Genomic DNA, 70,902 nt, shown 5'->3' on the forward strand with positions numbered 1-70,902 from the left:
CGGCTCTGCTGCCATGATGGTTTGTAGAGCTAGCTTTAGTTCATGTTTGCTTTTGGAATCTGAGGCCCCAGCGAAGATCACTGCTACTGTCCCCTAGGATTTTTGGAATCCCTTGTCTTCGTGGTTGTCTTCTTCTATTTTTTGATTGTCTTCTTTAGTGTTTACCTTATTATCTTTTCTTGTGTATCGCTCGTTGAATGTGTAGCAATTTCTGGTGGTGTGATTTCCTTTAGGATGCAAAATGCAACGCATGTTTTCAATGTCGTCATACCCACTGGGTTTGGAAAACTTCCTTGATTTATCAGCCATCGCCACGGTGTTGTCTAGTCCACGTTTTCTATCCTGATGTCTGATGTTTCGATGATTTCGCTTGTCTGGGTTGTCTTGGTTGTTTTTATCTGGGAACCTTTCTCGTGTCTTCTCTTCTGCAGTAATCATCTTTTCTACTGTGTGTCTGATTTCTTCATTGTTTCTTGGGTTTTCTTTGCAGAAGTCTTGAAAATGGAACCTAGCCATAATTCCATGAGAGAAAGCTTCGATTACTTCTCATTCAGTGATGTCATGTACTTGAGCACGTAGTTCGCCAAATCATCGATAGTAATTTCTGAGAGTTCCGCCTCCTTTTTGCTTGAGTCCTTTTAATTCTGCATGGGTGATGGGGTGCGTAATGATACCCGCGAAATTTCCATAGAAAACTCTTTGCAAGTATTCCCAATTTCTGATTGACCCTGGATTTAATTTGTCGAACCATTGGAGGGGCATGGTTTCTAGCGCCATGGGAAAAAATAAGGTCTTGATATCGTCGTCTCCTCTAGCTTGTTCAATCGACTGCAAGTAAATTCTAAGCCACTGCCTTGGTTCGGTCTTGCCATCATATTTAGAGTGGTTGGACGGCTTGAACTTGTGAGGTAGTCGTATTGAAGCAAGTCTGTTTGCAAAACAGGGGAATCTATCGTGTGTTCCTGCTTCTTTGTATTCCAATTCGGCACCTCCTTCCTGCCAACTGTCATTTTGGTGAGAGTAGTTCTACAGGGATGTCTGAATAGGTGCTCCGCTTATGATCTTCCTTGGTTGTTCGATTCAGTAGTTTTGACTATGGTCCCTTCTACTTTCTCTATTGTGACTTCTGCTTGGTCCAAGTCTCTCGAAAGCGGACTTCCTTTGATTTTGATCTTCCTTCCTATGAGATGTTGACCTAGCAGGTAGTTTTGAGTGGGCCCTTCCATCGTGCGTCCTTAGGGTTGCTGACTAGAGGAGGTCTCGGAGCTGTTCCTATTTTTTACTAGGAAGTGATGTTGCTCCGAGTTCTTCTAGTGCTTCTCGGATCTTATTGTAGGGTGTATTCGTCATGCGTCTTTCTTTGACTTCTTGTTCTGATTTCTTTCTGTCGTACTCAGCCAGATCTGACTCATATTTGATCCAAGCTTCCTTGCGCTGCCTAGCATGGCGTTGGCATCCTTGTTTCAATTTGTTTCTTCTTTCTCTGGCTTGCCTCTGACTCTCGATCTCACCATCGTGCCCCTAGAGAAAGGGTGATATGTTGGACTCAGATTCTTCCGATGACCTAATGTTGGGTGCTTCAGGGGCGACCAGAGGTGATCGAGGACGGCGAACCATGAATACTTCTCGTGTGTGAATTGTTCTGTTATTGGTGTTGGTTTCAACACTATCGAAGTTGTTGATGATTTTGGTAGAGGCTTCAAGGTCGCAGATCGAGTCTCCCTCTTGGTAGGGTATAATTGCTGTCGTCATCGTGCTGATTAGTTGGGTACCGCTATCCTCAGGAACTGAATCTGGCTAGTGGATGATGCAGTCTTGAGATGTTATAGTTAGTACGAGACCTTCCTGAGCTCCTTTTAGTGGCATTCTAAGCACCGGATCAAGGGATCCTTCGGGTCATGCCTGATAAGATTTTGCCATGTTGTGGAGTCCAAACGGAAAAGGACTCGACTTCTTGAAAGAACTCTGAGTGTATTCCGAGTTGTTTTCTTGATAGGCTAAGGCCGCATTCTAGAGCCCCGCCAAAAAAGAACTTGGTTTCTCAAAAGAACTCGGTAAAGACTCCATCTCGGATGTGGAGCCTGAGTTTGAGTCGGATGCGCGAAGCCACAAAATCTGAGTTGGATCGGACATCATGAGCTGCGTGAATCTTCCGACGAGTTGGTCTGTCATAGTCACCGAAATAGAAAGGTCTTCCTGGTGATCCGTATCTTTGAGTTGACGGATTTGGAGCTTGCTGTCGTCGCCTGCCTCACAGATCCATGAACCGAAGATGAAGGTTGATTCCGTAGAGAAGATCATGTTGTCGAGATCCATCGAACTCTCGGATGCAAATTCGCCAAAAGCCCCTCCCTGGCGCGCCAGCTGTCGATGTTTCACCACTGATAGCCTGCCACGGGCCTCCTCGGGGCAGTTTGTTTAGGCTTCAGCGTATGCAGAACTCGACGGTAAATGCCAGAGACAGACGATTTATCCTGGTTCGGACCCTCGATCGTGATTGAGTAATAGCCCTACGTCCAGTCGGCGTTTCCCTTTGCGTTGGATTGATTGTCAAGTGTTGTGTTTTGTTGTGTTCTTTGTCCTCTCTCCAGGAACTCCGCCCTAATTTATATAGTCAAGAGGCCAGAGTCCTAGTCAGTTTACAATGAGGTTCCTAGTAGGATTACAGAATAATAATACTACTAAGTTTATAGGGAAAGAAATCCGAGTTAGACTAGATCTTCTTCCTTCCTTATGGGGTATCCGGTGGGTCCCGTATCGACAATTTGTTACTGTACTACGTGTGAAAATATTAAAATCGAGGTAGGTTTGCAAAGTTCTTTGGTAGGTTGAACTTGGACTTTTTTAGTCATTAACACGTTCACGTCGCCACACTTGCCGTTGTGGCAGCCTATATAAACACACCATACCCATGCCCAAAGCATCAACATAGAGACGCAAACTCAACAAGAAGCTCTCTATAGCTGAGTTCGGAGAGCACAAACATAACAGCTAGCGAGAAGAATATTAAACCAGATGGCTCCCACCACCTACTTCCTCCTCGTTTCTTTTCTAGCATTGGTCACTTCCCAGGCCATTGCTTCTGACCCTAGCTCGCTCCAGGACTTCTATGTAGCTGACATACATTCTCTAGATATGCATGCACTCACTTTAAGTCATGCTATATTCTTGTACTAAACTGAGGATCAAATAATAATCATTTGTCACAACAAACATTATACTTTTTATGTATTTCCTAATATTTTCTTTCCTTCGTCTTTGTATATGCAGTGAAGGTGAGTGGATTTGTTAGCAAGGACCCCATGGCCGTGAACGCAGATGACTTTTTCAAGGCAGCAAACCTTGACAAGCCTAGGGACACCATGAAAAGCAAGGTCGGGTCCAATGTCATGCTACCTGGACTCAACACCCTCGGCATCTCGTTGGCTCGCATCGACTACGCACCATTAGGTCAAAATTCGCCACACACCCACCCACGTGCCACAGAGATTCTCATAGTGCTTGAGGGTGCACTCTATGTTGGATTTGTCACCTCTAACATAGACAATGGTAACAAGCTATTCGCCAAGGTTCTCAATAAGGGTGACATGTTTGTATTCCCCCAAGGGCTCATACACTACCAATACAACCCGATCCCTGACAAGACAGTTGTCGCAATCGCTGCACTATGCAGCCAGAACCCTGGGGCTATTACTATTGCCAACGCAGTCTTTGGATCAAAACCACCAATCTTAGGTGATGTCTTGGCCAAGGTTTTCCTAGTGCAAAAGGGAACAATTGATTGGCTCCAAGCTGAATTCAGTGAGAACAACCACTACTAAGTAAATTGAGGCTCACTTCATTGTACGAAGATACGTTTATATGCATTTTGCACACGACTACGGTAAGCATTTGTACGGGTGGCTGGAGATGGTTTGTAGAGGTGGTTTTGCCAGCCGCCCCTACCACACCATCTCTACAAATCAAGGGTTTGTAGGGGCGGTTATCAAGCCGCCCCTACAAATCGATTTTAGAGGCTGCTTGTGTCACCAGCCGCCTCTATAAAAATGATTTGTAGGGGCGGTTGTAACACTAGCCACCCCAATAATTCCCATTTTAGGGGTGGTTCACTCTACAGTACATTTTTACACCAAAAAAATAAAATTCCAAAATTCAAATCTGACCAGAACATGTATACATAAATATATCTATATAATATATAATTCACAAGGACATTATATCAACAGCTAATTGACAAGAAGATATATACATTATAAACCCATAATAATCTAGATTACTTCATTACAAAAACATAATAATTTAAATTTGTTCATTATAAACCATAATAATTTAGATCAGATAATTTAAATTCTAAGAACTTCCCAACATCGTGCCACATAATCAGAGAAGTGCAGATCATTAATTTCATATGCCAAAATATCACTGATGTAGCGCAATGTATTTACTAGTGCACTCTCCCTTGCTTCATAATATCGCTCACAAGGTCTATTGATCAGGATTAGCATTTGTCGAGAACCTTCTCTCCTAGTCACAAGAACATTTTTATGGATTCCCTCTGCAGTGAGAACAGGGCCACCATATTCTGATCTATAACGACGCAATTGATGCATGGCCTGGTTTATAATGGCTTCAAAGCTACCACTTGCATATGTTACGCCATTCTCCTCAATCTGCCGCTGTTGGAAAAAATGTGGTTATGAGAACCATGCATATATATAGACATAACAATTAATCTGGATATAAGTTATGAGACTGACCACATCATTTATGTTGTACTCAGCAAGCTATGCACAATAATGCACAATATCGTGGTGGTGGCTCACATCCAAAGATTCAATCCTAATGGAGGAGTATGTAGGAATATTGCACCCAATTCTTTGAAGCACCCTTAAATATTCTTGCACAACATATTTTTACACACTAATATCGTGATATTGTGCGCTGCCCATCCTCTCGATGTACAAAACTAGACCTTATTAGTTACCCGCCCTAACTAGAATAGAAAACCCAATTCGACATTGCTTGAGTCTACCATCTATAGGTAATGTACCAACATAGGGAATGTACCAACATTGAGGTAATCAACCTCGAAATTTGAGTCTCTCTCCGAGCCATGGTATAGGTTGAACTGTCTACATTTAAAAATTATATATATTAGAACAAAATATCTAGAGGTGTCTTTAAAACATGTTACTTACAATACTTGGATATGGGTGGTTTGCCCTCCCCAATGTTGGTTGGAAGCCCAGATCAAATGCATAATTATCTGGTAGATCCGGCGAAGGGAGTTCGGCCATTTCTTCTCCTAAATTTATGTCAAGGAAAACAGTTATAGTAGAGAAGTATAGGAGAGGACAGGAGTAGGAAAAGTAGGAGTAGAGGACAGGAGAGGAGAGGGGTAGAAGTAGTATGACTAGGAGAGGAGGGTCTACAAAGCATCAACTGCCTGCCAATGGAGAGGTAGTAGTAGTAGGACAGCAGCAGTAGTATTAATAGTACGACAGTAGCAGCATTAGTATTAATAGATGAAGTTGCATTGCAACCAAAATATAGCTATCAACATACAATTAGTGTTATCCAAACTAATAGGCCTCGGACACCATAATTAAATCATCATATAATTATGTTATCCAACTACATCGACCATCTAATTGTGTCATCACAGGCCTAAGTATTGCAGTTGCATTGGCAGCTCATGGAAAGCCTCAACCGAAGTCCAAACACCATCACCAACAGACTGATAATCACCACATTCTTTCAAGAACCACTCTTACCACCCTGAGGGGGATGCTTTCACCACTATCAGCTAGGGCCAGTTTAGGGGAGGTAGTTGTTGCTCCAACATAAGCATTAAAATCTCTAAGTGCATGGTCATAGTTGTTGTACTTCTTGTGTATAGTATTTTTGAACCCAAGCACATGTTTACTACCCTCATGCCAAGACATATAAATTATAGGTTTCTTTCCGTAGAAAATAACATAGCAATGGCCCATTTCCTAGTGGAAGTGAAGACTCGCAGTCATCCTCAACATAAGAAGACAATTGGTGGTCAAGCTTAACGAAGCGCTTGCGCCAAGCCACTTGAGAGCCCTTGTTATGACCAAGTTTCGGTCTGTCTTCCGCTGCGGGATACTCAATGTGTATCTTTGTTATACTACTTATCAAGTATTATGTCAATGGTGACGCGAGCGTACCCTGTGGAATTGGGCGACCATTAATGGTCCCGTCTCCCGCAGGCCAGGCCTGGCCGAGCGCCACCTTGTCCTTTTATCATTCCTGACAGATGTATAACTTGACATTGATGGGTTCAGTGATGCGGTCTAAAAAAATCACTATCAGATGCAGCAGGATGTTAATGAAGCACCGGTATCATATCAAAATGTTAGGGATCCAGTGAATAGAAAGTTAACATTTTGCTATGTGTTGTGGCTATAGCAGGCTGCAGGCTTACGGCATGACCTCACTGGTGAAGCACGGAGGACACAAGATGGATAGAAGCTTCACCACAGATTACCTCCAAAGTAAAGCGTGTGCGTTAGCTACCCTTTTAGGCTTTTACCAGTTCGTGCCCGCCTTGGTACGGAAGCATTCCAGTCGATTAATTCATGTACGTCAGCTCCCGAAAAAATGATGACCATGTAAACATTGGAAACACGAGGAGTTGACTCTCTCTATTCGTATGTGAGCACAAGCGCATGGATCGACCATTTCAACCATCACAGTCCACCATCAGCAACTGCTTCTGGGAATGTCTTAATCACCATTAGAAAATAAAATAAATCATCTCTCCATGTTATCAACATCTTAATCATCTCTCCATATTACCCAGCAACGATTAACAAACCGCACCGTTCAAAAGGACTTATTTACCTGCGTTGAAATTTAAATAAATGAGATGTGCTCCAGTACTCCTCTTTTTTAAAAAAAATACACGTATCTCAATGCAGCCTAACTAATTAATTAAATGTTTCTTTATTTTTCACCTGTGTCACGCATGGGCTTGGGCCCGGAGCGTCCTATCCAGCCCGTGCCCAGCTTGAACCAAAGCCGAACTTAATCCTCTCGACATGCTTTTGTTTCGGATTCTGCTCCTATTCACTGCTTGCATATATATCGACATGCACCTTGATGCGTTGCTTCGTCGGTAGCGCCAGCAGCGGCATCCATCATCCATGGCCGCCGTCGCGGTGGCTGGCCTCACACACGACACACGAGTAGCAGTAGCAGCCAGCAGCGGACGTCCATCAGGAAGCGGCGCTGTCGCGTGGACTTCCTCACGCGAAATAGAACAGCGCTGCCGGAGCTCCTCTCCGGGAATCGAAGGGATCCGAAGGACGATGAAAACAAAATCCTCCGATCAACGGCATCCGAAGGATGAAAAGATCCATCCTCCAATGAACTGGATCCGAAGAAAGCGGGATCGAGTAGACATGAAGTTCGGCTTGTGTCTGGGCTTGGTGGGCCGAGAATATGCGAGACCCAGGTGAAAAATGATTAAGAAAATGTTTAACTAATTAGCTGAGCTGCTTTGAGATGTGTGCGATTTTTTGAAAGAGGAGTATTGGAGCAAAAACCCCTTGCATGCCTCCGGGGATCAACAGTGTGGCACGCTCCGACGTCTGCCATACCCAAAGAAGACAACACAACTTCCCACATGCATCTGACATCCAACAGTATTGTGGGCGCCTACAATCACCTTGTACCTACTGGCGTGGGAAGCAAGATTTAGCAGCAAAGGTACTCCTTCCCTCTCACTTGTAAAGCCATCCCCTTTATCTATAAAAGGGGATGCGCTCTCTTCCAACAGGGAGATTCATTAGATCGATCAAGTTCACTACTACACAACAGCAGAACCACCAGGTTCAAACCACGAGCACATGCTCGAACACTTAGCTCATAGCGGAGTTCCCGTCGCTCTCGGCCCTTCCGACCGGACCTCTTGTATCCCCATCTTTCTCTTTCTCGTTTGTAACACCACTGCAAACTTCGAGCACCTGGGCTCAGGAATAAAATCACCGACCGACTCAAACTGGACATAGTGCACGTTGCTTGAACCAGTATAAACCCTGTGTCATTGAGTGTAAGGCCACCTCCGATCACAACGTACGGCAAAACTACAAATATTTACATGTTGGTCACTTTCTGCACCGACAGCTAGTGTGCACACTAATTTTACATACGAATTGAGCCAAAACCGATGTAAAATAAAAATCACCTCCTACGGCCCGGAAAACAAGCTATTCGCCAAGGTTGTCAATAAGGGTGACGTGTCTGTATTCCCCCAAGGGCTCATACACTTCCAACTCAACCCGATCCATGACAAGCCAGCTGTCGCAATCGCTGCACTAAGCAGCCAGAACCCTGGGGCTATTACTATTGCCAACATAGTCTTTGGATCAAAACCATCGATCTCATATGATGTCTTGGCCAAAGCTTTCTAGGTGCAAAAGGGAACAATTGATTGGCTCCAAGGTCAATTATGGGAGAACAACCACTACTAAGTAAATTGAGACTCACTTCATTGTACCAAGATACGTTTATATGCATTTTGCATACTCCTGTGTGTAACGACGACATGCTACGGTCGAGATATAATACAATAAATGGGAAATATTTGTAACCAATCACTGTTTTGTGTCTCTGCTACAAGCTATACCACCATGTCCTTTTTCGAATATTTAAACTGAATTACGTGAGGATCCAACAAAATTTATTGAATATTGTTTTCATATGATATGTTGTTACACAAAAAAAATATTTTTGGACCGTAATTTGGAGACAAATATTGCATGGACCCGTCAAAATTACTAAGCTAAACTGAACTATCAACCGGCAGCTAAGATTAAATTAATCAACCCAGTAGGCCTAGGAGCCACACGACCAGTGTGTTCCACTAGATGCATATAGTAACGAAAGTCAAGTATCATAGGTGGTCACTAGATGCATTCAATAATGCGCTCTTCCTAGCCGTTGGAAAGGGCTCGTCCAAGGCCATCTCCTAGGTCGCATTGGTATTGGTTGTTTTCTTTTATGTAATATCGAAACAAGAGGTATTTTGCTAGGATGGTCCAGCTACGGCTGTGTTAGGTCAACCTCCTTCGGCGCTCGATAGAAGCGCGTTGTATATTTGCTTAAACTCTTCTACTTAATACAATGATACGCAAATCTTTTGCGTATTCGAGAAAAAAAAAATCTAGACTATATAGAGCACCTTTATCGCAGCAGATGGTCCATCTCTTCATCTCTTCTACAACTATAAAAATTATGAAACAGATATCGTCTACCATGCTACCTTCGCTTCAACCCCAAGTAAGCTATGCCCGGCCCTGTCTCATCCGTTTCCCCAGGACCCGTCCGCTCAGCTTTGTAAAAAAAAGAAGGCAAAAGTCTCTTGGGTGAAACAGAAACCTCGAAATCCTCATGAACCCGGCCCCGTCCGATGCCCCGCCCTACCACCGACACCGACGCCGCCATGTCTCCTCCACACCCTGCACCGGTGCCTCCTAGTCCTCCCAGCTGACGCTGATGGCCTGCCCCTGCCCCTTCATATGCCGCTAACCTCCACCCTCCGCCATCCCGCATCACACATCCCGCTGCTACTGCTTCACGTCGCCTCCGGCGCAGGCCAGGTGCTAAGGTCTTCGTAGGTCCCCTCACCAGGTCTTCACCGGTCCCTTCACCGGCGACGAGCACCCCACGTCGCCGTCGTGGTCCATGACTCCAGCGCTGTTGTCCCGCCGCGCCACTGCCCGCCTGCTAACACTGTCGCCATCGCACGCCCATGCAGCCGCGCTCGCCGTCCAGCAGATGCAGCTCGCCACGTGTGTGCCGCCGCAGCTAGCTCGCCCCATGCGTGCTCGGCCTGCTCACGGCAGCTCACCTCCCTTGTTGATGGGATCAGGGAGGGAGGGACTGTTCTGGTTGCTAGCCTAAAGGTGTTCCCAGTACCAGATGTGACAAACAAGACGGTGAAACAAGTATGATGGACGACAAGTGTACGAGAAATAAGGGACGAGATAGCACCCGCTAACACAGCTCACTTTGGGGTACATAGTTGAACCGGCAGTGAGATGAAGTTGTGCAGTAGTGTAAACTAGTGTTTATTTTATATAAGTTCTCTTATAAAGCATGACTAAACATCCCCAATAATGCATCTTGTTACAGTTGGCATATTGGCATAAGCCACCCCTACAAAATATAAAATCACTATCGGCCATCACTGCTCATTGCTTTGGAACCGGCGGTGATAAGGTTTGAAGCTTCAACCAGCAGTGATAGGTAGGATTTCCCTGCCGGATATTGTCAACCGGTAACTCAGACAGGTAGTGATTCTTTACCTTTGGACCCAAATTTTTGTTTCAACACGGTTAGGTGTGGCGGGGGTGAAGGCACAGTCCCGTTTTTCCATTCTTTTTTATATTTTGAAATAGGCGCGCATCACTGCCGTACCATCGAAATGCCAAGGTCAACACTGCTGACCCAACCAAATGGTTGATCGATCAAAAAAAAAAAAAGTCGCTACCTGACGCAGCAGGACGTTAATGAATTGCGGATATAATCTGAAAAAGTCAGGGAGCAGGCAACCAAATGGCTTACCTCACTGTACTGATAGACAGAAGCTTCACCTGATTAACTCAAAAGTAAAGCGTGCGCGGTGGCTACCCTTTACCAGTTCGTCCCCACCTTGGTACAGAAGCGCGCATTCCACTCGATTAATTTATGTATGTTAGCTCCCGATAAAATAGTGACCAAGTAAACATTGGAAACATGAGGAGTTGACTCTTTCTATCCTTATGTAAGCACAAACGCATGGATCGACCATTTGATCCAATATTGTTCTTTACGCAACTATCACAGTCCACCATCAGCTAACGTGATTACTGGGAATGTCATAATCACCATTACAAAACAAGTATCTTACCTGGTAACAATTAACAAATCACGCCGTCCAAAACGACTCATTGACCTGTGTTAATTTAGATAAATATTCGTAATTACCACTAGTAGAGAAATAGGTTGTAGTCCCGGTTGGGAACTGGATTTAGTCCCGGTTTTCCAACCGGGACTATGAATCCGGGACTAAAGGTTCTGGCCTTTAGTCCCGGGTCACATAACCAGGACTAAAGGTCCATCCTCAGGAGAACAATAAACAAAATTGTAGGGAGACCTCTCTTGCGATGTGTGACATTCGAACCCAGGACCTCTTTCCTCATGCATAAACTACTTATCAATTCAGCTGTACACCACATGTGACAGGGTCCTGGACACTCTCCTTTTGAATTGACCTGTGGGGTACCTTTAGTCCCGGGTGGGAGACCTTTAATCCGGGTTGGTGACACCAACCGGGACTAAAAGGTCACCATTTAGTCCCGGTTGGTATTACCAGCCGGGACTAAAGGTGGCCTGCTGCGAAAACGTGCCAGGACAGGGGTCTTTAGTCCCCGTTGGTAGCTCCAACCGGGACTAATTCTTCCTTTACTCCCGGACGCAAAAAATACCAATACTAAAGCCCAAAATCGAAGAGGATGAAAGGTCATTTCTCTACTAGTGTACTAGGAATAACCCCATTTTATGGTTTACTTCCTAATATTTTAGAACTAATTTTAAAGGATAATAAGCATGACCCTTCCACCCAAAAACAACAAAGAAAGAAAGAATACACATTCCAAAGAGATCACATTGGATTTGTTACTGTACTGCATGTGAAAATATTAAAATCGAGGTAGGTTTGCAAAGTTCTTTGGTAGGTTGAACTTGGACTTTTTCAGTCATTAACACGTTCACGTCGCCACACTTGCCGTTGTGGCAGCCTATATAAACACACTGAAAGCATCTAAGCCCTTAGTTGGGTTTCGGTGATTAATGACAATACGTGATTAATGACAATAGGTTGAACTTGGATAGAAGCTTCACCACAGATTAACTCAAAAGTAAAGCGTGTGCGTTAGCTACCTTTTAGGCTTTTACCAGTTCGTGCCCGCCTTGGTACGGAAGCATTCCAGTCGATTAATAGTATGTCAGCTCCCGAAAAAAAGATGACCATGTAAACATTGGAAACATGAGGAGTTGACTCTCTCTATTCGTATGTGAGCACAAGCGCATGGATCGACCATTTCAACCATCACAGTCCACCATCAGCAACTGCTTCTGGGAATGTCTTAATCACCATTAGAAAATAAAATAAATCATCTCTCCATGTTATCAACATCATAATCATCTCTCCATATTACCCAGCAACATTTAACAAACCGCACCGTTCAAAAGGACTTATTTACCTGCATTGAAACTTAAATAAATGAGATGTGCTCCAGTACTACTCTTTTTAAAAAAATACACGTATCTCAATGCAGCCTAACTAATTAATTAAATGTTTCTTTATTTTTCACTTGTGTCACGCATGGGCTTGGGCCCAGAGCGTCCTATCCAGCCCGTGCCCAGCTTGAACCAAAGCCGAACTTAATCCTCTCGACATGCTTTTGTTTCGGATTGTGCTCCTAGTCACTGCTTGCATATATATCGACATGCACCTTGATGCGTTGCTTCGTCGGTAGCGCCAGCAGCGGCATCCATCATCCATGGCCGCCGTCGCGGTGGCTGGCCTCACACACAACACACGAGTAGCAGTAGCAGCCTGCAGCGGACGTCCATCAGGAAGCGGTGCTGTCGGACGGACTTCCTCACGCGAAATGGAACAGCGCTGCCGGAGCTCCTCTCTGGGAATCGAAGGGATCCGAAGGATGATGAAAACAAAATCCTCCGATCAACGGGATCCGAAGGATGAAAAGATCCATCCTCCGATGAACTGGATCCCGAAGAAAGTGGGATCGAGTAGACATGAAGTTCGGCTTGCGTCTGGGCTTGGCGGGGCGAGAATATGCGAGACCCAGGTGAAAAATGATTAAGAAAATGTTTAATTAAATAGCTGAGCTGCTTTGAGATGTGTGCGATTTTTTGAAAGAGGAGTATTGGAGCAAAAGCCTAAATAAATAACATAATTACTAGGAATACCCATTTTATGGTTTACTTCCTAATATTTTGGAACTAATTTTTAAAAGGATAATGACCTTGATCCTTCCACCCAAAAACACCAAAGAAAGAAAGAATACATATTCCAAAGAGATCACATTGGATTTGTTAATGTAAAGCATGGGAAAATATTAAAACCATGGTAAGTTTGGAAAGGTTGGTATAGTATTAAGATAATTGTGTTGTTTCGTCTACAGGTTCTAGCAGCCGGAGACCATTTCTTCTTTTGGTACGTTGAACTTGGACTTTTCCGGTCATTAACACATTCACATCACCACCGTTGCCGCTGTGGCAGCCTATATAAACACACACCATCCCCATGCCCAAAACATCAAACAGACAGAACCTCCATAGCTCAATTCAGAGAGCACAAACATTAAACCAGATGGCTCCCTCCACCTACTTTCTCCTGGCTTCGCTTCTAGCATTGGCCACTTCTCAGGCCATTGCTTCAGACCCTAGCCCGCTCCAGGACTTCTGTGTTGCCGACATACACTCTCCAGGTATGCATGCACTCAGTTTAAATAATGCGCTATGTTCTTGTACTAAATTACAGATCAAATCATAATTGTTTTTGTCAGAACAAACACTATTTTTATGTATGTCCTAGTGATTTCTGACCGCTGTGTACCTATTTTTCTTTGTCTTTGGATATGCAGTGAAGGTGAATGGATTTGTTTGCAAGGACCCCATGGCCATGAACGCAGATGACTTTTTCAAGGCAGCAAACCTTGACAAGCCTAGGGACACAATGAAAAGCAAGGTCGGATCCAATGTCACTTTGATCAATGTCATACAGTTGCCTGGACTCAACACCCTAGGCATCTCATTGGCTCGCATTGACTACGCACCATTAGGTCAAAATCCACCACACACCCACCCACGTGCCACAGAGATTCTCACCGTGCTTGAGGGTACACTCTATGTTGGATTTGTCACCTCCAACACAGACAATGGTAACAAGCTATTCGCCAAGGTTCTCAACAAGGGTGACGTGTTTGTATTCCCCCAAGGGCTCATCCACTTCCAATTCAATCCGGTCCATGACAAGCCAGCTGTCGCGATCGCTGCACTAAGCAGCCAGAACCCTGGGGCTATTACTATTGCCAACGCAGTCTTTGGATCAAAGCCACCGATCTCAGATGATGTCTTGGCCAAGGCTTTCCAGGTGCAAAAGGGAACAATTGATTGGCTCCAAGCTCAATTCTGGGAGAACAACCACTACTAAGTAAATTAATTGAGACTCACTTCATTGTATGAAGATAGATTTATATGCATTTTGCGTACTCTTTTGTGTATTCAGTTATGACGACATGCTACAGCCGAGATATATAATAGAATAAGTGGGAAGTATTTGTAACCAATCACTGTTTTTGTGTCTCTGCTACAAGCTATGCCACCATGTTCTTTTTCGAATATTTAAATTGAAGTACGTAACACTACCCCAGATCAGGACAATACTGCCGTTCAAGACACCCCATCACTGCCGGATTTTGAACCGGCACAACCATACCGGCAGCGGCATTGTACCAGGATGTATGTGGTGGTAGTTGGAGGAAGTCTTGTGATGCGGGGTATGTTCCTTCATCCAGCAGTTCTGGGTAGATCCCCTTGCCTACCCTGCGACTGTCCGGTGCAGATCAACGCCTGATCTAGTGTCACATCGGGCTTGGGTAGACAGATGCCTGTTGGGCTTCCCTGTTCCATGTTGTCCCGCCATGCTGCTGACTTCCGCCTCGGATGTTCTTTGTCCGTCCTTTGAAGAAAACAGTGTAGCCAAGTACGGTTTGTTCTACCGAGTAGCAATTTGGAACACGTAGTCGTTCCAGAGCCTAGTTGTGTCCGGGTTCCTCTTGCTCATCGTAGTACCGAGTTCGTTGGGTCTTGTAAGATGTGAAATCTTGTAATTTTTTAAGCTATTTATAATGGAAAGAATCTTGTCTTCTAGGTTGTCATTCTTTTTTCCTGCTGATGTCCTGGTTGTTTGAGAGATTCCCGAGTTCTTTCTATAAGAACCGAGTTCTTGTGTTCCTTTTGAGGTAACCCTTCGTTGCTTCATGGTTGATGAGCTATTCTCATAGCAATATGTTAACTCTGCTTTGGTGTTGGATAGATAAGTCTGACATCTTCCCGTTGAACTGTACCTTTGTGTAGAAGTGCGTCGTCCGTCATTTCAGCTTTGTCAGTTGTGTTGGGAAACGAACCATTACGTTCTGATGCCGTGTTTAAATGGGCCTAGTGGGCCATATTTTTATTGCTGTAAAAATCTATTTAAAGGCCATCTTTCTTCTTTTTCTTTGTTGCTATGCTTTTGCCTTGAAAGCCTAATCCTCACTCCGTCGTCACCATTGTCGTCGTCATCTGAGCGCCGCTGCCTGACCGTCATCGTTTCTTAGTGCCTTATTGCTTTCGCTAGTATATGGGTAGGAAGAAATCAGCGAGCAAGTCCTAGGCAACCTTTGTAGACGAGGAGGCCTCACTTTCTGTGATTGAAAATCAGGAATTCATGACCATGAGGGCTGCTCAGAAGGTCTGGCCGGCTCCGACTATGACTGAGGATCAGTTGCGTGAGCTAGTCAGTGATTGCCTAATCTAGGACAAGGAGATTGCTGAGTGGAGAGCTCTAGGCCAGCATCGGGTTCCAACCCTAGGCTCTGGTGAGATTGTTCTTTTTGTCTCCTTTATCCGTGCTGGTCTTTGTCTTCCTACCTCTGCTTTTCTTCATCGCTTTCTCAATTATTTTGGGATTAGCCTGAACCATCTTACTCCCAATGTTCTCCTTCATCTTTCTGTTTTTGTTCATCTTTGTGAAACTTTTCTTGGAATTCCTCCTTCTCTTTCACTCTCTCGTTACTTCTTCCATCTGAAGCCCCAACCCCACAGCGATGACACCCATGTTCTTGGTGGCTGTGGGATTCAGTTTCGTCAGGGTTGTAAGGGTAGATTCTTTGATTATGATTTTGTTCATTCTTTGAGGGATTGGCGTGCCGACTGGTTTTATGCCGCCAATATGATCCCTCCTCTTGCTGTCCATTCTTCTTCTGGTCCCGTGGTTAACGACCGATGGGAGAAGAATCCCATGACGATGGATGAGCTCCAGGCGATCAAGCCATTTTTGGAGAGGATATGTGCTCTGAAATAGCAAGGCTTGACCGGCTTTGGTAATGTTTCTTGTTTTCTTCGCCGCCGTGTTCAACCTCTGAAGGAGCGAGAAAACTATGGTTTTGAATACTCTAGAGCGGAGGACCCTTCTCATATGGTCCTTGCCCTTGAGTTGACTGGTGAGGAGGTGCTCGAGCGCCTTCAGAAGATGGATGTTGAAGGGAGTAAGCGTCGTCCCGCATACTGTCCCTAAGTATTGTGCTAACAACCCGCCTCCTACTGTGAGTTGTTTTTTCTTATGCTGGTACTTTTCATATTTCCTTTGCTGTCTCCACTTTTCGCTTAATATTTCTTGTCTGGTTGTTTTACTCTTTTATAGGAATTGGTGCGTAACTTTGTTGACCCGATCCCCCTTGATGATCGCCCTGTCATTGTGGAGCTTGGGGAGAATCTTGCTGGGGCATCTTTAACCAGTAAGTTTCAAACCACCACAATATTTCCTAGTGTTTCTTCCACAATTCTTGACACCTATGTAGAGTATGTTCCTCGTCCAGTTCCTCGAGCTCCCCGCAGTGTCAGAAAAAGGGGGTGAGCGGATTGTTCTTCTTCTGGTTTGCCTTCTACCAAGAAGTCTCGCCAATCGAGTACTCGTCCAGGTACTCAAGTTATAGGTAGCATGCTCCTAGGTGAGCATATTAATATGTTTTGTCTTTTTGTTGTTTGCTTTTGCCTCTAACCGAGTACTTTTCTTCTTTTTTAGATGGCGCTGTGGTTGCCATGCTTGAGAGTGAGGAAGAGGATGATGATGATGCGGCCCTTGTTACGCATCGGTGAGTTGTTTTCCTGTTTTTCTGTTGTTGAACACTTCTTTTTGTTCTGACTTTGACCTTGTTCTCTTGTAGTAAGCGGTCGTCGACCTCGAGTTCTTCTGGAGCTCCGGTTCCGACCACGCCACTCCTGTTGCAAGGTGGCGGCGATATTTTTGCTTCTATAGTTCCCCCTTTAAGGTCTTCTATTGGTCTTGGGGGTTTTATGAAGAAGAAGATAGCTAAGTGAGTGAATCCTGGTTATGTTTCTCTGCTTCTGTTTTCCCCTTCTCTGATTCATATTCTTATCATCGATTTTCTTTATCATCTTGCAGGCCTTCGCCTTCCCTCAACCCTCAGTCGACTTCTTGTCAGTCTTCTGGTGCGCTTCTATGTTCTGAGTCTCTGGACTCGGAATGTGCGGTCGGCGAGGTGGCTGTGAGGGGGACAGGGTTCTTTGGTGGTTTCGTAGCTGCTGATTTGCTGGCTTCGGAGGTGACCATGGCCGTGGCGGTGGAGCCATCTGAGGATAGAGCCAGGGCTTCCCAGGGTATGGCCCTGGTCTTGTCTTCTTTACCTCAGCTGGCTTCTCCCTCTGCTCCTCTTCCTAGTGGCGTTCAGCATTTGGATGATGATGTGGTGCAACAATTCGATGCCACTCATCGGTTGTCAGAGCTGACCGCTGCCTAGGGAACCTTCGTGACTTCTTTTAGGGAAAAACTCTAGGTAAGTTTTTTCTGAAGTTCTTTCTTTAGATGTTCGTTTTTCTTCTGTTCTTATGTTTTGTTTTTCTCTTTCTCTTTTGCTCAGTCTTTTTCTCGGGATCATACCGGCTTCTTTTTCTCATCTAAAACCAAGAAAAAGTTATCTTCTGAGGTTAGTGCCCTGAAAACAGAGCTTGACCGCTGTCGGGCTGAGATGGAGACCGAGCGTCAAACGCACCAAAAGGAGGAAAAAAGCTCTCCGTGCCCAGGTGGTTGAGGCAGGAAAGCAGAGGGGTGCAGCTGTGGAGGACATGAAGAATGAGTGCAATGGTATTGTGGGTTCTTTTTGTTTCCTCTTGTATTTGAATTTTCCTTTCTGTTGACTTGTTTTTGGTGCCTGGTTTAGCTCTTCGAGTTGAAAAGCAGAAGCTCTCGGAGGGTATTGAGGAAATGAAGACACTTTCTCGCAATAGTCACAACAGGACTGAAGAGGTAATTACTCGTGCTGAAGAACTCGTGCTTGCCAAGTTGATTAGGTGTGGAGGTGACAGTGATCTTGTGTAGGTCCAAAAAACAGTTGAAGTCTTGACTGGTAAGTTGGCGACGGCTACTGAGAACTGGAATGCTTTGTGGAAATCATTTTGGTCAGTAACCGATCTTCTTCGGACTCCATCGGATGATGGTCAATCTTGGGCTCAGTTTATTCCTCAAGTTCCAACTCATTTCAAGGAGTTTGTGAAGAGGTGCGCCCAACTATGTACCAGAAATGTTCTTGCCCAGGTCTGGGTTCTTGCTCCGAAGATGCCCCTGTCCAAGATTGCAGAGGAAGCCGAGAGTCAAGAATATCTTGATGCTGTTGAAAAGATGGAGCCTGAGGTCGAAGATTTGGCTAGGAGGATTGTAGATAATCTTGATATTGATATTTCTTCTCCTGAAGACGATGCTTGATGTATTTTGACTTTAGTACTCCAGCCTCTGTAAAAAGGATATTATACTTCTTTTTGAATGAAGATCCTTTATTTTTTGTTGATGTCTTCCTTGCCTGGATGTCTTTGATTTTGTCAAGTGCTTGTCATGCTTTTGTCTACGCTGTGTAAACAACTCAGTATTTGTAGATTGTTGTTTTGACAAACTTTCTTGATTTGTCGAGTGCTTATCTGGCTTTCATCTGCGCTGTGTAAAATAACTCGGTTTTTGTAGATCGTTGTCTTGACAAACTTTCTTGATTTGTCGAGTGCTTGTCTGGCTTTCGTCTGGTTGTAGAAACATCTTAGGATTGGTTCGGGTGTTAGCTTATTAGCTACCCTCATCGGCGGGCTCAAGCATCTTTTCAGCTCTTTTGCTCTCAGCCGATACGCTTAGGCGTGATTTTAGCCATTTTGCTTTTTGGATCGGGTGTTAGCTTATTAGCTACCCTCATCGATGGGCTCAAGCATCTTTTCAGCTCTTTTGCTCTCAGCCGGTATGCTTAGGCGTTATTTCAGCCATTTTGCTTTTTGGATTGGGTGTTAGCTTATTAGCTACCCTCATCGATGGGCTCAAGCATCTTTTTAGCTCTTTTGCTCTCAACCGGTATGCTCAGGCGTGATTTCAGCCATTTTGCTTTTTGGATCAGGTGTTAGCTTATTAGCTACCCTCATCGGCGGGCTCAAGCATCTTTTCAGCTCTTTTGCTCTCAGTCGATATGCTCAGGCGTGATTTCAGCCATTTTGCTTTTTTGGATCGGGTGTTAGCTTATTAGCTACCCTCATTGGCGGGCTCAAGCATCTTTTTAGCTCTTTTGCTCTTAGCCGGTATGCTCAGGCGTGATTTCAGCCATTTTGCTTTTTTGAATTGGGTGTTAGCTTATTAGCTACCCTCATCGGCGGGCTCAAGCATCTTTTCAGCTCTTTTGCTCTCAGCTGGTATGCTCAGGTGTGATTTCAGCCATTTTGCTTTTTGGCTGGGGTGTTAGCTTGTTAGCTACCCTCATCGGCGGGCTCAAGCATCTTTTCAGCTCTTTCGCTCTCAGCCGATATGCTCAGTGAAAACAACTCGGGAAGATTCGTAATAAGACATCTGTTGTCGTGGAATACCATCTTTATCGATCATGAACGTTTACATGCTTAGTGAAAACAACTGGGGGAAAGCCATAATAAGACATATGTTGTCGAGGAACGCTATCTTTATTGATCATGAACGTTGATCTCTTATGGCTTGTATTTATGTTCTTCCTTGTGTTGTCTTCATGCGTAGAATCTTCTTAGTTGGCCGATTTGCCATGTATTGTTGACTTCTTTTTCATCTTCAGTTATCAACTTGTACGTGCCTAGTTCGGTGACTTTTGTGATGATAAAAGGACCTTCCCATGGACTGAGTAGTTTATGGCGTCTGTTAGTTTTTTGTATTCTTCTTAGTACTAGATCTCTGATTTGGAGTGATCGAGGTTGTGTATTCTTGTTGTAGTGGCGTCTTAAACCTTGGAGGTATTTGGAGTGATCGAGTTCTAATCTCCGGATGTGTTCTACTTCTCCTTCGTTGTATTGTTCTATCCTTGATGACGTCCAGATTAAGTCGGCAGGTAGTACTGCTTTTGATCCCTAAACTAGGAAGAAAGGTGAGTATCCGGTGGCTCTGCTTATTTGAGTCCGTAGCCCCCATACTACTTTGGGTAATTCTTCAATCCATTTGGATCCATAGTCCACTAGTTCTTCTTATAATCTTGGTTTTAATCCGGCTAGTATGAGTCCATTAGCCCTTTCTACCTATCCGTTGGCTTCTGGATGTGCGACTAATGCGTAATCTATGTCAAAACCGTAATCATGTGCCCAACTTTGGAATTCCGTAGCTGTTAAGGGAGAACCCAAATCTGTGATGATTCGATTTGGCATGCCAAAGCGGTGCATAATGTCTTGAATGAACTCGACTGCTTTGGCTACGCTGTATTTTGCGAGTGGTTTGTATTCAATCCACTTGGTGAACTTGTCAATTGCTACAAAGATGTACTTGAAACCGCCCTTTGCTTTCTTGAGAGGTCCCACTTGATCCAGCCCCTAGCAAGAGAAAGGCCAAGCGGGAGGGATGTAGATCAGACTATGAGCTGGTATGTGAGCTTGTCTTGCAAACATTTGACAACCTTTGCATTTTCTGATGAGTTCTTCTATGTCTTTCAAAGCGGTTGGCCAGTAGAATCTAGATCGGAATGATTTGCCAACTAGTGTTCTTGAAGTGGCATGATTTCCACAGCAACCTGAGTGTATTTCTTCTAAGATCTCTTTGCCTTTTTTGAACGAGACACATTTTAGGAGTACTCCTAGTGATGCGGCTCTTCTGTATAGCTTGTCCCCTACTAAGACGTAGTTCTTGCTTCTATGAATAACTCGGGTAGCCTCCGCTTTATCTGCTGGCAACTTATTCTCTTTGATGTAATCGATAAAAACCTAGGCCCATGAGGTGGTGATTACCAAAATCTAGGTGCCTTTAGCTAGGAGTTCAGGGGTTATCTCACCAGGTTGTTTGATAGAGGGAGCTAATTACTCTTCTATGAATACATCGGGTGGTACATTCGCCCTGTTAGACCCAAGCTTGGCGAGGACGTCTGCCATGATATTAGAGTCGCGCAGGACGTGTAGAATTTCTAGTCCTTGAAAATGTTTTTCGAGTTTTCATATTTTAGCACAGTAGGCGCCCATGTTTTCTTTATGCAGTCCCAATCTTTGTTGACTTGGTTGACTACTACCGTCGAATCGCCATATATGAGTAATCGCTTGATTCCAAGGATAATTGCTACTCGGAGTCCGTGGATGAGGGCTTCGTATTCTGCTTCATTGTTTGTAGCTTGCCATAATATCTGAAGGACATACTTGAGTTGCTTTCCGTCTAGAGAAACGAAGAGAATGCCTGCACCGGCTCCACCAAGCTTGAGTGATCCATCAAAGTACATCTTCCAATGGTCGAGGATGGTATTTGACATAGGTTGTTGAATCTCTGTCAACTCGGCAACAAAATCGGCCAGGGCTTGAGATTTGATTGCCTTTCGTGGGGTGAAATCGATATTGAGAGCACCAAGTTCAACTACCCACTTAGATATGCGCCCGGTTGCGTCTCTATTGTGTAAGATGTCTCCGAGTGGGAAATCTGTCACCACGGTAATCTTGTGGCTTTCAAAATAGTGACGAAGCTTGCGTGAAGTGATCAGGAGGGCGTAGAGTAGTTTTTGCACATGCGGGTACCGGATTTTTGATTCTGATAGTACTTCGCTGATGTAGTATACAAGGCGTTGTATTTTATATATGTGCCCTTCTTCTTCTCTTTCCATGACTATTGTTGTGCTGATCATAGTAGAAGTTGCCATAATGTACAGCATCATGTCTTCGTTTTTCTTTGGAGGTGTGAGAATGGGTGAGGAGGTCAGCTATGCCTTAAGTCTTTTGAAAGCTTCGTTGGCTTCTTCTGTCCATTCGAACTTGTCTATCTTCTTTAGTAGTTTAAAGAAAGGTAACCCTTTTTCACCGAGTTTTGATATGAAACGATTGAGGGCCGCCATGCAGCCTGTTAGTTTCTGTACATCCTTGATGCTTCGCGGAGGGCCCATTTCTATTATGGCTCGAATTTGCTTAGCGTTGGCTTCGATTCCATGATGACTAACCTAGAATCTTGGTAGTTGTCCTAAAGGAACTCCGAATACACACTTGTTTGGGTTCAATTTCCACCTCCACCTTTGTTGGTTTTCGAAGGTTTGCTTTAAGTCTTCAATTAGTGTGTCCGGGTTCTTTGTTTTTACTACTACATCATCCATGTATGCCTCTATGTTTTCGCCAATTTGATCACCAAGGCTTGTTTGGATAGCTCTTTGGTATGTGGCACCAGCGTTCTTGAGTCCGAACGACTTGGTCTTGTAGCAATAGGCACCGAACGGAGTGATGAAAGATGTCATGCTCTGGTCTTGTTCCTTTAATACGATCTGATGATATCATGAATAGCAATCAAGAAAGGATAACAGGGCAAATCCTACTGTTGAATCAACTATTTGATCAATGCATGGTAGCCCAAACGGATCTTCCGGGTAGTGTTTATTGAGATCTGTGTAGTCGACACACATGCGCCACTCATCCGTATTCTTTTTTTGTACTAGAACAGGATTTGCTAGCCAATCTGGATGAAGGATTTCTCTGATGAATCCAGTTGCCATTAACTTTGTGATTTCTTTTTTAATTGTTGCCTTCTTATCGGATGAGAATCGTCGTAGCCGTTGCTTCACAGGCTTGGAGCCTTCATTGATATCAATTCTGTGCCCAGTCAACTCTCTTGGGACACCTGGCATGTCGGCTGGCTTCCAAGCGAAGATATCTTTGTTGTCCTGAAGAAAGTTGGTGAGCGCGAGTTCCTATTTTGCCAAGAGGTGGGCGCTGATGGTTGCCGTCTTAGAGGGATCACCGGTGCCCAAGTTGATTTGCTTGACGTCGGCTTCTTTTGGTGGTGCAAGGATGCTGGGCTTTTTAGCTGGTATCTCCAGTTCTTCTGGGCTTGTTTCTGTGGCAATAATAGCTATTTCTTTTCTAATACTGGCGGATTGTGCTTTGGCTGCAATTTGAATTGCCTGGACGTCTCTGTCAAAAGCGCGCTTCAAATCACTTCGTAGGGAAAGTACACCATTGGGCCCTGGCATCTTAAGTAATAGATATGGGTAATGCAGTATCGCCATGAATTTTGCTAGAGCTGGGTGTCTGAGGATTGCGTGATATGATGAATCGAAGTCTGCAACTTCAAACTTGATGAACTATGTTTGGTAGTTTGAGGGGGTTCCATAAGTAACTAGTAGAGTGATTTGTCCAAGTGGCATGGCTGCCTTGCCAGGTACTATCCCATAAAATGGGGTGCTCGTTGGTGTAATCATCCCGGCGAGTTGTAGTCCCATCTTCCTTAGCGTTTCTGAAAAAATGATGTTGAGTCTGGCTCCCCCATCGATTAATACTTTTGTGACAGTCATTCCGACGATAGTTGCATCTAGAATAAGTGGGTAATGGCCTACGTTCCCTACGCTAGTCCATTGGTCCTCTCTTGAAAACTAGATTGGATATTGTGACCAGTTGAGATATTTTGTAGTAGCCGGCTCTGCTGCCATGATGGTTCGTAGAGCTAGCTTTTGTTCATGTTTGCTTTTGGAATCTGAGGCCCCAGCGAAGATCACTGCTACTGTCCCCCTGGATTTTTGGAATCCCTTGTCTTCGTGGTTGTCTTCATCTATTTTTTGATTGTCTTCTTTAGTGTTTACCTTATTATCTTTTCTTGTGTATCGCTCGTTGAATGTGTAGCAATTTCCGGTGGTGTGATTTCCTTTAGGATGCAAAATGCAACGCATGTTTTCAATGTCGTCATACCCTCTGGGTTTGGAAAACTTCCTTGATTTATCAGCCATCGCCACGGTGTTGTCTGGTCCACGTTTTCTTTCCTGATGTCTGATGTTTCGATGATTTCGCTTGTCCGGATTGTCTTGGTTGTTTTTATCCGGGAACCTTTCTCGTGTCTTCTCTTCTGCAGTAATCATCTTTTCTACTGTGTGTCTGAATTCTTCATTGTTTCTTGGGTTTTCTTTGCAGAAGTCTTGAAAATGCCACCTAGCCATAATTCCATGAGAGAAAGCTTTGATTACTTCTCATTCGGTGATGTCATGTACTTGAGCACGTAGTTCGCCAAATCATCGATAGTAATTTCTGAGAGTTCCACCTCCTTTTTGCTTGAGTCCTTTTAATTCTGCATGGGTGATGGGGTGCGTAATGATACCCGTGAAATTTCCATAGAAAACTCTTTGCAAGTATTCCCAATTTCTGATTGACCCTAGATTTAATTTGTCGAGCCATTGGAGGGGCATGGTTTCTAGTGCCATGGGAAAAAATAAGGTCTTGATATCGTCATCTCCTCCAGCTAGTTCAATCAACTACGAATAAATTCTGAGCCACTGCCTTGGTTCGGTCTTGCCATCATATTTAGAGTGGTTGGACGGCTTGAACTTGTGAGGTAGTCGTATTGAAGCAAGTCTGTTTGCAAAATAGGGGAATCTATCATGCGTTCCTGCTTCTTTGTATTCCGATTCGGCACCTCCTTCCTGCCAACTGTCGTTTTGGTGATAGTAGTTCTACGGGGATGTCTGAATAGGTGCTTCGCTTCTGATCTTCCTTGGTTGTTCGATTCGGTAGTTTTGACTATGGTCCCTTCTACTTTCTCTGTTGTGACTTCCGCTTGGTCCAAGTCTCTCGAAAGCGAACTTCCTTTGATTTTGATCTTCCTTCCTATGAGATGTTGACCTAGCAGGTAGTTTTGAGAGGGCCCTTCCATCATGCATCCTTAGGGCTACTGACTGGAGGAGGTCTCAGAGCTGTTCCTATTTTTTACTAGGAAGTGATGTCGCTCCAAGTTCTTCTAGTGCTTCTCGGATCTTATTGTCGTGCGTCTTTCTTCGACTTCTTGTTCTGATTTCTTTCTATCGTACTCAGCCAGATCTGACTCATATTTGATCCAAGCTTCCTTGCGCTGCCTAGCATGGCTTTGGCATCCTTGTTTCAATTTGTTTCTTCTTTCTCTGGCTTGCCTCTGACTCTCGATCTCACCATCATGCCCCTAGAGAAAGGGTGATATGTTGGACTCAGATTCTTCCAATGACCTGATGTCGGGTGCTTCTACGGTGACCAGAGGTGATCGAGGATGGCAAACCATGAATACTTCTCGTGTGTGAATTGTTCTGTTATTGGTGTTGGTTTCCACACTATCGGAGTTGTTGATGATTTTGGTAGAGGCTTCAAGGTCGCAGATCGAGTCTCCCTCTTGGTAGGGTAGAATTGCTGTCGTCGTCGTGCCGATTAGTTGGGTACCGCTATCCTTAGGAACTAAATCTGGCCAGTGGACGATGCAGTCTTGAGATGTTATAGTTGTACGAGACCTTCCTGAGCTCCTTTTAGTGGCATCCTAAGCACCGGATCGAGGGATCCTTCGGGTCGTGCCTGATATCATTTTGCCATGTTGTGGAGTCCAAATGGAAAAGGACCCAACTTCTTGAAAGAACTCTGAGTGTATTCCGAGTTGTTTTCTTGATAGGCTAAGGCCGCATTCTGGAGCCCCACCAAAAAAGAACTTGGTTTCTCGAAAGAACTTGGTAAAGACTCCATCTCGGATGTGGAGCCTGAGTTTGAGTCGGATGCGTGAAGCCGCGAAATCTGAGTTGGATCAGACATCACGAGCTGTGCGAATCTTCCGACGAGTTGGTCTGTCATAGTCGCCGAAATAGAAAGGTCTTCCTGGTGATCCGAATCTTTGAGTTGACGGTTTTGGAGCTTGCCGTCATCGCCTGCCTCGTAGATCCATGAACCGAAGATGAAGGTTGATTCCATCGAGAAGATCATGTTGTCGAGATCCGTTGAACTCTCGGATGCAAATTCGCCGAAAGCCCCTACCTGGCGCGCCAGCTGTCGATGTTTCACCACCGATAGCCTACCACAGGCCTCCTCAGGGTAGTTTGTTTAGGCTTCAGCGTATGCAGAACTCGACGGTAAACGCCAGAGGCAGTCGATTTATCCTGGTTAGGACCCTCGATCGTGATCGAGTAATAGCCCTACGTCCAGTCGGCGTTTGCCTTTACGTTGGATTGATTGTCAAGTGTTGTGTTTCGTTGTGTTCTTTGTCCTCTCTCCAGGAACTCCGCCCTCCTCTATATAGTCAGGAGGCCAGAGTCCTAGTCGGTTTACAATGAGGTTCCTAGTACGATTACAGAATAATAATACTACTAAGTTTATAGGGAAAAAATCCTAGTTAGACTAGATCTTCTTCCTTCCTTATGGGGTATCCGGTGGGTCCCGTATCGACAATTTGTTACTGTACTGCGTGTGAAAATATTAAAATCGAGGTAGGTTTGCAAAGTTCTTTGGTAGGTTGAACTTGGACTTTTTCAGTCATTAACACGTTCACGTCGCCACACTTGCCGTTGTGGCAGCCTATATAAACACACCATACCCATGCCCAAAGCATCAACATAGAGACGCAAACTCAACAAGAAGCTCTCTATAGCTGAGTTCGGAGAGCACAAACATAACAGCTAGCGAGAGGAATATTAAACCAGATGGCTCCCACCACCTACTTTCTCCTCGTTTCTTTTCTAGCATTGGTCACTTCCCAGGCCATTGCTTCTGACCCTAGCTCGCTCCAGGACTTCTATGTAGCTGACATACATTCTATAGATATGCATGCACTCACTTTAAGTCATGATATATTCTTGTACTAAACTGAGGATCAAATAATAATCATTTGTCACAACAAACATTATACTTTTTATGTATTTCCTAATATTTTCTTTCCTTCGTCTTTGTATATGCAGTGAAGGTGAGTGGATTTGTTAGCAAGGACCCCATGGCCGTGAACGCAGCTAACTTTTTCAAGGCAGCAAACCTTGACAAGCCTAGGGACACCATGAAAAGCAAGGTCGGATCCAATGTCATGCTACCTGGACTCAACACCCTCGGCATCTCGTTGGCTCACATCGACTACACACCATTAGGTCAAAATTCGCCACACACCCACCCCCGTGCCATAGAGATTCTCACAGTGCTTGAGGGTGCACTCTATGTTGGATTTGTCACCTCTAACATAGACAATGGTAACAAGCTATTCGCCAAGGTTCTCAATAAGGGTGACATGTTTGTATTCCCCCAAGGGCTCATACACTACCAATGCAACCTGATCCCTGACAAGACAGTTGTCGCAATCGCTGCACTACGCAGCCAGAACCCTAGGGCTATTACTATTGCCAACGCAGTCTTTGGATCAAAACCACCAATCTTAGGTGATGTCTTGGCCAAGGTTTTCCTAGTGCAAAAGGGAACAATTGATTGGCTCCAAGCTCAATTCAGGGAGAACAACCACTACTAAGTAAATTGAGGCTCACTTCATTGTACGAAGATACGTTTATATGCATTTTGCACACTACTATGGTAAGCATTTGTACGGGTGGCTGGAGATGGTTTGTAGAGGTGGTTTTGCCAGCCGCCCCTACCACACCATCTATACAAATCAAGGGTTTGTAGGGGCGGTTACCAAGCCGTCCCTACAAATCGATTTTTAGAGGCTGCTTGTGTCACCAGCCGCCTCTATAAAAATGATTTGTAGGGGCGGTTGTAACACTAGCCACCCCAATAATTCCCATTTGTAGGGGCGGTTCACTCTACAGTACATTTTTACACACAAAAAATAAAATTCCAAAATTCAAATCTGACCAGAACATGTATACATAAATATATCTATATAATATATAATTCACAAGGACATTATATCAACAGCTAATTGACAAGAAGATATATACATTATAAACCCATAATAATATAGATTACTTCATTACAAATACATAATAATTTAAATTTGTTCATTATAAACCATAATAATTTAGATCAGATAATTTAAATTCTTAGAACTTCCCAACATCGAGCCACGTACTCAGAGAAGTGCAGATCATTAATTTCATATGCCAAAATATCACTGATGTAGCGCAATGTATTTACTAGTGCACTCTCCCTTGCTTCATAATATCGCTCACAAGGTCTATTAACCTGGATCATCATTTGTCGAGAACCTTCTCTCCTAGTCACAAGAACATTTTCATGGATCCCTCTGCAGTGAGAACAGGGCCACCATATTCCGATCTATAACGACGCAATTGATGCATGGCATGGTTTATAATGGCTTCAAAGCTACCACTTGCGTATGTTACGCCATTCTCCTCAATCTACCGCTGTTGGAAAAAATGTGGTTATGAGAACCATGCATATATATATAGACATAACAATTAATCTGGATATAAGTTATGAGACTGACCACATCATTTATGTTGTACTCAGCAAGCTATGCACAATAATGCCCAATATCGTGGTGGTGGCTCACATCCAAAGATTCAATCCTAATGGAGGAGTATGTAGGAATATTGCACCCAATTCTTTGAAGCACCCTTAAATATTCTTGCACAACATATTTTTACACACTAATATCGTGATATTGTGCGCTGCCCATCCTCTCGATGTACAAAACTAGACCTTATTAGTTACCCGCCCTAACTAGAATAGAAAACCCAATTCGACATTGCTTGAGTCCACCATCTATAGGGAATGTACCAACATAGGGAATGTACCAACATTGAGGTAATCAACCTTGAAATTTGAGTCTCTCTTCGAGCCATGGTATAGGTTGAACTGTCTACATTTAAAAATTATATGTATTAGAACAAAATATCTAGAGGTGTCTTTAAAACATGTTACTTACAATGCTTGGATATGGGTGGTTTGCCCTCCCCAATGTTGGTTGGAAGCCCAGATCAAATGCATAATTATCTGGTAGATCCGGCGAAGGGAGTTCGGCCATTTCTTCTCCTAAATTTATGTCAAGGAAAACAGTTATAGTAGAGAAGTATAGGAGAGGACAGGAGTAGGAAAAGTAGGAGTAGAGGACAGGAGAGGAGAGGGGTAGAAGTAGTATGACTAGGAGAGGAGAGTCTACAAAGCATCAACTGCGTGCCAATGGAGAGGTAGTAGTAGTAGTAGTAGGACAGCAGCAGTAGTATTAATAGTACGACAGTAGCAGCATTAGTATTAATAGATGAAGTTGCATTGCAACCAAAATATAGCTATCAACATACAATTAGTGTTATCCAAACTAATAGGCCTCGGACACCATAATTAAATCATCATATAATTATGTTATTCAACTACATCGACCATCTAATTGTGTCATCACAGGCCTAAGTATTGCATTTGCATTGGCAGCTCATGGAAAGCCTCAACCGAAGTCCAAACACCATCACCAACAGACTGATAATCACCACATTCTTTCAAGAACCACTCTACCACCCTGAGGGGGATGCTTTCACCACTATCAGCTAGGGCCAGTTTAGGGGAGGTAGTTGTTGCTCCAACATAAGCATTAAAATCTCTAAGTGCATGGTCATAGTTGTTGTACTTCTTGTGTATAGTATTTTTGAACCCAAGCACACGTTTACTACCCTCATGCCAAGACATATAAATTACAGGTTTCTTTCCGTAGAAAATAACATAGCAATGGCCCATTTCCTAGTGGAAGTGTAGACTCGCAGTCATCCTCAACATAAGAAGACAATTGGTGGTCAAGCTTAACGAAGCGCTTGCGCCAAGCCACTTGAGAGCCCTTGTTATGACCAAGTTTCGGTCTGTCTTCCGCTGCAGGATACTTAATGTGTATCTTTGTTATACTTCTTATCAAGTATTCTGTCAATGGTGACGCGAGCGTACCCCTGTGGAATTGGGCGACCATTAATGGTCCTGTCTCCCACAGGCCAGGCCTGGCCGAGCGTCACCTTGTCCTTTTACCATTCCTGACAGATGTATAACTTGACATTGACGGGTTCAGTGATGCGGTCTAAAAAAATCACTATCAGATGCAGCAGGATGTTAATGAAGCGCCGGTATCATATCAAAATGTTAGGGATCCAGTGAATAGAAAGTTAACATTTTGCTATGTGTTGTGGCTATAGCAGGCTGCGGGCTTACGGGATGACCTCACTGGTGAAGCACGGAGGACACATGATGGATAGAAGCTTCACCACAGATTACCTCCAAAGTAAAGCGTGTGCGTTAGCTACCCTTTTAGGCTTTTACCAGTTCGTGCCCGCCTTGGTACGGAAGCATTCCAGTCGATTAATTCATGTACGTCAGCTCCCGAAAAAATGATGACCATGTAAACATTGGAAACACGAGGAGTTGACTCTCTCTATTCGTATGTGAGCACAAGCGCATGGATCGACCATTTCAACCATCACAGTCCACCATCAGCAACTGCTTCTGGGAATGTCTTAATCACCATTAGAAAATAAAATAAATCATCTCTCCATGTTATCAACATCTTAATCATCTCTCCATATTACCCAGCAACGATTAACAAACCGCACCGTTCAAAAGGACTTATTTACCTGCGTTGAAATTTAAATAAATGAGATGTGCTCCAGTACTCCTCTTTTAAAAAAAATACACGTATCTTAATGCAGCCTAACTAATTAATTAAATGTTTCTTTATTTTTCACCTGTGTCACGCATGGGCTTGGGCCCGGAGCGTCCTATCCAGCCCGTGCCCAGCTTGAACCAAAGCCGAACTTAATCCTCTCGACATGCTTTTGTTTCGGATTCTGCTCCTATTCACTGCTTGCATATATATCGACATGCACCTTGATGCGTTGCTTCGTCGGTAGCGCCAGCAGCGGCATCCATCATCCATGGCCGCCGTCGCGGTGGCTGGCCTCACACACGACACACGAGTAGCAGTAGCAGCCAGCAGCGGACGTCCATCAGGAAGCGGCGCTGTCGCGTGGACTTCCTCACGCGAAATAGAACAGCGCTGCCGGAGCTCCTCTCCGGGAATCGAAGGGATCCGAAGGATGATGAAAACAAAATCCTCCAATCAACGGCATCCGAAGGATGAAAAGATCCATCCTCCAATGACCTGGATCCGAAGAAAGCAGGATCGAGTAGACATGAAGTTCGGCTTGTGTCTGGGCTTGGCGGGCCGAGAATATGCGAGACCCAGGTGAAAAATGATTAAGAAAATGTTTAACTAATTAGCTGAGCTGCTTTGAGATGTGTGCGATTTTTTGAAGAGCCCTTTTACGGTACTTGAAATTGCCTCGCGTTGCCTCCCATTGCCTCCATAAAATATTAATTATCATCGAAAAGGGTACGTTGGTCATTTCACGCGCCTATCACTACTCAGCCGCGCCCACTACCCGATCCATGCCCGACGCCGTCGTCCCGATCCGCGCCTGACTCGCCCTCGCGCCGGCCTGCCATCGCCCGCACTCCTGCTCTCACACTAGCGACCGCTGCCCTGCTCTCTCCCTCCCTCTAGCCGCCGCCAGCGTCGCGACGGCGGCCCAGCCGCGCCGCTGCCCCCACCCCCAGCGCGAGGGCCGCGGTGGTCGCCTCCATCGCCGCCTTCCGCACTGCCCTGCTCTTACCCTAGCGACCGCTGCCCTGCTCTCTCCCTCCCTCTAGCCGCCGCCGGAGCCTCGTCGCGACCTTTGGCCCTTTGGGTGATGCTATTTTCTTCATGTATTGTGCTATTGTGCTCACCGTTGTTGGATTTTGTTTCCTTTGTCCACAAGAGGAATTGCTATGGCTCACTTCCTTTGGTGCCCGTGCTGCAGCCAGGCAATAGAGAAGGCCAACCAGCAGATAGTCAATGCCATTGGTAAGCCGATTGTGCGGGGTCCCTGGTACAGTGCTTCCATTGCTGTGAATCACGTGAAGCATTCTGTCTCCTGCACTTTCCCGGTGTCGGGGCCCCAAGGAAATGGTCTTCTCAAGCTCAAGGCTATGCGCTTGGGAGGTGCGTGCTGCTAACTTCTTCACAAATCTATTCCTTATGAGTGAGTTGATTGGACTTGCTAGTATGCTAACATTTTTCTGGTGGCATGTTTATACTTGTAATAAGATATTCTTTCGAATATGTCATTCAGTCTTTGTGCTACATTGCCGCAATGCATCGAAAAAACTGAACCAATAATTGATGGTTTTTAACATTTGGATGCAGAACGTTGAATATGACTTAGTTTTTGCATTGCATATAAAGTGTTGCAGTAGATGTGTTTGCATTAATGGAAAGGAAAACTATGATACTAATATACATCATTTGCTGACTTAGCCAATTGGTTGCATTTTTTTATACAGTTTTGTCATGCCTTGGGCATAGCAGGTATGTTAGTCCATATGCATGACAAATGCCCCAAAATATTACTGTAAAATCATTTGTCAAGCCACATTAATCCAATAAAATAGGTTGTATAACTGATGCTATTTGGGTGACTGAACAAGTCATGTCACAATTTTATCTTGATATTCTTCAAATTTATCTTGACCTTGAAACATATAAGGATGTGTACTAGTTTCATTTATTTGGGAAAAAATCCAAACCGATGTCTGCACTAGTGGGTACAGCGTTACCACCTACCAGTGCCCACCTGATGGACCAGTTGTAACTTGGCTGGTTACTTTTGGTTTCTGTAGCCATTCCTGATTGGTTTTTAAAATATTAGTGTTAGCTGTTGGCTACCCATGGTGATTAAAGTTCATGAAAGTTCTTATGTAGATGTAATGGTGATTATTTGCCATTTGTATATTCTGACTAATTGATTAAGTGCTTCATGTCATGTTCTTATTCTAGTAGGATGAAATCTTGTCAGAAGATTCATCCAGAAGTTAGCTTTGGCCCTGTTTGAGAATGCTTATCTGAGAGTCGGTTTTAATCTGATCAGAATTTTCTGATAAGCTGTGGTCTAATAAATCTGCAGTCTGAAAAATCTAGGTGTTTGGCAATCCTGATAGTTGTCGATAGATTCTCTATCATGAATGTAAAATGACTTATATGCCTCTAGGCTGGTAATAGATTATTTGTTGATTGATGAATGAGTGAAAGCAACTATGACAAAAAAATTAATTATTGTACCATATAATTTGGATAGAAGTCCAAATGAATAATGGATGAGTTGACATCGTTACCATATATGGGGTCCACTATAATACAATAAAAAAATCAACCTTATCCCAACTGCCGGTTCTCACCACCGATCTCCATGGTCGCAGCGACGAGTTCTCACTTCTGTTCTTCTCCCCAGTGGCAAATCACTCATTTTCTTTCTCATCCAAATCTGATTCTTCAGCAAAAATTCCACCTAGATCAAACGCAGTACCACAGCTTCCTCCACCATGGTCTGTTACAGGGCGGCGGCAGCTCCGATTTTCGGCGGCGACGACATCCAGGAAGGAGGCACAACTCTTGTAGACATCAGATTCCGCAGCTTCGTTGATCTCCTCAGCAGGTTTGTCAACGACGGAGCCACGTATTGGCCATAGAGGGCTCTGGCCCCCCCCTTGCCCCATAAAAAAGAGGATATATGCTGCAGATGTGCAAGTCCGCTAGCTAATTTAGCCCACCAGGTGATTGGCCACGTGCAAGTCTGCACTTGGGAGTTGGGACCTGGGCCCTGGCATCAGTCAACATGAGCAAAATAATCCACGGAGTGACCGAGACGGCGGAGGCGACGAGCCGATAGCCGAAGGTCGGAGCACCGGAGCTGTCGATGCCTCGAGCTGGAGTCCTTGGCGACGGCGGCGGCCTTCCTTGACTCGCTCGTCGGTGGTTGGCATATAAACATAGGCTGCTGTTTTAGAACATGGCAGGCTGCTGAAATTTGAAACTTCAAGTGCAAAGTGAATTTCAATAATGAAAACCTGTGCATCCTAATGAAAGCTTCATTTTTCAGGAGGAAATGTCGGATGATGATTCTTTGCTGGAGTACAGTGAAATTGTTATGAAGATGTTTGGCAGTGAGGACGACGGATTTGAGTTTTATAACAACTACGCTTATGAGAAAGGATTTAGTGTGAGAAGGAATACTGCGAGTGGGACAATGGCCACAATGAGAGGACCCTTCGGAAGTTTGTTTGCAGCTGTGAAGGTTTCCGCGCAGGGAAGGAGGTGAGGAGGGAGATCAAGAAGCGGAGGCCGCGGAATATCACTCGTCGTGGATGCCGTGCTCAACTTGTGATTGCACAGGATCCAAACACAGAGCAATGGTATGTGAAGGATTTCATCGATGAGCACAACCATCCGATGATGGAACCAGACCTTGCTTGCTTTCTGCATTCACATAGAAGAATCAGCGATGATCAGAAAGCAGAGATTGTGCAGTTGCAGATTTCTGGGATCCGCAAACACCAGATAATGGATATTATGGTTAGGCGGTACGGTGGGTATGATAAGGTTGGATTTACATCAAGGGACCTTTACAATTTCTGCCATCGCAACAAGGCGGAGACATTTTCCGGTGGTGATGCTCGAACAATCATCAGTTACATGATAGAATCGAAACGTAGAGATCCTGATTTCTTTTTCCAGTACAAGACTGATGGGAGAGGGCACCTGATGAGACTGCTCTGGTGTGACTTTCAATGTCAGATGGATTATAGAGCATTTGGTGATGTCGTCGTGTTTGATGGCACGTACAAAACAAATCGATACAACCTAACCCTTGTTCCTTTTGTTGGGGTGAATCACCATAAAAGCACGATTCTTTTTGCCTGTGGAATTCTTTCTCACAAGGATACTGAGTTGTATGTGTGGCTGCTTAGGTCATTCTGTGATGCCATGATTCAGAAGCATCCAGTTTCTGTGATCACCGATGGAGACCGTGCTATGCAGAAAGCAATCAGTATTGTGTGGCCGAATTCATCGCATAGGCTATGCGTATGGCATATTGAGGTGTGCATTGCGCGTAATCTTCACACCCAGGATCTGAAGGATAACGTTAGGGGTTTTCTTTATGATCGTTGCTCCATAGAAAAAACTGAGAGGAAATGGATAGCATTCTTGGCAAAGGAGAAAGTTACAGATAAGGACTCGTGGCTGTACCAGATGTATGAGATGAGGGAAATCTGGTGTGCGGCGTATCATGCTGGTAAGTGCTACTTAGGACTGAGGAGCAACCAGCGTAGTGAGAGCCTACACTCTAGGATTTAGTTTAATCTAGATCGGAAAATGACACTGTTAGAGCTGATACAGCACGTTGACCACTATCTTTCAAAGTTGCGCAGTAATGAAGCGTATCTGGACTTTCAAGCAAGTTCTAAGCCATGCTTACAACCATATGCTTCAACTATTGAGAAAGAGGCTGCGAATTTGTTCACACCAAGTGTTTATTTTGCTGATGTGCAGTACAGCGTAAAAGCAGCCGATAAGTGTTATTGGATTGAGACTGTAGATGGCTATGATATTGTTGAGTATATTGTTGGAAGGGTTAATAAAGGAGACAAACAATACTATGTGAAATGTGAGATATGCGTTGTTGAATGCAAGCTGAAGGAAATTTCTTGTTCTTGTCTAAAGTTACAGTCCCTTGGAACCCCATGCTCACACATCTTCTTTGTATTGGGTCGTCGAGGAGAACACAAGCTTCCAGACTGTTGTGTTTTGGAAAGGAGAACACAAGCGTGGATTTCCTCCTATAAGGAAGAGCGCCATGTATGACTATTCCGATAGCCTACAGAGGTACCATGAGCTACACAATATCAGTCAAACGGCATCCTTCATAGCATCTCAATCACTTGAAGCATATGGGCGGCTGAAACGCGTTCTTCATGAGGAAGCTGCTATGATCCCTCCAAATGGAGGAGAGAACGGAGGCAAGAGGTTTGGTCCTGTGCTGCCGCAAGCCCTAGATGTTGATTCTATAGATGTCTTTGATCCCATACATGTGCCTAGCAGAGGGGCCCCAAAGAAAAAGTTGAAGTCAGTTTCAGATAAATCTAAGAAGAAATGTACCCTGTGTAAGGGTGAGGGTCACAATCGGCGAACATGCTCCAAGAGAGAAGAGGTAAGCTAAGTGTAATGTTCATCAAAGCTGAAAACTGGCTATCTGTGAGGCATGTGTACTTATGGGTAATGTTCCTCTTCATTTGTAGGAAACAATGCTCCCTGAGGATGTGCCGGATATATGATTTGCCAAAGGTAACTAAAGTGGCCTAGTCTTGTGTAAACACTACACTGTTTAGCACATTTGCTTTCCTTGTCATGTGAAACCCATACCCTTGCTATTTTTGTTGATTTATACTTGTTACTAGCAATCACACATCACCTTCATTTGAAACACTGGTAGTATTTTGATCTGCTTGGTCACTGTTAGGTTCTGAATTCTGCTGATACCTTGTATGAACTAGTCAACTGACTAAAATATGTATTTTTTCATAATTCACAAAAGAAATTGTTTGATAGTAGCTCCGCTTATGACTGAACTCGCATGCTTGCACTATTGCAGGTGCTTGATCTGTCTCAGTGTCAGAATATCACTGATGTGGGAGACTCAACCATATTGAAGTCGGTACCCAATCTATTGGAACTAGATCTTTCATACTGCTGTCCTGTAAGTAGCCAACCATCTAGTCGTATTATTCTATCACCTGGGCATAACTTGAGCCCTCACAGCTTAACTTACATCCTTTGTGTATCAGGTTACTCCTTCTATGGTGAGAAGCTTACAGAAGATTCCTAAACTGCGGACCCTGAAGCTGGAAGGCTGCAAATTCATAGCTGATGGACTAAAAGCTATTGGAACCTCTTGTGTTTCTTTAAGGGAGTTAAGCTTGAGCAAGTGCTCTGGAGTGACGGATACAGAACTCTCTTTTGCGGTGTCAAGACTAAAGAACCTGCTGAAGCTGGACATTACTTGTTGCCGCAATATCACTAATGTTTCACTAGCGGCCATAACTAGTTCATGCACTTCCCTCGTCTCTCTGAGGATGGAGTCTTGTAGCCATGTTTCCAGTGGAGCACTCCAACTGATCGGGAAGCACTGTTCTCACTTGGAAGAGTTGGACCTTCTGACAGTGATTTGGATGGTGAAGGTACTTACTGAACTGGGTACTGAATTATTCTTTGCCAGATGAACATAAAGTTGACCCTGGATATATTGTGTAGGATTGAAAGCTCTTGCCAGATGCAGCAAACTTTCAAGTCTAAAAATTGGAATTTGCTTGAAGATTAGCGATGAAGGTCTTACCCACATTGGAAGGTCTTGCCCAAAACTCCGCGACATTGATCTGTACAGGTAATTATTAGGCATGCCTTATGGTTTTCTTTATTTGGTTCTTTGTCAGTAAACTAACTTATATTTTCTGTTTCAGGTTTGGAGGCCTTAGTGATGATGGAATTATTCAAATTGCACAGGGTTGTCCAATGCTAGAGTGTATCAATCTATCCTACTATACAGAAATAACAGACAATTCACTGATATCACTTTCAAAATGCGCAAAGCTGAATACTCTGGAGATTCGTGGCTGCCCCATGATTACATCCACTGGGCTCTCAGAAATAGCGATGGGGTGCAGGCTACTTTCCAAGCTTGATATTAAGAAATGCTTTGATATTAATGATGTGGGAATGCTTTACCTTTCCCAGTTCTCTCATAGCCTCTGTCAGGTATTATCCTTTTCTCCTGTAACTGTAACTAGAATCTGATGGTACCATGTATGTTCTGCAATTGTGATAATACCATCTATGTCTCATCACAGATAAACTTGTCGTATTGTTCAGTCACCGATATCGGACTTCTGTCCCTTTCTAGCATATCCGACTTGCAGAACATGACCATCGTCCATTTAGCGGGTATAACGCCGAATGGTGTGACAGCTACTCTTATGGTTTGTGGTTGTTTGACGAAAGTGAAGCTTCATGAAGCATTCAAATCCATGATGCCGCCTCATATGATAAAAAAATATCGAGGCACGAGGGTGTGTTTTCTAGTGGATCGATAAACCATTTAAGGTATTGTATTGCTCCCCTGGTTGCTTTACACAGCATTAAACCCTTGCGACCAAGTCGTATAGGCGTCTTGCCCAATTTGCTACTTGAGAACACTACATAATTTGCCTCAGAAAAGTTGTGGTTCTAGCCAAATCTAAATGCAATGCTGTTTTTTGTACTTTCAGTATTTTTCCTATGCTTCAAAACACAAAAATCATGACTTGCTTATGCATGGTGTTTAAAAAATCCCTAAAGAGGATAGCACAGTTGTCTTATATCTGTTGAGTGGATTTGTTGTTACTAGAATTACAATCATGCAAAAGTCAAGCATCTAATAACATGTGTGGCCTTGTGCAGGTTGAGGTGGAACCTTGTGATGTATGGAAGCAACAGTCCCAAGATGTGCTTGTACGATGAGAAGACCTGAAGTGTAGCTATTGTGGAAACCAGGTCATGCATCCTGTAGATGGGATGGGTTCTGTTTGGTATCCAGAAGTGAAGCCTGAAGAACAACTCAATTTTGTACTGTAATCGGTGGGGTACCATGGTGATATGCCGACTTTGAGTAGTAGTGTATATCCTGATGTTGTATACTACTAGATGGGTAGATCCAATCCCAACTCACCCTCAATCTCACATTTGTTTGGTGAGGTGATCATATGCCTGGGAGTAAATTAAATTTCAGTGGAGCACAGCTAGGAAGTTGCTGTATAGAATATTAGCATGTAAGATGAAGGGAAGATATTGATACAGAAGAGATGGTTTTGGTTGATAATAAAATGGTTTTGAAATTTAGTGTGACAGATATGCGTTGCAGTGCCTGTGTTTGTTGGCTGTAGCTTTCATATTTGTGATTATTGCATTGCATCTATCTGCTCGGTTTGGGATGCAAGAACAGAATGAAGGATACTGGTGATCTCTGCCTGTCTATGGTGCTCGAGTTAAGTGGCTTGCCGGTTGCATACGCCATACAGGATCTGGTCGGTCGTATCCTCTCTCAAACAAACTGATTTGAGTTTAGAAGGGGCTACTGATGACTAGTTGCCATGGTGATGTGATCAGGTCGAGGGAGTCCACGAGTGGCGTGCCCGAGCAGTCATAGTAGATGACATAGTTGAAAACAATGTTACCATCGAGGGAGCCTGACGGTGGCGTGCTCAAGTGGTCATAGTCGATGACATGGTCGATGATAGTGTGACTGGCTCAAGATAGCCTTTTAAAGGTGTACTCAAGTGGTCGAGGTCGATGACAAGGTCGATGATGGCATGGCTGGATCGAGATAGCATGTCGAAGGCATACTCGAGTGGTCATTGCCAATGACGTAGTTGGAGGCGGTGTGACTGACTTAAGGTAGCCCATCGAGGCCGTACTTGGACAGTAGATATATATAGTGAATAGTGAATGGTCCTGAGCTTAAAATATTTGGTTAATCATGACATCTTTATAGAGGTAGAACTATCTCCAAGTTGTGTCTACAAGAACAGGCCCATACAAATATCGAAAATTCTTTTGCCCTATCCACATCTTTAAACTCAAATGCTCCTTTTTTATCTAGTACTTCGCTTTAAACTAAAATCCACTAGTCAAATAGATGGCTACTTTTAACGACTCCCATGCGACACTAAAGATGGGCTGTGGTATAGTGCCTTCAAGTCTGCCTCAAGGGTTGTCTCCAGCTCCAGGTAGTTGTCCATCATCTCCATATTGTCTGCATAAATTAAAATTTCAGCTTCTTGTCACACATTGAGTGCAGCTTAAAGATGAATCATCAATGGATTCTTAATTCATTGGTTTCAAGCAATCTTTACATAAATGACAAGTATCCGACATGACAAGTAACTAAATGTCTTGCGATTATGCTAAGAGATCGCTTTCTTAAATGTCAGCACCAGAGCGGCAACACATAGGACATAGCTATGTCAAAACTTGCATGGAAGGTTACTGTACTTTGCATACTGCTATATGGACACGACTGATTCTAAAGTTTTAACTAGTATATCTTTGAAAATAGATCGAATATCTCACCTTATGCCCTCAGTACTATTCAGTACCATGTTCGTATTAGACGTTCCGTCAGCTTCATCATCGGACTCATCAGATGATTCCATTGGCACATCCTGCATTATAGTCCATTAGATGTTAGAGCATCAGTACTTTACAAGGTCAGTTGATGGCTTACTCCAAGGAGCAGTATTTCTCAAGAGGAACCAATACTCACATCCGGGTCTTGGTCTTCATATCTGCTCACTAGGTACAAAAGACAAATCTTAGTCCCCTGTTCAGCATGAGCACGCACCATTTTGTTCACGCCATCTTCTCTGACTATCTTTACAAGGTCAGTTGATGGCTTACTCCAAGGAGTAGGATTGAGGTAGTATACCTCTGAGTCGAATATGTGCCCATTATAGGTCAAAGCCCTCATGAATTTGTGGAACTTAACAGATCTACCTTTAATTGCAAAGCCTCTCAAATCTGCTCGAATGTCGTACTTCTCTAGATCAGAATAAAGCTCCTCCAATTTGAAAACCTTAAATCTCATAGCCAAATACTGCATGTAGGGATTACACGAATAAGAATCATTTGAGCACAACGAGTTCTTACACAAAAAAATGTACAAAAATTATATATACCGGTGCACAGTAGTTGTCCACTGCCATGTCGAAGTACCAACGTGGCATACAAATCATATCATCGGGTACCTTAAAGTCCTAACAATAGAGGGTTTAAGATCACTGTCTATATGGTAAAAATTTTAAATTAAAAGAATACCGTGGTTACCTCGACATTCAAGTTGTCAGTCAGACCCTTCAACTTTGAGCAGTCATTCTGCAACCCTTCCAATTGTGACCTTGCCTGATTACTCAAGGAATCAATTGTTTGTTGTTGTGTCTTCATGTTCTCATCATATTCTTGACGGGTCTTTTGTAAGACTTCATCTGCAATAGCACGTTCTTTTGATATCATGTGGGCAAAGAGATCACGCTGATCATTTAGCGCTTTCTTCAGCTGGGCAACCTGTTCTTTTTCAATTCTTTTGGTAAAGGCAGCAAGCTCTTCCTCTTCCGCTTTGTCCAGCTGGTCACGATCAAATGATATGTCCGTGTCAGTTTGATGTTGCTGTTTCATCTTCTTGATGTCAGCTTTGGTACGGTCAAGCTTGATCTTCAAATACTCATTGTTGTGGACCTTCTTAAGTTCGGTAGCCTTCTCCTCGAACTCTTGCAGGGACCTCCGAACTTGTTCCATGACACCTACGAATTTATAAAGTAACACCCAGTCAAAATGCCGTAAGTTGGGGAATAAAATATAATTAGAATCTTACGATTTCAGATATCCAAGCAATCTTTGCACTTGCACATTTACAATGCAGTAAGTTCTGAGCAACCAGTCAATCAAATCATTTTCACATGAAAAACACAGCACTCAATAATGCAATTCATAAAATTATCCCATATATGAGAGGTAGTAAAGGAGATAGTAGTCTAGTTGGACTATATCTGCCCTTCCTTGACACACTACATACTACAGGTACAAGTGAAGTTCTTACTGTTAACTCTACAAGCAGTCAACGACAATGAGAAAAAGAATGTTGGCAATCAAAAGCATGTGTACATTCCCGTTTAACTCTCATACTATACTGCCGGACAACCTTAACTGTCACCACCATATCCTTTCAGCAGCTTTCTCCTTATAGTCCAACTATTTTTTTTCCTGCAACCTGCTACTTCTAACAGTTTTGGCTATAGCCACAGATCATTGAAGATATTTATCAGTATTGTATTCGATGCAAACTTGAAACATGAAAGCACAACATATATGATTTAATTCCCAAAGTTTATCTTTTCGCTTTTCCTGCATGTCCTGAGAAGTAGAACAGTGACATGCTGATTAATAGATCAATTGCAGTGTGTAGCATATACAGCTAAAAGTAGCTGTTCATAAGTGTCTCTACCATATAGGGATCATCAATTAGCAAGCAACATTATCACTAAGACTGAACTGAAGGAGATGAGCTGACCTGAAAACTGTTGTGGCAGTGCCTAAGGTTTTTATGGAACAAGGTAGTGGGCAACAAAAATATATATGATGAACTAATAATAGTTTAATTACCAAATTAATTCCTGAGATGTGTAACATGTTTGCCCATTAGTAGCTTGTTTGAAATTTGAACAAAATCAAATGTTTCTGGAAATTTCAACAAAACATTTCATGGATTGTTCAACAGACATTAGGAAGCAAAAAAAGGTACCAGTATTTGTTAAGCAAAAAACCACATCAAAGGACAAATGATGCTTGAATGCTTAATGCCTGTACTATACGGATTGGATTGCAAGGTCTAAAGAAAATTGAAGTTGTCAGTTGAGATCAAACAAACACAATGTTTTGGACAATCCCATTACATGAAATTGAAAGAATGTCAATCAACAGATTGTTCACCTCACAATGAAGGTCGTGGAAGGGTTCTCGTGGCCGGTGACACGGTGAAGGCGGAGATCAGCGGCGGCGGCGGCGGGTCGACCTCCTGGCAGTGGCTATGGCGGCGCATGGGCTAGGGCTAGGTCTCCTGGCGGTCCCTTTAGGGATGAAAAGTGGCGGCGCGGAGCTGTGAGCCTACTCTTTATAAGGGGCGGGCGCGGGGAACCTCGGGGGGCACATTCGAGGGGTCGGGCGACGGTGGCTATGCCCGGTTGATGCGGCGCGACGGGGCACGTTCGAAGGAGGGGAGGGGTAGTGGGCTTTGGCCCAGAGGCATATCGCCGGGAGTTGGGGAGAAGTTGCCGCCCTGTGTCCGTCTCCAGGGAAGGAGGCGACACTGTGCGTGGACCCACTGACACGCGGGCCCCACAGGCCAGCGGTAGGGGCGCGGGCACAGGGTGGGCGTGAGCTATGGCCGGTTGGGGAATGACCTGCCTGACACGGCTTCAGTGGTGCAAGAAACGTGGCGGCGTACTACCCCACGACGTAGCTACGGCCGCGGACCCATCGACTACGCCACGGTGGGTGCAGAGAAACGTGGCGGCGTACTACTCCGCGACGCGGATCCACGGCGTGGCCATGGGGAACGAGGTGTTCGGGGAGGCCAAGAACCTGAGCGGGCAGCTCGTCCCGGCCATGGCCAATGTGCACGACGCGCTGGTGAAGCTTGGCCTAGACATAGCCATGAAGGTGTCGACGCCGATCGCGTTCACCGCACTCAACGAGTCCTAGCCACCGTCCGCGGGCAGGTTCCGGGACGACATCGCGCAATCGGTGATGAAGCCCATGATCGAGTTCCTGGAGTGGACCGGGTCGTACCTCACCATCAACGCATACCCGTACAAAAGAATGCCAAGATCCACACCTCATGACGCAAAAGAATGCCAAGATGCACACCTAAAGACGCAAAATAATTCCCCGTACAAAAACCCTGTGCTAATTAAACTGAAGGAGGGATGTATCATTCACCTGTACCCATGTTGAATGGAGTACGTGGGGACTGCTCTGCATCTCCTGCCGTGTCCATGGTGCCAGTGCCGATTCCAGGTGATGTTGTCGTTGTTCGCCGGAGAAATCGAGACAGAAATCAAGGATGTAGAGAAAGAGCAACTACGCCGGGAACGTGGCGGCTACGATCCTATAATTACGCGCGGAGATCATGGCTTCAAACCCAGTTTCCAGTTACCCCCGTGTTTGGCAGCCGAGCGGCGCAACTGGGCGCGAGGGCATAGTGGGCCTTGGGCCGCGCGCTCGGGCTCGGGCTCGACCGGGGAGTCAGCTATATACCGGGCTAATTGGGCCGGCGCAGCCTGGTAGGGCCCTATTTGTGGTCGAACCTGACCTAGCTGTCGCTGGCCCATGGCACCAATTTTTTGTTGTTGCAAACCATTGATTTTAATTTTTTTTTGCAAACCAATCTCCAAAAAAATAGATAATTTTAGGAAAATTATTAAATACTTTATTTTGTTTAGTTATTCACAACCCAAAATAGGGTACATGTTTTTTACTAACACATGAAATACGCACTCATACGGTTCACTTGGTAACATGTGGTTAGAGTGCTCGGTTGAACTTAATTTATTACCATGGTTTACGATTATTACTCCACTCAGACAAGACATGAGAACCATCGGTTCACTTTGTATCATGTTAGGCCTATTAGTACATGTCGGAGTGATCGATTCACTTTCGTTCATGTTAGGCCTATCAGTCCACTGATCAGATGAGGCACGAGAGTGTAGGTTGAGTTGCTGTCGTGGTAGGACTACGACTACACTCAGACAAGACATGAGAGTGATCTGATGGATTTCTTATCGTCTGAGTGTAGTCGTAGTCCTACCATGACAGCAACTCAACCTACACTCTCGTGCCTCATCTGATCAGTGGACTGATAGGCCTAACATGAACGAAAGTGAATCGATCACTCCGACATGTACTAATAGGCCTAACATGATACAAAGTGAACCGATGGTTCTCATGTCTTGTCTGAGTGGAGTAATAATCGTAAACCATGGTAATAAATTAAGTCCATCAGATCACTCTCATGTCTTGTCTAAAAAGTTAGTTTGCACGTACTGACTGAGTGGAGTAAAAGGCCTAAAGTGAATGGAAGTGAATCAATCACTCTCATGTCTCGACAGAGTGAACCACTAGCCTTAACATGATACAAACTAATCCGTCACTATCACGTGTCGTCCGAGTGGACTAACAGGCTAATAGCACGATAACAAAGTCAACCGATCACTCTCATGTCTCCTCTGAGTAGCTAGACTAGTGCTCATAGGACGACAAGTACATAACCTACATTCTCGCGGCTCGTTTGATCAGTGGACTGATAGACCGTTAACCTAACATGATAGGAAGTGAACCGATCACTCTTATGTGTCATCCGAGTGCACTTATAGGTTGAACCGATCACTCTATCCACGTGTTTTTTATGTGTGAATCCGAGTTTTTTTATTTTAAGGTCTAGCTTTATATTACAAATCAGTACTGGATGATACAAAATAAATGGTTCGAAAAAAAAGGTTTTCAAGAGGGACTTCAATTGCAAAATGGATGGTTTGAAAAAAAATTGATGCTAAGGGCCAGCATCGGCTAGGCCAGGCTCGACCTCCAAGGGAGCCCAACCAGGCCGCGCCGGCCCAATTAGCATATGTAACAAATGTTCAAGAGCATAGGCAGTGTAGTATAGGAGTTCGAAATGGCTAGTTTGCCTACGCGTTTAAGCTGTGCTTTTGATTGATATGCAAGCGAGGTGGGACTAAACCAGGCATGTAGCTGACTTCCTTCTCCACCGCTCTCGCACTCCCCTCTATTTTCGTTCTGGGCCACAGCCCACTACCTGGCCCAGCAAACCAACCGCAGCCCTCCCTCTCTTCTTTCCACTACCACGTGGGGTCGGGTGGTCATTACCTTGTCTGAACTCCCGTTCCTCAGTTGACCGAGCTAGACGCCCTCGTCTGATCCACCATCGCTGGCGCGACCGAGCTTCTCCCTCCCCGCGTCCACCGCCCCCCCCTAGATGTACTTCCCAGATCCCACGCCTGCTGGCTACCAGGCCCAGGCTGCCGCCATCGCGGAGGCCCTCCTGCCGTCCCCACCTCCTGCTATGCTGCTTCGCCACCGCTACTCCTCGCCTTCGCCCCATGGGGCTGCGTCCCCTTCCCTGCCCTGGTGCGCGCCGCCGCCGCCTCCCCAATGATGAACCTAACGTCCAGCGCCCTGTGCCCGCGCCCCTGTCGCTGACCTGCAGGGCCCGTGTGTCAGCGGCTCCACGCACAGTGTTGCCTCCTTCCCTGGAGACGGACACAGAGCGGCAACTTCTCCCCAACTCCCAGCGATATGCCTCTGGGCCAAAGCCCACTACCCCTCCCCTCCGTCGAACGTGCCCCGCCGCGCCACATCAATCGGGCATAGCCACCGCCGCCCGATCCCCTCGATCGTGGCCCCTGAGGTTCCCCGCGCCCGCCCCTATAAATAGTATGCCCAGAGCACCGCGCCGCCACCTTAGAACCCTAAAGGGGCCGCCCGGAGCCGTAGCCTTAGCCCTAGCCCTAGCCCGCTGGCGGCCAGAGCTCGACGCGCCGCCGCCGCTGATCTCCGCCTTCACCGCGTCGCCGGCCACATCCACGCCGTCTAGAGATGAATCTAGGAAAATCATCGGCTGAGAAGAAGATGAAGACGGGAAAATCCATGGCTCTGAAGAAGAGCGCCGAAAGGTGCTTGGCCCCTGACTGCGTGAACTGCGTGAACGGAGTCTCTCCATGCCTCTCCCCGAGAGGGAGAGACGGCTTCAGCTGCTGCAACTGCTGGAACTGGAATCGCGGTCGTCGCAATGCTTGCGTGAGCGGAGGATGTGATCTTCCTATCAAAAGGCCCAGGTCACCCAACGAGGTATGTCTGTGGAACGACGAATTTTTAGAGATCTGTTTGTAGTTGAATTGGAAACACCTATGCCTGTTTGTTTCTATGCAATCGAGTCCATAGCTCATGCATGCTCTTTTATATGATCCATTATATTTCAGGTGTGCAATCATGAATTCTGCCCTGACGATGGACGATGCAATAAGTATCTGTGCCGCAACTGCAAGAACAATGTCTCTCCATGCCTAAATCATGTCGGTGGCATCGACGACCTATTGGCGTGGTGCTGCAACTACTGGAGCCATGAGATCCGTAGATGCTTGAATGGGTGTCAGGACTGGAGTGATGAGGAGGATGTGTCAGACCACCAGGTATCTTCTTGCACGGCTGCATGTAATTTGTACTACACAACCCACTTCATTTGACATGTATTAAAATGATAAAATGGATGCCCATGGATTTTGCATCTCCTACTATAATGTCCACTACCAAGTTAGGAAAATGAATGGCCAATAGCTTATCATGTGCTACTATAATGCCAACATGATGGCCCTGTCTGTTTGCAATCGCCGTAATGCAGGGATGTTTTTCGATTCTCGATTTTGCTAGTTCAAAGTTCTGAATCGGTGGTGAGCAGAAGCTGAGATAATCAAGGCATTTGGTGGGATTCTCGTTTTTTTTTCCACCGAGAATCTGTTATAAGCGGAAGCAAACAGGGCTGGTGTCCAGTAATTCTCCATGTCCTAATGTAAATATCAATTGTATTGATCAAGATATAAGTTGTAAAATCATTAGAAGTTTAGACACATTAGAAGTCCACAATCCAGAAAAAAGGCCAATTATAACCATCGCTTCCCAAAAGAACAAAATATAGGTCTATGTCCCATAAAGACCAACTTCTGTAAGTAAACTCAATCAATTCACACACCATCCTGTACCAAACAAAAGGGCAATCATATAACATAATTGAACAAACTCTTCTTATGGCACATATGCAAGGAATAATCTTAGAGAACATTTAACATGGTTACTAATTTTGGAACCATAGGGAGACCTAGGATCACAAAAGAAAAACAACACAAAAATTCCAAAACCAAATCTTGGATGCATTAAGTAAAGTCTGTTAAGTTCAATCGACATTGCACACTAACATAGTCAAGATGCTTGGATCTAATAATTGAAAACTATCAAAAATAAATTAATGAAGTGTTGAAAGCTGGATAATGATATCATGACACAAGAAACAAACTATCTAACCTTTATTAGTCAATGGCCCATGTAACCGGTTGAAACCATTTTTGTAACATCACGCTCAAAAGATCCTGATGTCGAAGTTGTGTCTCCATAGATGGAGCCACCACCTATTGATGAATCTCCAAATTTCCTTGCATACCCATTGGTTGATTGGTTTAAGTTACTGACACCACTTGATCCAACATTCCTTCCATAAACATTGGAACCTTGACCAAAGTTGCTTTCATTGGACCCATAACCAAAGTTTCTAGTACAGTAAATAGAGCAATTATTGGCACCTAGAGCAGGCACATGATGAGGGTTTCCCCAATTCACATTATTGTTCCCAATTCCACTAAGAAGGTCCCCATTTCTAAATGGCACAAAGAAATTAGAGCTTGTGGAACTAGAAGAGTGATTAAGGGCAAAAATACCCCAAAAGGTTACTAACTAGTGAGTCAAACAGTAAACCATTATTTTCATTGACTCCACCATAGCTAACATAGTTGTTGAATCCACCTGAATTTCCATTGTAATATGGATTAAGATGCCATCCACGCTGGATACCACTATTGAAGCTAGAGCCACTTTCAGTACATGGGTTCATCCATGCGTCAAAATTCATTCCAATTCCATAACTACCACCAAAAGATGGATAACCATTATTCCCACCTAATAGAAGACCAAAACATTCATCCATCCTCATTCCATAGCCACCTAATGGACTCATATTGTAATGCTGGGTATATCCATTAAGGAAGCTATTGGTTCTACCAGTTACATAATTGAACCCATTGATAGGAGAGCACATGCTAGGTCTAGGAGACGGTTCCCTAGAAATAGCTCGCTTGACCTCGACCCTCTTACCTTTCAATTTATGGAGTGTCTTGAATAATGCCCTATCCATGGCATCTTCTGAATCATACGTGATGAACCCAAAGCTAATGTAAATATCAATTGTATTGATCAAGAGATAAGTTTCACATATATCCCCAAATCTGAGACCTCACCTCCCCAACCACTGCTGTCAGCCATGGACCCTGAAAAGCAGTAGGGATCAAGACATCATGTCTTAATAAAGTTATCTACCATGTATCCATGTTTCAAATATTAGAAAAGAACAATAGAGCAAACCTCTAGTCATTCCAATGCACTGTTTATGGTTTGTCTAACTTGGGCTAACGGCTTATTTGATGGTTAAATGCAGATGGTATGATTGGCATGGCTATCATCACAGGTGCCTTTGGAGTTGTGGGTCTTGTTGCTGGTGGTATAATTGCTGCGGCTTCTTCATCATCCAGGAGAAGATGAAGATATCTTCTCTCTTGAAGTGAATAAGAAATCAAGACGGGCAAAAGCTTGGTGACATATGATCATCACTTTTGTGCTCAGTGTGAAGGGGTGCTCACTTGTCTTTTTTCCTGTACTTTGCGTGTGAGACCAACCTTGTATTGCGTCCAAACGAGAGATAGATGTATTCTTAACAGTAGAGGATGAGGCTCAGGAACATTTCGATTGTTGTACTTTGTGTTGCTGTAGAAGATGCTGTGAGTATAGTAGAATAACAAAGTGCATAATAATACTCTGATCCCAGATCCTAGTTTCCTAGATGAGTTCATTCCTCGTCGCCAATATGAAATTGCTGCACTTTACTTTCTGTGAATTTTTTGTGTTGCCTCAAAGCGTTCTGCTTAATGACTTTTTAAGCGGAAAAGGAGCTTTTCAGAACTATCCAATAAACACAAAGGAGAGAATGGTTTGGTTTATCTGAACGTGAGCTTTTCAGAACTATCCAATAAACACAAAGGAGAGAATGGTTTGGTTTATCTGAACGTGATATGGACCTTTTAAAATCTTGTAAAGAATGGATGCATATGCATGAATGCATCAGAATATTTTCGGTCTTTGTACATGTTCTCTGATGAAAGTTCTTTTTTTTTGGGTGGTTGCGGATACACATTCTACACATCTTTCCCAACAAAAGCAGGTTGTTTTAATTTTAATCTTCACTCCCTATCAAGGTCAGCAGTAAGTCCTTGTAATACTCGGATGTGTCATCAACAATGTCGCTGGTGACTGTGGTCTTGAACTTGACCTTGTATTCCTCTTTGATCTTGTTCATGCCGATCTCGGACCCTGAGATGATCGCCCTGGTAAGTGTGTCCTCATCCGTTCCAAATCCTAAGATGGAGTATCTAATAGCCTGACGAACAAAGTACATGTTGAACACCGGCAATTCAAAGCCCATCAACAAGGTTGACAATCTTTCCATCCCAAGTTTACCTCTACAAAGTGCTTCTCCGGCGACGTTATGGCTGGCACTGCCAGCTGAGGCTATCTCGCTCGTGTTACCTTCCTGAGCGGATGACGAAAAAAAACTATTAGTACTGCATTTATAGAGTTACCATTTTACCCTTTATCAAAAAAAAACTATGAGAATGGAATTACCGCCCAGTCATAAACCCCACATTTGCGGAGGCAATGGAAGGCGATTTTTGCGCATATGGCCCACTGATCATAGACACAGCAATCGCCTCCCGTTGCCTCCATCCCATTGCCTCCCGTTGCCTCCTACCTTTGTTGCCGTCGGATTGGCCGCTCTCGGTCGATGTCAGCCATCGAATTTTTCCCCAATTATTGTAAAAAATTTCTTTTTTGAAAGAGGAGTATTGGAGCAAAAACCCCTTGCATGCCTCCAGGTATCAACAGTGTGGCATGCGCCGACGTCTACCATACCCGAAGAAGACAACACAACTTCCCACGTGCATCTGACATCCAACAGTATTGTGGGCGCCTATAATCACCTTGTACCTACTGGCGTGGGAAGCAAGACTTAGCAGCAAAGGTACTCCTTCCCTCTCACTTGTAAGGCCATCCCCTTTATCTATAAAAGGGGATGCGCTCTCTTCCAACAGGGAGATTCATTAGATCGATCAAGTTCACTACTACACAACAGCACCACCAGGTTTAAACCACGAGCACACGCTCGAACACTTAGCTCATAGTGGAGTTCCCGTCGCTCTCGGCCCTTCTGACCAGACCTCTTATACCCCCCATCTTTCTCTTTCTCGTTTGTAACCCCACTGCAAACTTCGAGCACCTGGGCTCAGGAATAAAGTCACCGACCGACTCAAACTGGATGTAGGGCACGTTGCTTGAACCAGTATAAACCCTGTGTCATTGAGTGCAAGGCCACCTCCGATCACAACGTACGGCAAAACTACAAATATTTACATGTTGGTCACTTTCTGCACCGACAGCTAGTGTGCACACTAATTTTACATACGGATTGAGCCAAAACTGATGTAAAATAAAAATCACCTCCTACGGCCCGGAAAACAAGCGATTCGCCAAGGTTCTCAATAAGGGTGACGTGTTTGTATTCCCCCAAGGGCTCATACACTTCCAACTCAACCCGATCCATGACAAGCCAGCTGTCGCAATCGCTGCACTAAGCAGCCAGAACCCTGGGGCTATTACTATTGCCAACACAGTCTTTGGATCAAAACCATCGATCTCATATGATGTCTTGGCCAAAGCTTTCCAGGTGCAAAAGGGAACAATTGATTGGCTCCAAGGTCAATTATGGGAGAACAACCACTACTAAGTAAATTGAGACTCACTTCATTGTACCAAGATACGTTTATATGCATTTTGCATACTCCTGTGTGTAACGACGACATGCTACGGTCGAGATATAATACAATAAATGGGAAATATTTGTAACCAATCACTGTTTTGTGTCTCTGCTGCAAGCTATACCACCATGTCCTTTTTCGAATATTTAAACAGAATTACGTGAGGATCCAACAAAATTTATTGAATATTGTTTTTATATGATATGTTGTTACACAAAAAAATATTTTTGGACCGTAATTTGGAGACAAATATTGCATGGACCCGTCAAAATTACTAAGCTAAACTGAACTATCGACCGGCAGCTAAGATTAAATTAATCAACCCAGTAGGCCTAGGAGCCACACGACCAGTGTGTTCCACTAGATGCATATAATAACGAAAGTCAAGTATCATAGGTGGTCACTAGATGCATATAATAACACGCTCTTCCCGGCCGTTGGAAAGGGCTCGTCCAAGGCCATCTCCTAGGTCGCATCGCTGCATCGGCATTGGTTGTTTCCTTTTATGTAATATCGAAACAAGAGGTATTTTGCTAGGATGGTCCAGCTACGGCTGTGTTAGATCAACCTCCTTCGGCGCTCGATAGAAGCGTGTTGTATATTTGCTTAAACTCTTCTACTTAATACAATGATACGCAAATCTTTTGTGTATTCGACAAAAAAAATCTAGACTATATAGAGCTCCTTTATCGCAGCAGATGGTCCATCTCTTCGTCTCTTCTACAACTATAAAAATTATGAAACAGATATCGTCTGCCATGCTACCTTCGCTTCAACCCCAAGTAAGCTACGCCCGGTCTTGTCTCATCCTTTTCCCCAGGACCGGTCCGCTCAGCTTTGGGCCAGTTTAGTTCCAAAATTTTTGGCAAAATGGGCACTGTAATATTTTCGTTGTTATTTGGCAAATAGTGTCCAATTATAGTCTAATTAGGCTTAAAAGATTCGTCTCGTGGATTTCGTCTAAACTGTGTAATTAGTTTTATTTTTATTTATATTTAATACTTCATGCATGCGTCTAAAGATTCGATGTGACGGGGAATGTGAAAAATTTTGCAAAATTTTTGGGGAACTAAACTGGGCCTTTGTAAAAAAAAAAAAGAAGGCAAAAGTCTCTTGGGTGAAACAGAAACCTCGAAATCCTCATGAACCCGGCCCCGTTCGATGCCCCGCCCTACCACCGACACCGACGCCGCCATGTCTCCTCCACACCCTGCACCGGTGCCTCCCAGTCCTCCCAGCTGACGCTGACGGCCTGCCCCTGCCCCTTCATGCTGCTAACCTCCACCCTCCGCCATCCCGCAGCACACATCCCGCTGCTACTGCTTCGCATCGCCTCCGGCGCAGGCCAGGTGCTAAGGTCTTCGTAGGTCCCCTCACCAGGTCTTCACCGGACCCTTCACCGGCGACAAGCACCCCACGTCGCCATCATGGTCCATGACTCCAGTGCTGTTGTCCCGCCCCGCCACTGCCCGCCTGCTAACACTGCCGCCATCGCACGCCCATGCAGCCGCTCTCGCCGTCCAGCAGATGCAGCTCGCCACGTGTGTGCCGCCGCAGCTAGCTCGCCCCATGCGTGCTCGGCCTGCTCACGGCAGCTCGCCTCCCTTGTTGATGGGATCAGGGAGGGAGGGACTGTTCCGGTTGCTAGCCTAAAGGTGTTCCCAGTACCAGATGTGACAAACAAGACGGTGAAACAAGTATGATGGACGACAAGTGTACGAGAAATAAGGGACGAGATAGCACCCGCTAACACAGCTCACTTTGGGGTACATAGTTGAACCGGCAGTGAGATGAAGTTGTGCAGTAGTGTAAACTAGTGTTTATTTTATATAAGTTCTCTTATAAAGCATGACTAAACATCCCCAATAATGCATCTTGTTACAGTTGGCATATTGGCATAAGCCACCCCTACAAAATATAAAATCACTATCGGCCATCACTGCTCATTGCTTTGGAACCGGCGGTGATAAGGTTTGAAGCTTCAACCAGCAGTGATAGGTAGGATTTCCCTGCCGGATATTGTCAACCGGTAACTCAGACAGGTAGTGATTCTTTACCTTTGGACCCAAATTTTTGTTTCAACACGGTTAGGTGTGGCGGGGGTGAAGGCACAGTCCCGTTTTTCCATTCTTTTTTATATTTTGAAATAGGCGCGCATCACTGCCGTACCATCGAAATGCCAAGGTCAACACTGCTGACCCAACCAAATGGTTGATCGATCAAAAAAAAAAAAAGTCGCTACCTGACGCAGCAGGACGTTAATGAATTGCGGATATAATCTGAAAAAGTCAGGGAGCAGGCAACCAAATGGCTTACCTCACTGTACTGATAGACAGAAGCTTCACCTGATTAACTCAAAAGTAAAGCGTGCGCGGTGGCTACCCTTTACCAGTTCGTCCCCACCTTGGTACAGAAGCGCGCATTCCACTCGATTAATTTATGTATGTTAGCTCCCGATAAAATAGTGACCAAGTAAACATTGGAAACATGAGGAGTTGACTCTTTCTATCCTTATGTAAGCACAAACGCATGGATCGACCATTTGATCCAATATTGTTCTTTACGCAACTATCACAGTCCACCATCAGCTAACGTGATTACTGGGAATGTCATAATCACCATTACAAAACAAGTATCTTACCTGGTAACAATTAACAAATCACGCCGTCCAAAAGGACTCATTGACCTCTGTTAATTTAGATAAATATTCGTAATTACCACTAGTAGAGAAATAGGTTGTAGTCCCGGTTGGGAACTGGATTTAGTCCCGGTTTTCCAACCGGGACTATGAATCCGGGACTAAAGGTTCTGGCCTTTAGTCCCGGGTCACATAACCAGGACTAAAGGTCCATCCTCAGGAGAACAATAAACAAAATTGTAGGGAGACCTCTCTTGCGATGTGACATTCGAACCCAGGACCTCTTTCCTCATGCATAAACTACTTATCAATTCAGCTGTACACCACATGTGACAGGGTCCTGGACACTCTCCTTTTGAATTGACCTGTGGGGTACCTTTAGTCCCGGGTGGGAGACCTTTAATCCAGGTTGGTGACACCAACCGGGACTAAAAGGTCACCATTTAGTCCCGGTTGGTATTACCAGCCGGGACTAAAGGTGGCCTGCTGCGAAAACGTGCCAGGACAGGGGTCTTTAGTCCCCGTTGGTAGCTCCAACCGGGACTAATTCTTCCTTTACTCCCGGACGCAAAAAATACCAATACTAAAGCCCAAAATCGAAGAGGATGAAAGGTCATTTCTCTACTAGTGTACTAGGAATAACCCCATTTTATGGTTTACTTCCTAATATTTTAGAACTAATTTTAAAGGATAATAAGCATGACCCTTCCACCCAAAAACAACAAAGAAAGAAAGAATACACATTCCAAAGAGATCACATTGGATTTGTTACTGTACTGCATGTGAAAATATTAAAATCGAGGTAGGTTTGCAAAGTTCTTTGGTAGGTTGAACTTGGACTTTTTCAGTCATTAACACGTTCACGTCGCCACACTTGCCGTTGTGGCAGCCTATATAAACACACTGAAAGCATCTAAGCCCTTAGTTGGGTTTCGGTGATTAATGACAATACGTGATTAACGACAATAGGTTGAACTTGGATAGAAGCTTCACCACAGATTAACTCAAAAGTAAAGCGTGTGCGTTAGCTACCTTTTAGGCTTTTACCAGTTCGTGCCCGCCTTGGTACGGAAGCATTCCAGTCGATTAATAGTATGTCAGCTCCCGAAAAAAAGATGACCATGTAAACATTGGAAACATGAGGAGTTGACTCTCTCTATTCGTATGTGAGCACAAGCGCATGGATCGACCATTTCAACCATCACAGTCCACCATCAGCAACTGCTTCTGGGAATGTCTTAATCACCATTAGAAAATAAAATAAATCATCTCTCCATGTTATCAACATCATAATCATCTCTCCATATTACCCAGCAACATTTAACAAACCGCACCGTTCAAAAGGACTTATTTACCTGCATTGAAACTTAAATAAATGAGATGTGCTCCAGTACTACTCTTTTTAAAAAAATACACGTATCTCAATGCAGCCTAACTAATTAATTAAATGTTTCTTTATTTTTCACTTGTGTCACGCATGGGCTTGGGCCCAGAGCGTCCTATCCAGCCCGTGCCCAGCTTGAACCAAAGCCGAACTTAATCCTCTCGACATGCTTTTGTTTCGGATTGTGCTCCTAGTCACTGCTTGCATATATATCGACATGCACCTTGATGCGTTGCTTCGTCGGTAGCGCCAGCAGCGGCATCCATCATCCATGGCCGCCGTCGCGGTGGCTGGCCTCACACACAACACACGAGTAGCAGTAGCAGCCTGCAGCGGACGTCCATCAGGAAGCGGTGCTGTCGGACGGACTTCCTCACGCGAAATGGAACAGCGCTGCCGGAGCTCCTCTCTGGGAATCGAAGGGATCCGAAGGATGATGAAAACAAAATCCTCCGATCAACGGGATCCGAAGGATGAAAAGATCCATCCTCCGATGAACTGGATCCCGAAGAAAGTGGGATCGAGTAGACATGAAGTTCGGCTTGCGTCTGGGCTTGGCGGGGCGAGAATATGCGAGACCCAGGTGAAAAATGATTAAGAAAATGTTTAATTAAATAGCTGAGCTGCTTTGAGATGTGTGCGATTTTTTGAAAGAGGAGTATTGGAGCAAAAGCCTAAATAAATAACATAATTACTAGGAATACCCATTTTATGGTTTACTTCCTAATATTTTGGAACTAATTTTTAAAAGGATAATGACCTTGATCCTTCCACCCAAAAACACCAAAGAAAGAAAGAATACATATTCCAAAGAGATCACATTGGATTTGTTAATGTAAAGCATGGGAAAATATTAAAACCATGGTAAGTTTGGAAAGGTTGGTATAGTATTAAGATAATTGTGTTGTTTCGTCTACAGGTTCTAGCAGCCGGAGACCATTTCTTCTTTTGGTACGTTGAACTTGGACTTTTCCGGTCATTAACACATTCACATCACCACCGTTGCCGCTGTGGCAGCCTATATAAACACACACCATCCCCATGCCCAAAACATCAAACAGACAGAACCTCCATAGCTCAATTCAGAGAGCACAAACATTAAACCAGATGGCTCCCTCCACCTACTTTCTCCTGGCTTCGCTTCTAGCATTGGCCACTTCTCAGGCCATTGCTTCAGACCCTAGCCCGCTCCAGGACTTCTGTGTTGCCGACATACACTCTCCAGGTATGCATGCACTCAGTTTAAATAATGCGCTATGTTCTTGTACTAAATTACAGATCAAATCATAATTGTTTTTGTCAGAACAAACACTATTTTTATGTATGTCCTAGTGATTTCTGACCGCTGTGTACCTATTTTTCTTTGTCTTTGGATATGCAGTGAAGGTGAATGGATTTGTTTGCAAGGACCCCATGGCCGTGAACGCAGATGACTTTTTCAAGGCAGCAAACCTTGACAAGCCTAGGGACACAATGAAAAGCAAGGTCGGATCCAATGTCACTTTGATCAATGTCATACAGTTGCCTGGACTCAACACCCTAGGCATCTCATTGGCTCGCATTGACTACGCACCATTAGGTCAAAATCCACCACACACCCACCCACGTGCCACAGAGATTCTCACCGTGCTTGAGGGTACACTCTATGTTGGATTTGTCACCTCCAACACAGACAATGGTAACAAGCTATTCGCCAAGGTTCTCAACAAGGGTGACGTGTTTGTATTCCCCCAAGGGCTCATCCACTTCCAATTCAATCCGGTCCATGACAAGCCAGCTGTCGCGATCGCTGCACTAAGCAGCCAGAACCCTGGGGCTATTACTATTGCCAACGCAGTCTTTGGATCAAAGCCACCGATCTCAGATGATGTCTTGGCCAAGGCTTTCCAGGTGCAAAAGGGAACAATTGATTGGCTCCAAGCTCAATTCTGGGAGAACAACCACTACTAAGTAAATTAATTGAGACTCACTTCATTGTATGAAGATAGATTTATATGCATTTTGCGTACTCTTTTGTGTATTCAGTTATGACGACATGCTACAGCCGAGATATATAATAGAATAAGTGGGAAGTATTTGTAACCAATCACTGTTTTTGTGTCTCTGCTACAAGCTATGCCACCATGTTCTTTTTCGAATATTTAAATTGAAGTACGTGACACTACCCCAGATCAGGACAATACTGCCAGTTCAAGACACCCCATCACTGCCGGATTTTGAACCGGCACAACCATACCGGCAGCGGCATTGTACCAGGATGTATGTGGTGGTAGTTGGAGGAAGTCTTGTAATGCGGGGTATGTTCCTTCATCCAGCAGTTCTGGGTAGATCCCCTTGCCTACCCTGCGACTGTCCAGTGCAGATCAACGCCTGATCTGGTGTCACATCGGGCTTGGGTAGACAGATGCCTGTTGGGCTTCCCTGTTCCATGTTGTCCCGCCATGCTGCTGACTTCCGCCTCGGATGTTCTTTGTCCGTCCTTTGAAGAAAACAGTGTAGCCAAGTACGATTTGTTCTATCGAGTAGCAATTTGGAACACGTAGTCGTTCCAGAGCCTAGTTGTGTCCGGGTTCCTCTTGCTCATCATAGTACCGAGTTCGTTGGGTCTTGTAAGATGTGAAATCTTGTAATTTTTGAAGCTATTTATAATGGAAAGAATCTTGTCTTCTAGGTTGTCATTCTTTTTTCCTGCTGATGTCCTGGTTGTTTGAGAGATTCCTGAGTTCTTTCTATAAGAACCGAGTTCTTGTGTTCCTTTTGAGGTAACCCTTCGTTGCTTCATGGTTGATGAGCTATTCTCATAGCAATATGTTAACTCTGCTTTGGTGTTGGATAGATAAGTCTGACATCTTCCCGTTGAACTGTACCTTTGTGTAGAAGTGCGTCGTCCGTCATTTCAGCTTTGTCAGTTGTGTTGGGAAACGAACCATTACGTTCTGATGCCGTGTTTAAATGGGCCTAGTGGGCCATATTTTTATTGCTATAAAAATCTATTTAAAGGCCATCTTTCTTCTTTTTCTTTGTTGCTATGCTTTTGCCTTGAAAGCCTAATCCTCACTCCGTCGTCACCATTGTCGTCGTCATCTGAGCGCCGCTGCCTGACCGTCATCGTTTCTTAGTGCCTTATTGCTTTCGCTAGTATATGGGTAGGAAGAAATCAGCGAGCAAGTCCTAGGCAACCTTTGTAGACGAGGAGGCCTCACTTTCTGTGATTGAAAATCAGGAATTCATGACCATGAGGGCTGCTCAGAAGGTCTGGCCGGCTCCGACTACGACTGAGGATCAGTTGCGTGAGCTAGTCAGTGATTGCCTAATCTAGGACAAGGAGATTGCTGAGTGGAGAGCTCTAGGCCAGCATCGGGTTCCAACCCTAGGCTCTGGTGAGATTGTTCTTTTTGTCTCCTTTATCCGTGCTGGTCTTTGTCTTCCTACCTCTGCTTTTCTTCATCGCTTTCTCAATTATTTTGGGATTAGCCTGAACAATCTTACTCCCAATGTTCTCCTTCATCTTTCTATTTTTGTTCATCTTTGTGAAACTTTTCTTGGAATTCCTCCTTCTCTTTCACTCTCTCGTTACTTCTTCCATCTGAAGCCCCAACCCCACAGCGATGACACCCATGTTCTTGGTGGCTGTAGGATTCAGTTTCGTCAGGGTTGTAAGGGTAGATTCTTTGATTATGATTTTGTTCATTCTTTGAGGGATTGGCGTGCCGACTGGTTTTATGCCGCCAATATGATCCCTCCTCTTGCTGTCCATTCTTCTTCTGGTCCCGTGGTTAACGACCGATGGGAGAAGAATCCCATGACGATGGATGAGCTCCAGGCGATCAAGCCATTTTTGGAGAGGATATGTGCTCTGAAATAGCAAGGCTTGACCGGCTTTGGTAATGTTTCTTGTTTTCTTTGCCGCCGTGTTCAACCTCTGAAGGAGCGAGAAAACTATGGTTTTGAATACTCTAGAGCGGAGGACCCTTCTCATATGGTCCTTGCCCTTGAGTTGACTGGTGAGGAGGTGCTCGAGCGCCTTCAGAAGATGGATGTTGAAGGGAGTAAGCGTCGCCCCGCATACTGTCCCTAAGTATTGTGCTAACAACCCGCCTCCTACTGTGAGTTGTTTTTTCTTATGCTGGTACTTTTCATATTTCCTTTGCTGTCTCCACTTTTCGCTTAATATTTCTTGTCTGGTTGTTTTACTCTTTTATAGGAATTGGGGCGTAACTTTGTTGACCCGATCCCCCTTGATGATCGCCCTGTCATTGTGGAGCTTGGGGAGAATCTTGCTGGGGCATCTTTAACCAGTAAGTTTCAAACCACCACAATATTTCCTAGTGTTTCTTCCGCAATTCTTGACACCTATGTAGAGTATGTTCCTCGAGCTCCCCGCAGTGTCAGAAAAAGGGGGTGAGCGGATTGTTCTTCTTCTGGTTTGCCTTCTACCAAGAAGTCTCGCCAATCGAGTACTCGTCCAGGTACTCAAGTTATAGGTAGCATGCTCCTAGGTGAGCATATTAATATGTTTTGTCTTTTTGTTGTTTGCTTTTGCCTCTAACCGAGTACTTTTCTTCTTTTTCAGATGGCGCTGTGGTTGCCATGCTTGAGAGTGAGGAAGAGGATGATGATGATGCGGCCCTTGTTACGCATCGGTGAGTTGTTTTCCTGTTTTTTTGTTGTTGAACACTTCTTTTTGTTCTGACTTTGACCTTGTTCTCTTGTAGTAAGCGGTCGTCGACCTCGAGTTCTTCTGGAGCTCCGGTTCCGACCACGCCACTCCTGTTGCAAGGTGGCGGCGATATTTTTGCTTCTATAGTTCCCCCTTTAAGGTCTTCTATTGGTCTTGGGGGTTTTATGAAGAAGAAGATAGCGAAGTGAGTGAATCCTGGTTATGTTTCTCTGCTTCTGTTTTCCCCTTCTCTGATTCATATTCTTATCATCGATTTTCTTTATCATCTTGCAGGCCTTCGCCTTCCCTCAACCCTCAGTCGACTTCTTGTCAGTCTTCTGGTGCGCTTCTATGTTCTGAGTCTCTGGACTCGGAATGTGCGGTCGGCGAGGTGGCTGTGAGGGGGACAGGGTTCTTTGGTGGTTTTGTAGCTGCTGATTTGCTGGCTTCGGAGGTGACCATGGCCGTGGCGGTGGAGCCATCTGAGGACAGAGCCAGGGCTTCCCAGGGTATGGCCCTGGTCTTGTCTTCTTTACCTCAGCTGGCTTCTCCCTCTGCTCCTCTTCCTAGTGGCGTTCAGCATTTGGATGATGATGTGGTGCAACAATTCGATGCCACTCATCGGTTGTCAGAGCTGACCGCTGCCTAGGGAACCTTCGCGACTTCTTTTAGGGAAAAACTCCAGGTAAGTTTTTTCTGAAGTTCTTTCTTTAGATGTTCGTTTTTCTTCTGTTCTTATGTTTTGTTTTTCTCTTTCTCTTTTGCTCAGTCTTTTTCTCGGGATCATACCGGCTTCTTTTTCTCATCTAAAACCAAGAAAAAGTTATCTTCTGAGGTTAGTGCCCTGAAAACAGAGCTTGACCGCTGTCGGGCTGAGATGGAGACCGAGCGTCAAACGCACCAAAAGGAGGAAAAAAGCTCTCCATGCCCAGGTGGTTGAGGCAGGAAAGCAGAGGGGTGCAGCTGTGGAGGACATGAAGAATGAGTGCAATGGTATTGCGGGTTCTTTTTGTTTCCTCTTGTATTTGAATTTTCCTTTCTGTTGACTTGTTTTTGGTGCCTGGTTTAGCTCTTCGAGTTGAAAAGCAGAAGCTCTCGGAGGGTATTGAGGAAATGAAGACACTTTCTCGCAATAGTCACAACAGGGCTGAAGAGGTAATTACTCGTGCTGAAGAACTCGTGCTTGCCAAGTTGATTAGGTGTGGAGGTGACAGTGATCTTATGTAGGTCCAAAAAACAGTTGAAGTCTTGACTGGTAAGTTGGCGACGGCTACTGAGAACTGGAATGCTTTGTGGAAATCATTTTGGTCAGTAACCGATCTTCTTCGGACTCCATCGGATGATGGTCAATCTTGGGCTCAGTTTATTCCTCAAGTTCCGACTCATTTCAAGGAGTTCGTGAAGAGGTGCGCCCAACTATGTACCAGAAATGTTCTTGCCCAGGTCTGGGTTCTTGCTCCGAAGATGCCCCTGTCCAAGATTGCAGAGGAAGCCGAGAGTCAAGAATATCTTGATGCTGTTGAAAAGATGGAGCCTGAGGTCGAAGATTTGGCTAGGAGGATTGTAGATAATCTTGATATTGATATTTCTTCTCCTGAAGACGATGCTTGATGTATTTTGACTTTAGTACTCCAGCCTCTGTAAAAAGGATATTATACTTCTTTTTGAATGAAGATCCTTTATTTTTTGTTGATGTCTTCCTTGCCTGGATGTCTTTGATTTTGTCAAGTGCTTGTCATGCTTTTGTCTACGCTGTGTAAACAACTCAGTATTTGTAGATTGTTTTGACAAACTTTCTTGATTTGTCGAGTGCTTATCTGGCTTTCATCTGCGCCGTGTAAAATAACTCGGTTTTTGTAGATCGTTGTCTTGACAAACTTTCTTGATTTGTCGAGTGCTTGTCTGGCTTTCGTCTGGTTGTAGAAACATCTTAGGATTGGTTCGGGTGTTAGCTTATTAGCTACCCTCATCGGCGGGCTCAAGCATCTTTTCAGCTCTTTTGCTCTCAGCCGATACGCTTAGGTGTGATTTTAGCCATTTTGCTTTTTGGATCGGGTGTTAGCTTATTAGCTACCCTCATCGATGGGCTCAAGCATCTTTTCAGCTCTTTTGCTCTCAGCCGGTATGCTTAGGCGTTATTTCAGCCATTTTGCTTTTTGGATTGGGTGTTAGCTTATTAGCTACCCTCATCGATGGGCTCAAGCATCTTTTTAGCTCTTTTGCTCTCAACCGGTATGCTCAGGCGTGATTTCAGCCATTTTGCTTTTTGGATCAGGTGTTAGCTTATTAGCTACCCTCATCGGCGGGCTCAAGCATCTTTTTAGCTCTTTTGCTCTCAGTCGATATGCTCAGGCGTGATTTCAGCCATTTTGCTTTTTTGGATCGGGTGTTAGCTTATTAGCTACCCTCATTGGCGGGCTCAAGCATCTTTTTAGCTCTTTTGCTCTTAGCCGGTATGCTCAGGCGTGATTTCAGCCATTTTGCTATTTTGAATTGGGTGTTAGCTTATTAGCTACCCTCATCGGCGGGCTCAAGCATCTTTTCAGCTCTTTTGCTCTCAGCTGGTATGCTCAGGTGTGATTTCAGCCATTTTGCTTTTTGGCTAGGGTGTTAGCTTGTTAGCTACCCTCATCGGCGGGCTCAAGCATCTTTTCAGCTCTTTTGCTCTCAGCCGATATGCTCAGTGAAAACAACTCGGGAAGATTCGTAATAAGACATCTGTTGTCGTGGAATACCATCTTTATCGATCATGAACGTTTACATGCTTAGTGAAAACAACTGGGGGAAAGCCATAATAAGACATATGTTGTCGAGGAACGCTATCTTTATTGATCATGAACGTTGATCTCTTATGGCTTGTATTTATGTTCTTCCTTGTGTTGTCTTCATGCGTAGAATCTTCTTAGTTGGCCGATTTGCCATGTATTGTTGACTTCTTTTTCATCTTCAGTTGTCAACTTGTACGTGCCTAGTTCGGTGACTTTTGTGATGATAAAAGGACCTTCCCATGGACTGAGTAGTTTATGGTGTCTGTTAGTTTTTTGTATTCTTCTTAGTACTAGATCTCTGATTTGGAGTGATCGAGGTTGTGTATTCTTGTTGTAGTGGCGTCTTAAACCTTGGAGGTATTTGGAGTGATCGAGTTCTAATCTCCGGATGTGTTCTACTTCTCCTTCGTTGTATTGTTCTATCCTTGATGACGTCCAGATTAAGTCGGCAGGTAGTACTGCTTTTGATCCCTAAACTAGGAAGAAAGGTGAGTATCCGGTGGCTCTGCTTATTTGAGTCCGTAGCCCCCATACTACTTGGGGTAATTCTTCAATCCATTTGGATCCATAGTCCACTAGTTCTTCGTATAATCTTGGTTTTAATCCGGCTAGTATGAGTCCATTAGCCCTTTCTACCTATCCGTTGGCTTCTGGATGTGCGACTAATGCGTAATCTATGTCAAAACCGTAATCATGTGCCCAACTTTGGAATTCCGTAGCTGTTAAGGGAGAACCCAAATCTGTGATGATTCGATTTGGCATGCCAAAGCGGTGCATAATGTCTTGAATGAACTCGACTGCTTTGGCTACGCTGTATTTTGCGAGTGGTTTGTATTTAATCCACTTGGTGAACTTGTCAATTGCTACAAAGATGTACTCGAAACCGCCCTTTGCTTTCTTGAGAGGTCCCACTTGATCCAGCCCCTAGCAAGAGAAAGGCCAAGCGGGAGGGATGTAGATCAGACTATGAGCTGGTATGTGAGCTTGTCTTGCAAACATTTGACAACCTTTGCATTTTCTGATGAGTTCTTCTACGTCTTTCAAAGCGGTTGGCCAGTAGAATCTAGATCGGAATGATTTGCCGACTAGTGTTCTTGAAGTGGCATGATTTCCACAGCAACCTGAGTGTATTTCTTCTAAGATCTCTTTGCCTTTTTCGAACGAGACACATTTTAGGAGTACTCCTAGTGATGCGGCTCTTCTGTATAGCTTGTCCCCTACTAAGACGTAGTTCTTGCTTCTATGAATAACTCGGGTAGCCTCCGCTTTATCTGCTGGCAACTTATTCTCTTTGATGTAATCGATAAAAACCTAGGCCCATGAGGTGGTGATTACCAAAATCTGGGTGCCTTTAGCTAGGAGTTCAGGGGTTATCTCACCAGGTTGTTTGATAGAGGGAGCTAATTACTCTTCTATGAATACATCGGGTGGTACATTCGCCCTGTTAGACCCAAGCTTGGCGAGGACGTCTGCCATGATATTAGAGTCGCGCAGGACGTGTAGAATTTCTAGTCCTTGAAAATGTTTTTCGAGTTTTCATATTTTAGCACAGTAGGCGCCCATGTTTTCTTTATGCAGTCCCAATCTTTGTTGACTTGGTTGACTACTACCGTCGAATCGCCATATATGAGTAATCGCTTGATTCCAAGGATAATTGCTACTCGGAGTCCGTGGATGAGGGCTTCGTATTCTGCTTCATTGTTTGTAGCTTGCCATAATATCTGAAGGACATACTTGAGTTGCTTTCCGTCTGGAGAAACGAAGAGAATGCCTGCACCGGCTCCGCCAAGCTTGAGTGATCCATCAAAGTACATCTTCCAATGGTCGAGGATGGTATTTGACATAGGTTGTTGAATCTCTGTCAACTCGGCAACAAAATCGGCCAGGGCTTGAGATTTGATTGCCTTTCGTGGGGTGAAATCGATATTGAGAGCACCAAGTTCAACTACCCACTTAGATATGCGCCCGGTTGCGTCTCTATTGTGTAAGATGTCTCCGAGTGGGAAATCTGTCACCACGGTAATCTTGTGGCTTTCAAAATAGTGACGAAGCTTGCGTGAAGTGATCAGGAGGGCGTAGAGTAGTTTTTGCACATGCGGGTACCGGATTTTTGATTCTGATAGTACTTCGCTGATGTAGTATACAAGGCGTTGTATTTTATATATGTGCCCTTCTTCTTCTCTTTCCATGACTATTGTTGTGCTGATCATAGTAGAAGTTGCCACAATGTACAGCATCATGTCTTCGTTTTTCTTTGGAGGTGTGAGAATGGGTGAGGAGGTCAGGTATGCCTTAAGTCTTTTGAAAGCTTCGTTGGCTTCTTCTGTCCATTCGAACTTGTCTATCTTCTTTAGTAGTTTAAAGAAAGGTAACCCTTTTTCACCGAGTTTTGATATGAAACGATTGAGGGCCGCCATGCAGCCTGTTAGTTTCTGTACATCCTTGATGCTTCGCGGAGGGCCCATTTCTATTATGGCTCGAATTTGCTTAGCGTTGGCTTCGATTCCATGATGACTAACCTAGAATCTTGGTAGTTGTCCTAAAGGAACTCCGAATACACACTTGTTTGGGTTCAATTTCCACCTCCACCTTTGTTGGTTTTCGAAGGTTTGCTTTAAGTCTTCAATTAGTGTGTCCGGGTTCTTTGTTTTTACTACTACATCATCCACGTATGCCTCTATGTTTTCGCCGATTTGATCACCAAGGCATGTTTGGATAGCTCTTTGGTATGTGGCACCAGCGTTCTTGAGTCCGAACGACTTGGTCTTGTAGCAATAGGCACCGAACGGAGTGATGAAAGATGTCATGCTCTGGTCTTGTTCCTTTAATGCGATCTGATGATATCATGAATAGCAATCAAGAAAGGATAACAGGGCAAATCCTACTGTTGAATCAACTATTTGATCAATGCATGGTAGCCCAAACGGATCTTCCGGGTAGTGTTTATTGAGATCTGTGTAGTCGACACACATGAGCCACTCATCCGTATTCTTTTTTTGTACTAGAACAGGATTTGCTAGCCAATCTGGATGAAGGATTTCTCTGATGAATCCAGTTGCCATTAACTTTGTGATTTCTTTTTTAATTGTTGCCTTCTTATCGGATGAGAATCGTCGTAGCCGTTGCTTCACAGGCTTGGAGCCTTCATTGATATCAATTCTGTGCCCAGTCAACTCTCTTGGGACACCTGGCATGTCGGCTGGCTTCCAAGCGAAGATATCTTTGTTGTCCTAAGAAAGTTGGTGAGCGCGAGTTCCTATTTTGCCAAGAGGTGGGCGCTGATGGTTGCCGTCTTAGAGGGATCACCGGTGCCCAAGTTGATTTGCTTGACGTCGGCTTCTTTTGGTGGTGCAAGGATGCTAGGGCTTTTTAGCTGGTATCTCCTAGTTCTTCTGGGCTTGTTTCTACGGCAATAATAGCTATTTCTTTTCTAATACTGGCGGATTGTGCTTTGGCTGCAATTTGAATTGCCTGGACGTCTCTGTCAAAAGCGCGCTTCAAATCACTTCGTAGGGAAAGTACACCATTGGGCCCTGGCATCTTAAGTAATAGATATGGGTAATGCAGTATCGCCATGAATTTTGCTAGAGCTGGGTGTCTGAGGATTGCGTGATATGATGAATCGAAGTCTGCAACTTCAAACTTGATGAACTATGTTTGGTAGTTTGAGGGGGTTCCAAAAGTAACTAGTAGAGTGATTTGTCCAAGTGGCATGGCTGCCTTGCCAGGTACTATCCCATAAAATGGGGTGCTCGTTGGTGTAATCATCCCGGCGAGTTGTAGTCCCATCTTCCTTAGCGTTTCTGAAAAAATGATGTTGAGTCTGGCTCCCCCATCGATTAATACTTTTGTGACAGTCATTCCGACGATAGTTGCATCTAGAATAAGTGGGTAATGGCCTACGTTCCCTACGCTAGTCCATTGGTCCTCTCTTGAAAACTAGATTGGATATTGTGACCAGTTGAGATATTTTGTAGTAGCCGGCTCTGCTGCCATGATGGTTCGTAGAGCTAGCTTTTGTTCATGTTTGCTTTTGGAATCTGAGGCCCCAGCGAAGATCACTGCTACTGTCCCCTTGGATTTTTGGAATCCCTTGTCTTCATGGTTGTCTTCATCTATTTTTTGATTGTCTTCTTTAGTGTTTACCTTATTATCTTTTCTTGTGTATCGCTCGTTGAATGTGTAGCAATTTCCGGTGGTGTGATTTCCTTTAGGATGCAAAATGCAACGCATGTTTTCAATGTCGTCATACCCTCTGGGTTTGGAAAACTTCCTTGATTTATTAGCCATCGCCACGGTGTTGTCTGGTCCACGTTTTCTTTCCTGATGTCTGATGTTTCGATGATTTCGCTTGTCCGGATTGTCTTGGTTGTTTTTATCCGGGAACCTTTCTCGTGTCTTCTCTTCTGCAGTAATCATCTTTTCTACTGTGCGTCTGAATTCTTCATTGTTTCTTGGGTTTTCTTTGCAGAAGTCTTGAAAATGCCACCTAGCCATAATTCCATGAGAGAAAGCTTTGATTACTTCTCATTCGGTGATGTCATGTACTTGAGCACGTAGTTCGCCAAATCATCGATAGTAATTTCTGAGAGTTCCACCTCCTTTTTGCTTGAGTCCTTTTAATTCTGCATGGGTGATGGGGTGCGTAATGATACCCGTGAAATTTCCATAGAAAACTCTTTGCAAGTATTCCCAATTTCTGATTGACCCTAGATTTAATTTGTCGAGCCATTGGAGGGGCATGGTTTCTAGTGCCATGGGAAAAAATAAGGTCTTGATATCGTCATCTCCTCCAGCTAGTTCAATCAACTACGAATAAATTCTGAGCCACTGCCTTGGTTCGGTCTTGCCATCATATTTAGAGTGGTTGGACGGCTTGAACTTGTGAGGTAGTCGTATTGAAGCAAGTCTGTTTGCAAAATAGGGGAATCTATCATGCGTTCCTGCTTCTTTGTATTCCGATTCGGCACCTCCTTCCTGCCAACTATCGTTTTGGTGATAGTAGTTCTACGGGGATGTCTGAATAGGTGCTTCGCTTCTGATCTTCCTTGGTTGTTCGATTCGGTAGTTTTGACTATGGTCCCTTCTACTTTCTCTGTTGTGACTTCCGCTTGGTCCAAGTCTCTCGAAAGCGAACTTCCTTTGATTTTGATCTTCCTTCCTATGAGATGTTGACCTAGCAGGTAGTTTTGAGAGGGCCCTTCCATCATGCATCCTTAGGGCTACTGACTGGAGGAGGTCTCAGAGCTGTTCCTATTTTTTACTAGGAAGTGATGTCGCTCCGAGTTCTTCTAGTGCTTCTCGGATCTTATTGTCGTGCGTCTTTCTTCGACTTCTTGTTCTGATTTCTTTCTATCGTACTCAGCCAGATCTGACTCATATTTGATCCAAGCTTCCTTGCGCTGCCTAGCATGGCTTTGGCATCCTTGTTTCAATTTGTTTCTTCTTTCTCTGGCTTGCCTCTAACTCTCGATCTCACCATCATGCCCCTAGAGAAAGGGTGATATGTTGGACTTAGATTCTTCCAATGACCTGATGTCGGGTGCTTCTACGGTGACCAGAGGTGATCGAGGACGGCAAACCATGAATACTTCTCGTGTGTGAATTGTTCTGTTATTGGTGTTGGTTTCCACACTATCGGAGTTGTTGATGATTTTGGTAGAGGCTTCAAGGTCGCAGATCGAGTCTCCCTCTTGGTAGGGTAGAATTGCTGTCGTCGTCGTGCCGATTAGTTGGGTACCGCTATCCTTAGGAACTAAATCTGGCTAGTGGACGATGCAGTCTTGAGATGTTATAGTTGTACGAGACCTTCCTGAGCTCCTTTTAGTGGCATCCTAAGCACCGGATCGAGGGATCCTTCGGGTCGTGCCTGATATCATTTTGCCATGTTGTGGAGTCCAAACGGAAAAGGACCCAACTTCTTGAAAGAACTCTGAGTGTATTCCGAGTTGTTTTCTTGATAGGCTAAGGCCGCATTCTGGAGCCCCACCAAAAAAGAACTTGGTTTCTCGAAAGAACTTGGTAAAGACTCCATCTCGGATGTGGAGCCTGAGTTTGAGTCGGATGCGCGAAGCCGCGAAATCTGAGTTGGATCAGACATCACGAGCTGTGCGAATCTTCCGACGAGTTGGTCTGTCATAGTCGCCGAAATAGAAAGGTCTTCCTGGTGATCCGAATCTTTGAGTTGACGGTTTTGGAGCTTGCCGTCATCGCCTGCCTCGTAGATCCATGAACCGAAGATGAAGGTTGATTCCATCGAGAAGATCATGTTGTCGAGATCCGTTGAACTCTCGGATGCAAATTCGCCGAAAGCCCCTACCTGGCGCGCCAGCTGTCGATGTTTCACCACCGATAGCCTACCACAGGCCTCCTCAGGGTAGTTTGTTTAGGCTTCAGCGTATGCAGAACTCGACGGTAAACGCCAGAGGCAGTCGATTTATCCTGGTTAGGACCCTCGATCGTGATCGAGTAATAGCCCTACGTCCAGTCGGCGTTTGCCTTTACGTTGGATTGATTGTCAAGTGTTGTGTTTCGTTGTGTTCTTTGTCCTCTCTCCAGGAACTCCGCCCTCCTCTATATAGTCAGGAGGCCTAGAGTCCTAGTCGGTTTACAATGAGGTTCCTAGTACGATTACAGAATAATAATACTACTAAGTTTACAGGGAAAAAATCCTAGTTAGACTAGATCTTCTTCCTTCCTTATGGGGTATCCGGTGGGTCCCGTATCGACAATTTGTTACTGTACTGCGTGTGAAAATATTAAAATCGAGGTAGGTTTGCAAAGTTCTTTGGTAGGTTGAACTTGGACTTTTTCAGTCATTAACAAGTTCACGTCGCCACACTTGCCGTTGTGGCAGCCTATATAAACACACCATACCCATGCCCAAAGCATCAACATAGAGACGCAAACTCAACAAGAAGCTCTCTATAGCTGAGTTCGGAGAGCACAAACATAACAGCTAGCGAGAGGAATATTAAACCAGATGGCTCCCACCACCTACTTTCTCCTCGTTTCTTTTCTAGCATTGGTCACTTCCCAGGCCATTGCTTCTGACCCTAGCTCGCTCCAGGACTTGTATGTAGCTGACATACATTCTATAGATATGCATGCACTCACTTTAAGTCATGATATATTCTTGTACTAAACTGAGGATCAAATAATAATCATTTGTCACAACAAACATTATACTTTTTATGTATTTCCTAATATTTTCTTTCCTTCGTCTTTGTATATGCAGTGAAGGTGAGTGGATTTGTTAGCAAGGACCCCATGGCCGTGAACGCAGCTAACTTTTTCAAGGCAGCAAACCTTGACAAGCCTAGGGACACCATGAAAAGCAAGGTCGGATCCAATGTCATGCTACCTGGACTCAACACCCTCGGCATCTCGTTGGCTCGCATCGACTACACACCATTAGGTCAAAATTCGCCACACACCCACCCCCGTGCCACAGAGATTCTCACAGTGCTTGAGGGTGCACTCTATGTTGGATTTGTCACCTCTAACATAGACAATGGTAACAAGCTATTCGCCAAGGTTCTCAATAAGGGTGACATGTTTGTATTCCCCCAAGGGCTCATACACTACCAATGCAACCTGATCCCTGACAAGACAGTTGTCGCAATCGCTGCACTACGCAGCCAGAACCCTAGGGCTATTACTATTGCCAACGCAGTCTTTGGATCAAAACCACCAATCTTAGGTGATGTCTTGGCCAAGGTTTTCCTAGTGCAAAAGGGAACAATTGATTGGCTCCAAGCTCAATTCAGGGAGAACAACCACTACTAAGTAAATTGAGGCTCACTTCATTGTACGAAGATACGTTTATATGCATTTTGCACACTACTATGGTAAGCATTTGTACGGGTGGCTGGAGATGGTTTGTAGAGGTGGTTTTGCCAGCCGCCCCTACCACACCATCTATACAAATCAAGGGTTTGTAGGGGCGGTTACCAAGCCGTCCCTACAAATCGATTTTTAGAGGCTGCTTGTGTCACCAGCCGCCTCTATAAAAATGATTTGTAGGGGCGGTTGTAACACTAGCCACCCCAATAATTCCCATTTGTAGGGGCGGTTCACTCTACAGTACATTTTTACACACACAAAATAAAATTCCAAAATTCAAATCTGACCAGAACATGTATACATAAATATATCTATATAATATATAATTCACAAGGACATTATATCAACAGCTAATTGACAAGAAGATATATACATTATAAACCCATAATAATCTAGATTACTTCATTACAAATACATAATAATTTAA

General features: G+C 44.4%; 5 protein-coding genes and 1 pseudogene across 5 annotated transcripts; 5 read left to right on the forward strand and 1 right to left on the reverse strand.

Annotated features, from left to right (window-relative positions):
- Positions 1–3,015: 3,015 nt before the first annotated feature.
- On the forward strand, positions 3,016–8,441 carry LOC136501243 (germin-like protein 12-2). Its single transcript, XM_066496744.1, has 3 exons — positions 3,016–3,141; positions 3,276–3,647; positions 8,325–8,441. The coding sequence occupies exons 1-3, from the start codon at positions 3,016–3,018 to the stop codon at positions 8,439–8,441; spliced, it is 615 nt and encodes a 204-aa protein (XP_066352841.1).
- A 4,939-nt stretch (positions 8,442–13,380) lies between these two features.
- Positions 13,381–14,401, forward strand: LOC136501074 (germin-like protein 8-11). Its single transcript, XM_066496568.1, has 2 exons — positions 13,381–13,529; positions 13,686–14,401. Exons 1-2 carry the CDS (start codon positions 13,412–13,414, stop codon positions 14,252–14,254), a joined length of 687 nt encoding a protein of 228 aa, XP_066352665.1. The 5' UTR covers positions 13,381–13,411; the 3' UTR covers positions 14,255–14,401.
- A 12,325-nt stretch (positions 14,402–26,726) lies between these two features.
- Positions 26,727–27,532, forward strand: LOC136499611 (germin-like protein 8-5). The gene is made up of 2 exons (XM_066495208.1): positions 26,727–26,839; positions 26,977–27,532. The coding sequence occupies exons 1-2, from the start codon at positions 26,727–26,729 to the stop codon at positions 27,530–27,532; spliced, it is 669 nt and encodes a 222-aa protein (XP_066351305.1).
- A 20,043-nt stretch (positions 27,533–47,575) lies between these two features.
- LOC136499612 (heterogeneous nuclear ribonucleoprotein 1-like) lies at positions 47,576–48,642 on the reverse strand (annotated as a pseudogene).
- Positions 48,643–56,276: 7,634 nt separating this feature from the next.
- LOC136501036 (germin-like protein 8-11) lies at positions 56,277–57,326 on the forward strand. The gene is made up of 2 exons (XM_066496529.1): positions 56,277–56,427; positions 56,584–57,326. Exons 1-2 carry the CDS (start codon positions 56,310–56,312, stop codon positions 57,150–57,152), a joined length of 687 nt encoding a protein of 228 aa, XP_066352626.1. The 5' UTR covers positions 56,277–56,309; the 3' UTR covers positions 57,153–57,326.
- Positions 57,327–69,612: 12,286 nt separating this feature from the next.
- LOC136499613 (germin-like protein 8-5) lies at positions 69,613–70,418 on the forward strand. The gene is made up of 2 exons (XM_066495209.1): positions 69,613–69,725; positions 69,863–70,418. The coding sequence occupies exons 1-2, from the start codon at positions 69,613–69,615 to the stop codon at positions 70,416–70,418; spliced, it is 669 nt and encodes a 222-aa protein (XP_066351306.1).
- The last annotated feature ends 484 nt before the right edge of the window (positions 70,419–70,902 follow it).

This window comes from Miscanthus floridulus, chromosome 13, assembly GCF_019320115.1.
Source record: "Miscanthus floridulus cultivar M001 chromosome 13, ASM1932011v1, whole genome shotgun sequence".
Taxonomy (NCBI): Eukaryota; Viridiplantae; Streptophyta; class Magnoliopsida; order Poales; family Poaceae; genus Miscanthus; species Miscanthus floridulus.

What these genes read in the sequence shown, in the direction of transcription:
- LOC136501243 (XM_066496744.1), top strand. Translation starts at nt 3,016, where the DNA reads ATGGCTCCCACCACCTACTTCCTCCTCGTTTCTTTTCTAGCATTGGTC. An exon ending in TACATTCTCTAGATATGCAT is followed by an intron (nt 3,142 to 3,275) that starts GCACTCACTTTA and finishes TATGCAGTGAAG; the next exon opens with GTGAGTGGATTTGTTAGCAA. An exon ending in ACCCGATCCCTGACAAGACA is followed by an intron (nt 3,648 to 8,324) that starts GTTGTCGCAATC and finishes ATCCATGACAAG; the next exon opens with CCAGCTGTCGCAATCGCTGC.
- LOC136501074 (XM_066496568.1), top strand. Translation starts at nt 13,412, where the DNA reads ATGGCTCCCTCCACCTACTTTCTCCTGGCTTCGCTTCTAGCATTGGCC. An exon ending in TGCCGACATACACTCTCCAG is followed by an intron (nt 13,530 to 13,685) that starts GTATGCATGCAC and finishes TTGGATATGCAG; the next exon opens with TGAAGGTGAATGGATTTGTT.
- LOC136499611 (XM_066495208.1), top strand. Translation starts at nt 26,727, where the DNA reads ATGGCTCCCACCACCTACTTTCTCCTCGTTTCTTTTCTAGCATTGGTC. An exon ending in TATGTAGCTGACATACATTC is followed by an intron (nt 26,840 to 26,976) that starts TATAGATATGCA and finishes CGTCTTTGTATA; the next exon opens with TGCAGTGAAGGTGAGTGGAT.
- LOC136501036 (XM_066496529.1), top strand. Translation starts at nt 56,310, where the DNA reads ATGGCTCCCTCCACCTACTTTCTCCTGGCTTCGCTTCTAGCATTGGCC. An exon ending in TGCCGACATACACTCTCCAG is followed by an intron (nt 56,428 to 56,583) that starts GTATGCATGCAC and finishes TTGGATATGCAG; the next exon opens with TGAAGGTGAATGGATTTGTT.
- LOC136499613 (XM_066495209.1), top strand. Translation starts at nt 69,613, where the DNA reads ATGGCTCCCACCACCTACTTTCTCCTCGTTTCTTTTCTAGCATTGGTC. An exon ending in TATGTAGCTGACATACATTC is followed by an intron (nt 69,726 to 69,862) that starts TATAGATATGCA and finishes CGTCTTTGTATA; the next exon opens with TGCAGTGAAGGTGAGTGGAT.